Source organism: Pristis pectinata, chromosome 9 (assembly GCF_009764475.1).
Source record: "Pristis pectinata isolate sPriPec2 chromosome 9, sPriPec2.1.pri, whole genome shotgun sequence".
Taxonomy (NCBI): domain Eukaryota; kingdom Metazoa; phylum Chordata; class Chondrichthyes; order Rhinopristiformes; family Pristidae; genus Pristis; species Pristis pectinata.
In genome coordinates this window covers 72,169,084-72,230,031 of record NC_067413.1, presented here as the reverse complement: position 1 = coordinate 72,230,031, position 60,948 = coordinate 72,169,084, and the positions used below count along the sequence as shown (strand labels likewise).

The 60,948-nt window shown below is 39.8% G+C and overlaps 1 protein-coding gene across 5 annotated transcripts; it reads left to right on the top strand.

Annotated features, from left to right (window-relative positions):
- Positions 1 to 1,403: 1,403 nt before the first annotated feature.
- Positions 1,404 to 36,797, top strand: alkal1 (ALK and LTK ligand 1). 5 transcript variants are annotated; one of them, XM_052023556.1, is made up of 5 exons: positions 1,404 to 1,689; positions 2,492 to 2,752; positions 6,946 to 6,999; positions 7,125 to 7,208; positions 8,300 to 8,410. In XM_052023556.1, the coding sequence occupies exons 2-5, from the start codon at positions 2,494 to 2,496 to the stop codon at positions 8,368 to 8,370; spliced, it is 468 nt and encodes a 155-aa protein (XP_051879516.1). In that variant the 5' UTR covers positions 1,404 to 1,689; positions 2,492 to 2,493; the 3' UTR covers positions 8,371 to 8,410. The 5 variants fall into 5 exon arrangements, with proteins under 5 accessions (XP_051879516.1, XP_051879515.1, XP_051879514.1 ...); XM_052023555.1 differs by lacking the exons at positions 1,404 to 1,689; positions 8,300 to 8,410 and adding exons at positions 25,456 to 25,532; positions 35,741 to 36,797 and having other exon boundaries at positions 2,299 to 2,752; positions 7,128 to 7,208; XM_052023554.1 differs by lacking the exons at positions 1,404 to 1,689; positions 8,300 to 8,410 and adding exons at positions 25,456 to 25,532; positions 35,741 to 36,797 and having other exon boundaries at positions 2,299 to 2,752.
- The last annotated feature ends 24,151 nt before the right edge of the window (positions 36,798 to 60,948 follow it).

The following is a 60,948-nucleotide window of genomic DNA, read 5'->3' as shown; positions in this document are numbered from 1 at the left end:
ACTATTTGACTGCTGACAAAATGCATCATATAAGTTTTGGTGCCATTCACCAGCACCACATGCTGCTTATGACTTCCTCGTAGGAGAAAAATAGCCACATTTCAAGGGCAAGACAGTCCTCAGAACAGGGACCATAAAGACAACATGCTTTACTGGGAGCTCTGTCCAAATTCAGTGTGTGGATATTGTCAGGTGCTTTTTAATTGCTCTGTAATGAGAGCAGGTGCTAAATTGGTTACCCAAATGGGCACAAACATGTGATTAACTCAAGTCTGTTTGATTACAGTGCAGGCAACACAGCTTAGCAGGTTGTCAAACCTGATTAAAACTCTGCATGCTTTTGACCATAGAAAATCTATTAAGATTAGTCAATTTTAAAATGTTAACATTTATTTAAAAATTTGAAAGCAAAGCTTAAAGGGACTTAAATACTTAATAAATGCTAAAACACTTAATGGAATTATATAAACCTGAAGAAAGAAATTTAACCTAAACATGGCTTCATCCCTTGATTCTCTTCTTATTCAAGTGAATGGATCCCAAGCCCTGCCACAGGTCGTGTGGGCAGATTCACCAGTGTAAGTGCTGAGGAGTTGCTGCAAGTCCAGCTTCTGCTGCTGGACTCAGTGAGGAGTCAGGGAAATGCTGCCAATAATTCTGGGACTTCTGAATCCCTGTGCACATCTGTGGGAATGTGAAATGACGCCAGCTTTGTGTGGAACTTCAGCACCCCCTGTAAAGTGTGGGCCGTTAACTCCACAGATGCTACCTGAACTGCTGGATATTTGTCTCAGGTTTGCAGCATCTGCAATGTGTTATTTTTGTGTTGACTTTGTTCTGGATCAACATGCCATTCAGTGGAAGTGTGAGGTAGTAGGTAATCCTAATAAGTGCCCCCGCGCTACTAATAAGCAAATTTCCAAAAAATAATATCTGCTTTGTGAGTTGACACCAGGGTCGAATTTCAGGAAAGCACTGTTGTCATTCATCCAACTGAATTTGCAAAATTACTCAGCACCGGCCGTTTTATCGTTCACCTGATAAATCTAACTGATGGAGGGAATGTCGATGGAGATTAAAATCTTAAATAGGCGCTTTTATTTAACAAAAATCTTCTAGACCATAACTAGTTCAGAAATCTAGGGCAGATTGTTCTTATTTAAAGAAGATCTTAAACTCCTGTTTGCGAGTTTCTCTCATGTTTTAAGTTAGAGAGAAAAACGAAATCTCTGCTGACAGCTCTTGACGTCAGCAGCTTTTAGGGGAATCCCACAATTGTGAACATAATCCTAGCACAGCATGGCACAGCCAACGCTGACCAGATTTACAAGTAACTAGACAGGCACTTCTTGCCCATATGGGAGACTCCAGAACTATTACTAATTGATGGACTTCAGTTACTATCCATCGGGACGAAGATGTGTGCCAGAGGGATCTTCTGAAGGGAGATTACCAGAAGATGTTTCCATTATTTGCCACCCACCTAAAGTCGATACTGTCACGCTTGCTCCATGTATATAAGCCTGGTGTATGGATGGATAGATGCAGAGCATTGTGCATGTTACTTAGACCATTTATATGTACGTAATAAAAAAGGCAGTTAAAGATACCAGAAGATATTTTTAACTGAATTTATTCATCCGTCGGAACATTTTAAAGGTAGCTTGGAGATAATAGTTTGACGTTCAGGTAAGCCTGTGCTTTTATTTTGCAGTATTTCCGAATACACTGTAAACTCTCAGCAAGGTATTGATAGTATAAAAGTAACGTATATTGACGAGACTCTGCTCGCTTGAGCTTTTGAATTAAATCCGGTTATATTTTGAGTTACTCCTACATCGGATGAGTTATTTTGACCGATTTGTTGGAACGCCGTAACGACTTGAGAACAGCGAGTTTCGTCAGTCATATACAGTGCGATCATTTCATTCAACAAATGTAAACATCCGAGATGGCATGGCTATTTCCCGTCGAAATTCGGCGTTGCTTCTGCATCGCTATATAACTCTGAAAACCTGCTTCAGCCTGCTAAATGAATTCGGTGATGTGTGCAAAGTAGATCTGAACTAAAGCCTGGATTGCAATGTGCTGCTTTGGCAATACCTTTCCTAATCCATGTCTATAATGTGACCTAACAAGATATTACGTATGGAAGGAAATATGCTTTAAGGGAGGGATGGAGCATGCTCGCATCATGTAAAACGGGTTAAAACTCAGGAATGTGGAAACTGAATTGTGCTTGTGACACCTCCACATCCCGTGATGAGAAGCTTTAGATTTGATCTAATGAGCCTTATGTTAAAAATCGTTCACTTTGCAATAGAGCTGTGGTTGTTGTACACGCTAATTTAAACCTCCTCCCCAGCAAGATTGGAGCACTTTCTGTCAGCAGTCCGTCCGGCAGGATTTAGAAGGCAATACGGAGTTGCCTTGGTACTCCAAATGCTTCTGAAGGGAATGTTCATCTTTTATCGACTTTTCCTTTATGTAGAGATGGGCCGACGGAGATGGCACACTTTGCTGGGCATCGCCCTTCTTTTGGTCAATGCGGGTCACTGTGAAGGCAGAGCAGAGACGAGGCAGAAAGCGAGACAATCACCTTTAGACCTCATCTTAAAAGGCGTGGGAGACAGCAATAACGGGGGCAGGAACACAGTCAAACGATACGACACTTTCTATGCCTTGGATCAAGACTACAAACAGTTCACTAAAGAAAAAGCCGTGTTTGTCCCAAGGCTGGACAAACCAATAGGTAAGAAGAAAGCGAAAGACTCCTGGGTGCGGATCCTCCTCCTCTTAGCGCTAAACTAGGGATTTTAATCCCGGTTATCATACTTGAATACGTAGAAAGGCATGTTTAATTCCACCTTTCATGTGGGGATTTAGGGCAGTCCATGCATAAAAGGTTCCGGTTCCAAACCGTCAGGTCGTGTCTAATCCTATATCAGATGATGTTTTTGCCCGTGTAAAAATATGCATCAGTGCCCTTCTAATATATCTGGCAAGAAGTCATGAGTAGCAATTTCCAAATAAACTGATTTATCAAGAGCTAACCCATTAAAATTGTTTTACCACTGTCTTTGATTTCATGTTAATAGTTACCTTGTACTATTTCAAACAGGTCAAATTCAACATTTTGAATTTTATATTGGCAGAGGGGAAGTAAATGAGTTGTTTTGATAAAAATGAAAACAAATAAAATGAAGGCTGGCCCTGCTTAGCTTTTGAAACAGTAGAAACCCTTTGCAGGGTCATGTGCTGCATCTACCCACAGGACAAATTATTTCATTTGAGTGCACCTCAGTTTTCTGGTTTTAACCATGGTACGAGTTGATTTGAGCTGCAGATAATGAGGTCTTTGAACACAATTAGAAATGTAGAAATTATCTTGCTTGAAATAAACCTATCATGTAAACCTGCATTTTATGATAAGCCAACTAACCTACATTTGATACAATCTCGCAAAAACAAAAGCCTTTTGAATATATGCTTAGATAAATAAAGGCTGCCAATAAAGTACTGCAACTTGAAATCAAACCAGTGCTACATTTTAAACTTAAATGTGTTTCTTATGCTGAAAAACAGCATGGTTTAATTTCGTTTGCACATTCAGATTTACTGAAACTTCTCATCATGCCATTTTCAATGATGTTCAGTGCCAAGCAGAATTTCATAAAACTGACTATTTACATCCATCTCGATTATAAAATGATACAGGATTTTATTGATGTCAACATGGTTTTGATGTCAATATTTCCTCCTTCCTCTTTACACTACTTAACATTAAAAATCCATTGAGATGTGGAATATAATTGGTATTAAACCTGTCAAAGAATGTCAGCTTATTTTGATTTTGTGACTAATCCCGGAACCTTTTGTCAGGATATTTTAGTACAGATTTTTTTCATTCATTGAGAAAAGCATCTCAATGTAATTGTTTGATTGTGATTGGAATCCCAAGTGTACGGGGAATTGAAGAAGAAAACCTCACTGCTGTTACTAGAATATCAATTTACTGAACTAATCAAATATAAAACACTTGAAATAATAGGGAAATAGCACTTTGCAACCTTAGTTTTGCTCTTGGAGTTAAATCCAAACACAAGTTAAGAAAGAGTTATGATTCTTGCCAGTTGTTACAAGACAAAAACAGTTTTCATTCCACGGCAGCATAACTCAGACTTCACATTATAACTAAGAAGCCAAAGCATATTGAAAACAAGTGGTACAAGTTGTTGAATTCCAACTTGATTCCAATGGGATGAGAGTACTTAAAAGATTGTGGACACTTGCTATCCAGATAATGAGTGAAATTTCCACAGGAATTTATCCAGTGATGGAAGAGTGGCTCACATGCTTGGCTGCCAAGCATCTCCAACATTCCAGAAACATAGTCAAATGCATTGTTGTGGCAAGTTACTGGTGTCTGTGAGAGCATTTCAGTAATTCATACTGTAATCTGGCCTTTTAAGGGAGAGTTGACCCACCACCACTCTGTCACCCACAATCTTTCCAAACCAAAGAAGGAGTAGGTAGTGAAAGTCTTCAATAATAAATGACAAAAATGAGTAATTTTGCTTCAGGGCATGAGAAAATTGATCTCTTTGGAACACATTACCTTGATTCAGGATATTACTTTAGTTCAGATTCCTTGAGTGTCTTTAAGTTCTCCTGAAAGGACTTTTCAAAAGATGCTTCTTACAGAGGTACTTTGAGAGCTTTTAGGGCAGAATTGTTCTAGTTCTCCCCAGCTTGTTTTGAGATGGGGAGGGAAGACTGGGTGACAGACCAACAACTTTAAAGGAAATAGATGGAGCACCGGCAGAGTCAAGTTTTGTACTATTTTGGGCTCCTGATGCAGAGATCCCTGGGATTCTGCCTTGTCCTGGGAAAGATTCCAGATCCTAAAAGAATAACAACTAAGGAACAGGTCCTTCTTTTGGTGGGCAAAATACTTTCCATAATTGACAACATAAGAGGGATATAGATGAATGTTTGGCATGAAGTTTATGTCTCATATTTAAATAAACTATGTAATGATAGGTTTGGACATAGCAAAAGGAGAAACCTTGTCATTGTATGAAATGGTTTAGTATACCATTTTAATGGATAAATTTGCCTATTTAAAATAAATGTGCTATTTTCATGAAAGATAATATAGACTGATAAAGTAAGCTATGCTGATATCTTTGCAGCTGAAAGTCTGCTACCTTGGTGTATATCATGTAGGGATGGCTGATCCAAATTCGTGCCCCTTTCTTCACAGTTAGAAGATCTGATAGCAAGGACATGTGAAACTTTTTGAATTGGCATCCTTTAGTTCTGATGCCACAAGAGGAAATAGGTGGAGTGGTGTCATCCACTGGAAACTCAGCCATTTTCTTTCCACTTGTACCCACATAAAACAAACTTTATGGCTTAACTGCATGTGAAAAAAAAACTAATCCCTTGTCTGTGGATGTCTGAGAGGTTCTACTTTACATGTGTTAAACATAAAGTTTTTATATAATGAGGATTTCTTAATCAACCTATCAAATTACACTCAGTACTCAAAGTGATGACCCTAATGACAACCAGCTTGAAAGTTATGATTGATAATAATAACTTGCAAACTTGCGACAATAGCGCCCTCTTTCGTGTTTTATTTCAATATGGAAAATCAGCTCTCTTTCCATTGCATGAGCTATAGAAATGGATGAGAAAAAATAAGACCACATCAAATTTTTGCAAAACTTTTATATGTGCAATCCCTTTGTATTTTTAATTTGACTGGTAAATAATCTTTGTTCCATCCTTTTCCGAAATTAGTTATTATAAACAACTGCAGTTAATATCAATCGCGTGTTGTCATTTGCAGCTGCTGCCTGAGTGGTACCCAGGTGTATAAACAACTCACTGAGGCTTTCTGGTGGTTTCACAAATCTAGATTTTTGAAATTTTTCACTTCAGCATTACTATAGGCCTTCTACAAGCACACGACGTTCCATGTATCTGCCTATAAATGCCATAATTAGATTTTGGATCTTGAGATGATCATGCAGATGAACACAACCACTCTACATTAGTCATTTCAGGTAGATTAAATTGAAGTAATGACAAATTAAAGAAGTTTTACCACACTGTGCCTTTTGAGTATACTTCTTGCGAATACTTGTCACAGGAGACCACAATTATCCCAATGCTTTTGTCAAGAAAGTGCATGGTTCCAATCCCACAATGTCAAGGATCACCTTGCTGAAAATCAGAGTTTCTTTTTGGCTGACTTGGAATTTGATTTGTATGTAAAGACTGATAGATTCCTTTTGATCTTGATCAAACTAATAAACTGTCATCATGTTGTCAAATTATTATCAATCAACTTGAGTTCCTTGCCAAAGTAGCAACATGAGACATCTTTTGGCCATTGTCCCATTGTTTTCAAATTTTCTCATTCATGACAAACTCTATTTTTACTTTGACCAGTCAGATGGCAAAGATATCTGAATGAACCTGTTCCAACTATAGAAATAGATTGAGTGACAAATATAAAATGGTGAGATTAAAATTCCATCCTCCCTTGTTCACACATTCATTCAAAACACATGAAGGATCCACCTTAAATGTGGGATTAATAAACCAAGAATAAGACAAAACATAAAATGATGGAAACACAAAGATACTCCAATATTACTTTAAGACAGAAATATTAACACTTTTATTGCCAAACTTCTGTCTGAGCCAAGGGCTGTACTGTAAATAGGGAAATGACACATTCCTGGGACACAAGCTTCAAAGTAAAAAGTACCTTTAAAGGTTTTCAAAGTTTTGAATTTATTACTTGAGATAATGAAAATGCATTTTATGTAGCAGAAATTACATTCTAATTTTGTAAATCAGCTGAAGATAACAAATATTCGCAATTTTAACCTCAAGAATATTAAATGAAATCTTAATTTTCCTCCACAGAGGTTGTCCATAGAGACTCCAACTTGAAAGGGAAGTTTTTAAAGCATTTTGCAGGTAGGAACCATTTTATTGAAGCACACTCATAGAACATAATCACATTGTTTTAAAATTATAATACATTTACTTGTGACAGAAATATTCTTATTTATCTTATTAGTTATCTCTTCCTATTTATCAAGCAGGACCAATCTCATTCTCATCTGAGTGCAGTAAGCAATTTCAGCGTCTCTATTATAACACAAGGGATTGTTCCACACCAGCTTGTAAGTACACTTTATTTGTCTATAATTGATTATTTATGTAAATGTAATACATTAAGGTCATAATTCTTATGCTGAAAAGTAGATAAATGCAAACAGTTTTGGATTTAATGCTGTTGGGCAATGGTCTTCTGTGAGTGACAGATCAACAACAGAACATTGTTTGCAGATGTCACTGAGTGAAAGTTATTATCTGCTTCAAAATGGATAAAAGATGTCCTTAGGGTTTTTGATTAGTATGATGCCAACGGCTGTTTCCTACTTTTGTTCACATATATTGGGAAAGTATATTTCTTGATATGTTGCTGGCCACCCATTCCACAATACTGCTTACCCTTAACCATTTTAACTAGACTGACATTAGACATACGAATACCAATGAGTCCGATGAGTCTCAATTTAAATGCTAAATGATGTCCAGTTGATATAATTGGATATACGTACCATTTTAACTGTGCATTTAACTAGGACAGAAGATAGCACAAAGGATCCTAGTTACAAGAAGCTCAGATTAGTAATTACCTTTTGAGAAGAAATTACTTTCGAGAATGAAGCCCAGAATTCAGTGTTTGTATATGTTTAATTTTGTTTCCAAATACTGATCTAAATAGTCTTACAGCTTCTTTTGAAAATAACATTCATTTTTAGCACCAACATTGTGGTGCGGTTATTCCCAAACATTATTGGTAACAGTGACACAAAAGTTATATTATTTCTGGTTTTAAATAGAAACAGGAGACTGAATCATGTTGGCAGTGGCAGGCATTTCTGAGGAGAAGTGCTGATCTTCAGCTGTTTGTATTGAAGTTGAAGTTAGACTTAGTTGATCTGCTACAGTTCTGTGACTTATTGACTGACAGGCACTGATATATTACATTGTGGAATTGCCACACAGACACTATGCCAGGGCAGACCTGTTGTAGGATCAGAGATGCTGCTCATTTGAAAAGGGATTCTTCGGCTGCAGAATGGAGAAGGAAAGTGCTTTTAAAAGTTATTGTGCCTTAATACATATAATGATTTGTAAGTTATATTATAGTCATATTATGTGTTGTAAAAATACTTTTTGGAAAATAATTATCTATTATTTTCAGTTATATGCATCAGTTCTTTATCTAATACAAATCAGACACGATCAGCAATGTCGTCATCATCATCATCTTGAACTTCTTCCTTCTTTACTCCTCTCCATTGTGATGTGGCACATGTGCACTCACAGACAAGAATAAAGAAATGATTCTTAGCCCTACTAAATGCTGTCGTGAAACAGCTATTGCTTAGCTTTCAGTCAACTACTGTTGATTCCCATGGAGCTTCACAGAATGGATCTCTAACTTTGTTACCTTCCTTATTTCTGGGAACCTCTGATGTGACCTGTGAAAAATTATAACAGCAGATGTTATCAGTAAGCATCTGAATGGAATCTCTGTGGATGCCAGCAAACAGGAAACACATTCATGCACCCATGGTCCCTATAACATAAGAGTTTGGCACTTCAAGAGCCGTCATTGCTTGTGAAAGGATCTCATGTTCTAGATAAAAATGTTAGAGAGTCATTGAACTGGAGTGTTCTGTGAATGAGGGTATGTCATTCTGTTAAAGCAATGCGTGAGTTCCATGATGTCCAGTTCCCTTTCTTAACTGCAAAATTATTTTATTCACCATGTATAGTGTCCCAGAAATTGAAAGTTGGCATTCATGGAACATAGAACTGTACAGCACAGAAACTGGCCTCTTGACCCACGATGTCAGTGCTGAACTAAATTAAACTAAATCTCTTCTGCCTGCATATGATCCATATTCCTCCATTCCCTGAATATTTATGTGTCCTTCTAAGAGCTTCGTAAATATATCACCATTGAATCTGCTTCCACCAGTTACCCAGCAGCCAGTTTCAGGGACTTGCCACTCTCTGTGTAAAAAAACTTGCCCTGCACATCTTTAAGTTTTGCCCCTCTCACCTTAAATGCATGTTTGACATTTCTACCCTGGGAAAAAGATTCTGACTGTCTAGCCTGTCTATGCCTTTCATAATTTTATAAACTTCCTTTAGGTCTCCCCTCAGCTTCCGGTACTCCAGAGAAAACAACGCAAGTTTGTCCAACCTTTCCTTATAGCTCATACCTTCTAATACAGGCAGCATCTTGGTAATCTCTCCTGTACCCTTTCCAAAGCCTCCACGTTCTTCCTGTAATTGGGGTGACCACAATTGCACACAATACTCCAAGTGCAGCCTAACCAACGTTTTATTTAGAATCATTGTGATTACTTGGTGGCTTGGTGATGCTGCAGTTAGTGCACAAGGATCCAGTTCAATCCTGACCCTGGCTGCTGTCTTTGTAGAGGTTGCATGTCCTCTCCATGACTGCATGGTCTTCCTCTGGACGTTCTTGTTTCCTCCCATATCTCAAAGATGTACTGGTAGATTAATTGGCTGTTGTAAACTAACCCTGCAAATGGCTAAAATAATCGAGTGGGAGTTAATGGGTGTTTGAGAGAAGATAAATTGCAGGGATGCAGGAGATGGAGAATGATAGGAAATGGTATGGGACTTATGAACCAAATGACCTTCTGCTTTGTTGCAGTAACTAACAAAGAGGAAATGTCTCTAATGACAAACCTGATCCAGAGGATGTGAGGGCCAGCAACTGAGAAGACATTTTCTTCTGGCACCTTCCTTACAGTTCTCCAATGTGTGAAGTTAAAGGCAAAAGGGTGAAACAAAAAGACTTGTATTTATAGATCACCTCTCATGACATTTGATTATTCCAAAAAACTCAACAGTTACTTTGTCTTTTGAAGTCTAATTAGATGCAGTGTAGGAAAAGCAGTAGCTGATCTTTTCACACCAAACCAACAAAGAGAACTTGAGGCAAATGATCAGGCAATCTGTTTCAGTAGTGATGGCTCTGGGATATAGGTTGGCCAGGGCACTGGGAGAACTCCCTTGCTTTCCTTTGAAAGAATATTGTGAAACTTTCCATAAGAGCCTGGTTTACTATCTTAGCCTGAAGACACAATAACATTTTACAACATCACAAGGAAATCTTTTGTTAAAAAATCTTGGCAATTGAGCATTCTGGTATAAGTTGGCCGAAAAATCACATCATGCACTTATTGTGCCTCCAGGAATCTGTGCCCGTGTTAAATTGTTGCAGATGTTGCTATCTTCCCATAACAATTTTCTCCCTATCCATCCTCCCGGTAATGCACTCATATGCTGCAATGGATGTTAAGATTCTAGTCCACGTATCAGTCTATAAATAGACTAAATCTGTAACTCAGAGAGATTGAAGTCCTGTTTCACCAGTGTTACTGTCAACCAAAGGGCAACACAGAATTTCAGGGGATTAAGCCAATGTATACCCATTCTCAGGAGTCAACTTACACAGGGTATAGCAAGTTGAAAATTGTTATCTGGCAAATAAGTTGTATGTTCAATTATATTTTGTTGGCACAAGCATCATGGGCTGAATGGCCTCATGTGCTAAGAGGTTCAATGATCCTGGTTGCTATGCATGCAATGAATTAGAATCAATTTGCACAACCTGTATGCATTCAAATAATGTATTTTCAGTTCTAAATATGCATCAAATAAATCAGACATGATCCAACTTTGTCCACCCTTTCCTCAAAACACCTTTTCCCAATAATTTTGTACTACATTTGCTCATAAGAAGTAGCGATGGCACAGTGATTAACTTGTGTACACATTTACAATAACATACTGGGGCAGACATTCCACTGCCCACCTGCCCTTGGACCATATTGTTTTTTCCAGTGTGATGTCTGATGGAATATTCTGCTGGCAGTCTGGCTCCTAGTACATCAGCATTTTCTGGCACAATGCAACATGACACAAGATCTCAGTGGAACTGGCTGGCTGCACCCCTCAGAATGGATTTGACAGCTCATGATGCCTTGGGCCCTGGACTTGCTAGCTTGCAATGTTTCCATTGAAATATTTGTGGGAACTATGAAAGAAGTCAAAGTAATATTGGAGAAAAATAAAATAATTTATAATCAAAACATTGAAAAAAACACTCATACTGTTAAAATAATTAAATATATTTACATCAACTGAATTAAATCTGTTTAAGAAAATGTCTATTTATGGTCCTTTAGGCCTCAATTTCTTTCAATTAATTTGAATGTTGATTTCACTGGGAGTTTGTTCTGGGGTTAGTTTTTTTTTTAGTGGCTTTTCATGTTGATCCTCTTACTCAGGGCCTGAGCAGAACTGCGACACTTTCAAGTGTTATGAGCAGACGTGATATGTGGACAGTTGTCAACATTACTGGCATAAGCTCTAAATGAGTACCAAAATGTTGATGCATTGGTACCTTTCTTCCTGCCCCAAACAAGTGAGATGTTTCCTCACTAATCTTGTAATCTGTGGATAGGATCAATGATACAAGGAACTTGCGGGTGATTCTGATGGAAGTGCTGGAATCATAGCTTGTGAAAATCTAAAGTTGTCATTAAATCTAGCAATTTGTGGGCTAGTACCACAATATCAATCACAAAAGTTGCGAGATTGTTGTACAAACTCAATGGGCTCATCAATTTATTCGGGCCGTGCAATCCCTCATTGTCTTCTGAAGTGACCCATCAAAATGAAGTCTCATAGGGTCCAATGGTGAGATCCAGGCTTGCTGGGATTCTCCAGCATCGTGGTGAGGAACTGTCTCTCAGATCCTCTGCTGAGGTGGACAAAACACAGGATCCCAGAACCCATTGATCTTAATGGGCATTTGAAGTCTTCAGATTAGGAGACAAAAGAGGAAGGCAAGTATTTTAGTTTAACATTTTTAATTATTTCAGTGTTTTTAATTAACAAAGCTCTTCCCTCAGCTTTGCATTCTTTTAGACGCTGGTGGAATACTTTGGGGATGGGAACTTTGGCGCAATGGTCCCCTGGACCATGCTTTTGGATTTCAGGAAGAAGAGGGCTAACAAGATGGACCCTCAACAGATGGTGTCTCTGGACAGCAGACTTGGCTCAGAATATGTGGCCTACCACATTTCCCAGAAATTTGTCAAAACATTCAACATTAGAGAGTTACTTTAAATTTTAGTGGCTCTGTAGTCAGAACAGTTACAAATATAAATTAATGCAGACAAATATAAAGCATTGTTTATTGGAAGGAAATAAGTGGCATACGTTTCTATAAATGGTGCTGAAATAGCTAAGACGAAAGTAAGGAACATAATTTGGAACAGCAAGTCCTGTAAAGTAGTTTCATAATCAACAAAGCCAATGGAATGATAGGCAGGAGCAATACAAATCAGAGAAGTAGGATCATGGTACAGCACTTAAATACTGCACCTGGTTGTGATCACTGGGATCAGAGGTGGATATTCAAGTACCAATAGTAGCATAGGGAAGAGCCAAAAGGCTGATTCCTTAATGCTATGGATCTTATTTATAAGAAACATCTGGAGAAATATGGACTTTGTTTTAAAAGATGTCTGAGACATGATTTTGTAAAGTATATATGGAAACTAAAGGAAACAGCATGCCCAAGATATTACATAAGTTAGGTCCTCAATTTAGAACATAGCTATTTGACAAGAACAATAAGGGTCCTGACTGAATGTTTCAAATTTGTATTGTGATAGTTCAAGTCAAGTTGGATCATGGTGTACCAGCATGGCTCAATACGTTATTCAGATCAGGATGATTTGTTTAGATTTTCAGCACATGTTCTCTGTTTTTGATCAATATTTGATGTTTCATTCTAAAACTGATTAAATACATGTTTGAGATGGTTTTATTTCTGGTTAAGTTGGGGTGGGTATGGAAACTGAACTGTGTTTGGTTTGGACTGGCTGTGATTGGGCCAGGTTTGTACCAGGTTTTATATCTACATACACCTCCACTAAATTAATCTTCAGATAGAGTAAAGGAGGTAGGAACCTTGAAGAAAACAATTGGTTACTGCTGTGGTTGTTTGGTTGGGATGGGGTCTGGCGTGCAGTTCAGCATCTCTCTGTACAGATGACTTTAATGGATTAAAATCTATTTTGTGATCTTACACGTAGGAGCTTAATGTTGCGGGGAGTGGTTTAGGGCCAATAATCCAGAACAAAATATCCAAAATATCCTGGCTTTTGAGAAAATTGAACTAATAATTGAAAGCTAGCATGGATTTGGTAAAAGCAAATTGTGTTTAATTCAATTCTCTTGCTGAAGTAAGACGGAGGGTTGAGGAGAGCGGTGCTGTTACGGCTTTTAAACAAGTACTTGACAAAATACTTCTTGTTAGCAAAATTGAAGTCCATGGAATTAAAAGGATAATGGCAGGCTGGATATAAAATTAGTCAGGCACAAAAAGCAGAGAGTTTCTGATGTGGAAAGTATGTGGTGGTCTTCCTGAGGATCTGTATTAAGCTCACTGCTCTTCTTGATACATATCAGGAAGGCATTGTTTCAAAGTTTGTGACACTCCTTAATGATGTAGTGAACTATAAGGACTGCAGCAAATATCAGGAGAGCCAAAACAGAAAAAGCTGGAAAAACTCAATGGGGCAGGCAGCATTTGCGTAAAGAGAAACAGTCAATGTCTTAGACCAATTTAGTCAAAAAATATTGGTATTTCAGGATCTTAAATAAGCATGGAGTGTATCACTGATCATGCGTGTGATTGATCTTAACCTATCACAAAGTTGTGACTGGTGTGAATAAAGCAATTATAACTTATTGTCTAAGGGAGGGGAAATAGGGCTGATTTTCTGTTTTTTATGTAAATTAGTTTTTGGTGCTCAAAGTATTTTCATTCTTTAGAAGGAAGGCTTCACAGCACATTAAAATAAACTATTTGTTTTGCATCAGCTGAATTGCTGCATCCGTGCTTATGAAGGCATGAGATTTAAATATGTTGTCTGACCCCACCATTATACATTGGAAGGAATTCTACCGTGTCTTGTAGGAGATGGAAGTTGATCTGCCCTGTGGAAACTCAATGACATAAAAAGGACGCTGATTTGACTGGTTAATTTCCCCATCAAAATTAACATGTAGCCTCCCCAAGCTGTCCAGGTCATGGACAAGCCAAAGGACTATTGGGTGCATTGCGCAGATTCAGAGGCCACGTCCCAATACGTTATAATATTTTGAGTGGGCTTTCTCTCACCCCACCTGTGAGCAGTACACCATAAGTGAATCTTTCTCTTATCCCTTTCCCTAGTATCTTGGCTAGCTGTAGCACCAGAGTAGCTCCACTAAACCCATAGATATGCATGGAGGCAGACCTCTGGGTAATTATAAAGACAGAGAAACTCTGTAAAATCCTCTTTCTCTTTCCAGTCTCGTTTAATTAAAAGCTAGGCAGGAAATTAGTGTATACTAACAAGCAGGGTTTTTTTATGCATCCCCAGATAATAAGAGCAACACATATGTTGCTCTCAATATCTTGGGATGAGCAACAGATGTGTTGCCTATATTTTCTTAACATTTGCTTTCTAAGCAAGATTTGCAGTTCTGATAACATTGCCTTCTTGGATAAATGAATGCAGAGAAAGCATGAAGCCATTTTAATTTAGAAGTGATGCTCAGGTTCTTATAACTTGCTTTCTTGATAACTAGGCATCTTTCTTTCAGGTGATAGCTCTTCAACCAAAAATTTAAATTGACTCTGTTCAAGAGCATATCTTGAAATTTGATGATCTAACAAAACTTGTTTATTTAAGTCTTGAAGGGTGAAAAAAACAAGAATTTTCCCTTGGCCGTTCAGTCCCAGCTCAGATATAACATAGCAGGAGTATTCAGATCTGATGTGAAGTGTAGAGGTCTCCAGCAATGTGTTTCAAACCAGATCAGAAAAAGAAAGAGTGAGCATTTTCAGCTCACCACACCTGTCGTCTTGTGACTTCTTTAATTGAGAATAACATTGTAATACGCAGTTAGAAGCGTTAATGCCAACAAGAATTATTCTGAGACTACCTGAACTCTGCTAACATGAAAATTTTACAGGCAGCTGACAGTGAAGATGATTAGAATTTAGGACCTAATGAAAGGCCAGTGTGTAACCCACAACACTACCTAGTCACCTTAATACAACCATTTTATACAGAAGTATCACACTAAATGTGGCTTTGTCTGAGTAGATAACCAGATTAATCTAAGCCAGGGTGCCACATGCATCTGTCCTTATGAATCTTATATTATTAAACACAGTTCAGAGATAACATGCTCCTGTGCAAAGCAAAACAACATTCAAGACACAAAGGAAAACATTACACATCAGAATCTTAAAAAATAACAGTTCATTTTTTAAAGTCATGTAGTTAGTGAAAATAATAATTTTAATGTGCCCAGCAATAATCTAAACAAAGTAGTATTTTCTAGACTTCTGTGGTAGCTCTGTACTTATATATTGGACATAAAAGATAGGAAAAGAAAACTTATTTAAGTGTGGGATGGTTTGTTTCCAGTCTGTATGGGCTTTGGTATGATTTCTAAATTCATAAATCACAAATTTTTGGCCTCCCAGTTGGATGACTTAGAACAGCCATTAGATTAAGTAAACTCTTGTTGATGCACTCCTTTACAAAGTTAGTTATGATGAACAAGATAGGCATTTGGTCTGCCCATCTTAGAAGTCTTCAGGTTCACCGCTCATCACCAACAGATAATAAAATCAAAAATCCTTGCTGTTGCATCAGGGCGTGCAGGAATACTAATTTGTTTGTACAAGTGTCACAGTACATCCACTTGTCAGAGTCTGCTCCAGACTTTTTCTCAGTACTTCCAGCAACAATCTAAATGCTTTCTCATTAAGTCAGTTACCAGTGAGCCATCAGCTTACCTTGAAAGTGCAGATGAGACTCGATTATGATCGCATGATGTGGACGTACACTTTTACTGAAGGGGGTGGGAGATTTCTCTGGAGCCATCTTTTTCTTTGTCTTTGATTTCCGTTTCCATGTGGATTCCAAAGCAACTTTGCCCCTTCATTTATGTTCTCTGCAGCTATCATTTTCTACTGGTGCTCAAGATTCTTGCCATGGGTAAAGACTAGTCCTTTCCTTTGATTTTTCTTTTAAATTTCTTTAATGCTCATTTAAAGCAAGTGAGTAAACCAGATTATACAGTGAGGATGATATTTTCATTTAAATTGGGTAACATTTTAATAATTCTTTGCATTCCATTGTATTGCACTGATCTTGTTGAATTAAATCTAAATTAACTTTTCTATGAGATTGCATGATGTGGACGTGCACTTTTACTGAAGGGGGGGGGGGAATTCCTCTGGAAACATCATTTTTTTTGTCTTTGATTTCTGTTGCCAAGTGGATTCCAAAGCAACTTTGCCCCTTAATTTAGAGTTTGCAAAGCACTATAATTAAAATGATGTTTTAGAATAGCACACTAAGCTCATCTTAATGAAAAAGTTTAGAACCGCTGATGCGCTGAATTTAGCTGAAATAGTTTCCCACAAAAGAGTAATTCTTGACATCATTACATTTTGCCAAAGCAAATAACAATTTACAGTCAAAGCATTCCATTATAGAATTTGTTACAGCATTAGATTTTGTTCCTTATTTTTTTAAACTTGATAGTGAAGTATAATCAGAGGCAGAAGTTATTGGAATGGGATCCCCTGGTATAATCAGATGCAGAAAAAAATTGTAACTGCTATCCGCTTCATCATCACATATCACCCTACTTTTTGTAAATGTGGTTATTATTCATTGTTATGCAGAACATTTTGCAACTAAGTAAAAAATGCCAGAAATGTATTTTTGTTAGTTTTCAAACAAAGCCAAAAGTACACAAAATTGGATCAATTTAGTGCTTGCCTTTCAAATTGAAACTGTGCATGTAAGCCATTTAATCCAGGGATGGAGTGCACTGATGATCATTTCCAGGTGAAACCACATCAAATGAGAAACTAACCCAGAATATACCTGTGCACAATTCAGCTTAGAAGTTCTGAAGTTTCCTGGCTGCCAATTGCACATCTCTCTTATGAACTATGACCTTTATTGAATGGCTATAAAAAATGTCCACTGTGCTGAGATCGCCAATTAGATGTCAATTGAAAGTCACGTACTGACAGTAATTGTCTATGGCTTGCACACACCTTCTGCCAGCCAAAAATTTTCAATGATCATGGTATTTGAAATGTCATCTCTGGTTGTTCCATCACTGATTGCAGCCTTTTTGTACTTCGCACATGGCAGATAAACAGTGTAATTTGTCCCTCATTGGTGATAGTGTAGGGTGACTTGTGGCTTGGAGTCAATGAGCAAATGATCTAGAGGGGTGTCTGCATTCAAAGAAGATGGTTTTGTTCCCCTACCCTGCACCTTAATGACAGCCTTGAATGCAGTTATTTTGTGGCAGTCATGGAGAGAAAATTTCTTTATGGTTTGATACCTTTCCCAGGGATTAGCACAGTAAAAGCATTGCAGTTGGGCGTTATTCATCTTGCTCCTATGAGGTAAATTGGTTTATTATTGTTACATATAGCAAGGTACAGTGAAAAATTCTGATTTGCATGCCATCCATACAGATCATTTCATCACATCAGTGCATTGAGGTAGTACAAGGGAAAACAATAACAAAATGCAGAATAAAGTGTTATATTGCAGAGAAAGTGCAATGCAGGCAGACCATAAGGTGCAAGGCCATAATGAGGTAGGTTGTGCAGTCAAGAATCCATCTTATCGTACCAGGGGACCATTTGGTAGTATTATAACAGTGGGATAGAAGGTGTCCTTGAGCCTGGTGGTACGTGCTTTCAGGCTTTTGTATCTTGGACTGCACTGGTGCTATTTCAGTGCATAAATTTATGCTTTACATGTATTTTTGCGAGGGATCTGATTGGGCATTAGTGGTATGTGCAGTACATGTTTAGCACACCAAATTAAAGGGGTGAAATCCATTCTAGGCAAAAAACTCGAGGCCCAACCAAATTTCCAAGCTAATTAATCAGTTTTGGCTCTTAGCATTCATTGCATCTGACATCTGGCGTGACCCCACCTTCTGAACCCTGACTCTGCCTCTCTATTGCAACCTCCCTCCTCCAGTTCCTCTTTGACTGCCCCAGTCCCTGATCCCCACACCGCCCCCCCCCAACCAGTGACTGGCCCTGGACTTAATTTTGCAGGTGTCAGGGTGATAAAAATAGTGTTTGATACCTTGGAAATTGGATGCTACTAAGTTTCCACTCAACTGATCCATAAACAAAACAGTCATTGCAGCAACCATTAGAAGCTTCAGTGAATTTCTAGGCATACATTTCTTATATAATCCATTCGGTTTTTCTTCCAATAATATAAAGGAAGTAAGTTCAAGCAACTTTAGTTTTTGGCAAGTAGTTCTCCCCACTGACTTTCTTTTTTGTGCACTGCCCAGTTGATACTTAACACTTGTGAGGCAAAAATGACCCCATAATTCCATAATGAAATAAAACTGATGATTATTTTCCCACCCATATAACTTAAACAACTGATATCTGGTCTGATGCCCTTCATGAATATTTCCCACTAGCTTTCCCATGGTCCCAATGAAATTCAAGGTAAATTTTCAATGTATTGGCCTGGGATAAAGGGGGTGGTACTATGTGGGTACAACAGCATTGCTGTATGCTTCCTTATTGCAAGGAATGAGGTGCTTAATGTTGGGAAGCCACCTCCGTTGCTTCATATGTGATGAGCATTGGATGCTTATTGATCCTGCCAGATGATAAAGCAAATGCATAAAGCAAAAGAACCAGGCAAGCATTGTCTCTCTCTTGCCTGGTTGATGCAGGGTTTCGACCCAAAATGTCGATAATGCCTTGAACTCAGCAGGCCAGGCAGCATCTATGGAGAAAAGCAGGTGGTCAACGTTTCCGGTCTGAAGTCTCTTGTGTCTCCATTGTCTCTTTCTTACCTGGTTATCTCCTGATCTGATGTTTGTGTCCCACAGTAAGTTCATGTTTGTTCTAAAGGGGCAATAATGATGTAACTCATTTTATTGAAAGTCTAGTCTGAGTAAATGCATATTTCTCCTGAATATGTATTAAGCCTAGGATACTTGGTAATGCAACCTAACCAAAACATGTCTATAATGGTTGTTCCCTTTTATGCGGTTTTGGCAAGCTAACTTGCTTGCTTTCCTGTTTATTACAAAACGTGATGTAGCCAGGAACCTGCTAAGGCATGAACTCATTCATGATTCTCATCTGAATCCTGCTTTGTCATTTTGTTACTCATGAATTCAGTTTTATCCAACCCTTTTAGTTTGTACTTCTGCAGTAAATTGTATAGGATTAATGCAGAAATAAATCCTAGCACTTTATTAGGAAATTTTCTGCCAGTTTGCTTAAATACAATAAAAACATTTCCATCAAAGGGCTTTGCTCTTCACTGCCCATCTCCTTAACTTTTGTCTTCACAGGAAGTTATTAGTTGTCTTAGAACAATAATAAAACTTATTGTCAGGTGAGTATCATCCGCTGTTTACGTGACTATATAGGACAAGTGATTAATTTGCAACTCCCACAGGTATAGACCAGCAGCAACATTGGAATAGAAATAGGCTTGATCCTGTGTATCCTTTTGAACCATTCAATTAGATAATGGGCTGGACTGAGCTGCTCTTCAGCCAGCAGGTCCAGAGAGAATGCTCAGCTTGCTGCAGTATGCCTGTCAGCTCATTTCATATTTCTGCACCTGCAATCTGCTACTGAGTAGTGCAGAACACTCTGGAGATCAGATACAGACACATATGACCTCCTGCTATGCCTCTGGACTAACCACTAATTCCGAGGGTGGTACCTCATTGTGCTGAGATGAGGGGAGATAAACATCTTATGCAAACACTCAGCTGCATGACAGCCTCAGCTACTGCACAACTAAACTTCAAGCAAAAAACATAAGTGGTTTACTTTTTCAATTTATTTTAATTATGTTTATTAACTTTATGGGTTGAATGTGGTTTTAAGTGAAGTTATGACTTTAATTATTTTTTTCATCATTTGTGCTTTTAATGAGCACAAAGTATCAGAAGAGCATTATGGCCTCAGTTTCTGTTCCCTGCAGTCTAGACATGACTTTCTGTCCATTCTTCCCTTTAGTAGGGCTGCTGCGTCAAGTCCAGCAGGGTCCTGCGACCGAAAGAGCCATCGCGCATGCTGCAAAAGACAGACATGAGGTGCAAGCACAATCTCACCCAATGCCTGATCTGTATCTTAACTCAGGAGACACAAGAGACTGCAAGTGCTGTAATCTGGAAAAAAAAACATTGCTGGAGGGACTCAACATGACAGGCAGAATCAGTAGAGGCAGAGGAATAGTCATTGTTTCAGCTTGAGAACCTGTATCAATCCTGATGCAGGGTCTCGACCCAAAACATCAACCATTGCTCTACCTCTGCAGGTGCTGCCTGACATGCTGACTACCTCCAGCAGTTTTTCTTTTGTATCTTAATCACTGCACCTGCTGGGATTCTCACCTTTTACTCTTAGGCTGGCAAAACTTATCAATGTCTTTCTTGAAATTTTTTGCAGACCTAGTTCTCAGCAGCTCCACTTAACGACTGGGAGGTTGTGGGGATGAATTATATGCATGATTACTTCTATTTCGGAATCTGTGAACTTTGGGGCATATCTAACAGAGAGAGCCTTCAACATCTTTGTATCACAGTATTTAGTTTGTGTCTTTTTGGGATTGGTGATACGTATTTTTAAATGTCCTTTAGTTTCTTTTTTATTGGGATTGTTTTGGCAATATTTCCTTCTGCTATTTTGTTTTAATTTCTTAGTGGACTTTTTGCAGATGACAAAAAAGTATTTTTTGCAGTCACATGTCTTTAGGTCCCATTTCTTATTCACTTTCTTTCGGGTTATATCTGAATTCAACTGTTTAGGTACCAGGTTAATGCTAGACTGCACTTTCCATATTAATACCATATATTTGGCCAACATATTCATCCTTGGCAGCTGCAGCAACTTAAAGGAGATGTCTTCCAGATGGTGGGAATACATTTGGGGCTGACTAGATTCAGTGTGAAGTGCTTCCAAGGAGTGCAATTGATTGCAGAGAGACAATAATGTGACCTCATTAAACGTTCATATTTTAATAAAAGTACCAATAATTATTAGTACGTAGTAGAATATGATTTCTGATCAAAATTTGTATCATTAAGGTTGTCTATTTGACTTCATGCAAAACTAATACTTTGCAAGTTATATTCGTGTAAATCCAAGGACAATTTGGCATGTAATTCAAAGTCAAAGCCAATAGTAACACAGAACATTGAATCCAACTGTCGGTGGACAGAACATTGTAGAGGTTCAAAAATAATAGACTACCGGTAAAGGCAATTTATGCATGGAGCAAAAACTAAAAAACTGTAAGCCACATGCTGACTTAATGAATCCTGTTTCAGAAGACTACATACTAGGATTTTTTTGCATCCATTTCTGAGGTTGAGGCTTACTCCGTAAGCAGAGCAATGTAAAATTTGTAAAACTTGCTGTTAACTCCTATAAAATGAAATCTAACAACTAAAATGAATCCATACATGTCTATTGAATGGCCTCATTAATTAACCCCAAAATGTCTGTTGGGAAATCAGGTTCATTTCAAATTGGGAAGTCTGGGCAAGGCACAATTGGGATTATATATTGAATAGATTCTACAACCAGTACATCAGCAGAGCTGATGTTTAGAAAACTAAATGACAACATTTTGGTTGTACTTTCAAGTATTAAGCAATTCCTGCCAGTGCACTAATATGATAATCAACAATTGGAGTGCATATTTGTAATTGAAACTCACTGTTTTTCCTTCCACTTAAATTAATGGAAGGAAAAAATGGGTGAGCGCATTTACAGGCATGTGTTCTGAGTTCTTAAAAAATACAACTGAGTGGTTCTTGTTGTTAGGTTGCCACAAGTGTCAAATTCAACAGTATTTGGTAGAATTCACTAAGAAGCTTATGAGGTCTTGAAACAGATAATTATGAGATTATGAAATAGTTTCCAATGCAACACTGGAGATCTTGGTCAAGACAATGGGGAAGAGTAAAGGTGTTTTCTATTCTCTGAGGGCCAGGAGGCCTTCCAGGCACATGCTGAATGGCAGTGCAAAGATGCAGGTGCAGATGCGAGGAGAGGAGCCCCAAGACCTGAACATAACTAGCTCAGCTTGTTTGTTTTTCCTTTTCATTTGTGTTCTCTGGAAGTGGAGGGCATGCCCACCTCACCTGCCGGGCATGTCCTCCTGCTCTTCATTTTGCAACTCTTACATTCTTTTGTCTATGTTCTCATTCTCTAGTTGCTCCCATTGACCAGATTACAGTTTATCCCCAAGGTCACCCCAGTTATACCCTAGCAGAGACATCCCTCCTCCCCCATCCTCCCTGCAGTTTAACATGCTTCTTTTCTCTCCTTCCCAGTTCTGAAGAAGGGTCTTTGACCTGAAATGTTAACTCTATTTTTCTTCCCATAGATGTGGCCTGACCTGCTGAGTATTCCCAGCACTTTTAGTTTTTGTTATGCATCTGCATACATTTCAGTGACCTCTCACACTTGGACAAGTTCACTAAGTGCATCAGAAAAATTCATGTTTGACCAAGTCTTCTTGCTAACCTCAGCCACAGTGCACCAAACATCACTTACCTGCCAACAATCACAAGAAGTTAGGATTGAGACTTAACATTAAAATACCCTGCACACTTTCTCATATTTATGACTACTATGAGCCTCTTGGCCACACTGCTAATTGTATTACAATGACTGTTACATCATCTTGTGTATTAATCACTAATACCTCACTAATACCTCTTTTAGAAGTAGGATACCAGCAATAAGCATATGTGGCTGCAATGTCTTACTAAACTAATTGCCTTTCATGAGTTGAGACAATTTGTTTAGTGTGGTGGCTTCAATGTTAAGACCACATGACAGGCAGAGAATAAGAGCATCATGAATTCTTCCTGAATGCTGGGCGATGACCATCATGATATCCTGTATACAATCACATAAAGTGGCATGAATTTTATGTCCAGCCGAATCAGGCTGGATGGCTGCAGTTTAATTGGGCACTATGATCCCCTTACACCTAATTCAATTGGGCATCCATTGAATCACCAAAGCTTATAAAAATTATCATAAATAAAACCTGAATATATAATTTTTAAGTGAGAAGAAATTGTGTACACCATCCTATTCATATACAATACAAATTCATACCTCTGCTGGCTTAGGTAGATTGTGTACATAAGAAGCAGAGCACTGAAAGCTTTATAGCATGATTTTAGACTGCAGATAGCTTTTCTTTGTTTGTAAGTGTCTTTGATTTACTGCTTATTAAACACATTCTATTAGACAGGAGAAACCTTTGAGGAAACCCATCAAGCCAAAATGTTTTGAACAAATGCATTTTTTTTTCAATCTTAAGAACCAAAGTTTCTAATGTTAGAATTTCATCTGCCACGAGAAGCTGGCAGAATCCTGCACAATGCACAAGGAAGAGAATTGTTCAGTTGTGGGGGAAAGATTTGGGGAGTAGGACTAATTAATAATTCTCTTACAGTTTTGATCAGAATACAAGTGAAACCATTATTTCTTACTTCTTATCAATCTGTCAACAGGACAACCCCCTTAAACTTTTCCATTGTGTTTAGTCAAATACACCATCTTTCATGCTCCTCTTTTGCTCTAAGCAGTGTTGAAATCAAAATTTATTGCACAGTCTTTACTCCAAATCATTCTTTCCTGATGCCTCAGAACAAAGAAATTACCATCTTTCTCACATAGATCTTTGACATTTCACCTGTTTTCCAACAAAAAAGTTTCCTTAATAAAAAAGTGAATTTTGCAACAATGAATATGTTAATATAGTACAGGTTTTGATCTGTTAGAATTAGTTAATGTCTAAGTGTGAATGGCTTTCAGGTTATTATAACATTGTTATTGTGTTAACATTGTGATATGTATTTACAGAATTTTACTGGATCTTTTCTTGCAAATTATTTCACAATAAGACTGTAATACCAAGTTTTTGTTTTAAAATACATTATGTAGGTGATTGCCATATTACATCAAGGGAATGTTCTTTGATATTTCATACCTATTCTTCACAGGGAGCAAAAAAAAGTAAGATTTACCAAAAAGAAAAGATTATTGCCTAGAAACTGGATTTCACCCACAAATAGTGTGCTAAGTGAATGCTACATGTAGCATTAATACCTAGTTAAGGGATCTTTAGAAAATTGTGAAATTGTTGAAATTTACCTTTAAAACATTGTTCAGGTGTTTCCCTCTCATCTTTGGAGTATTGAAATACAACTTCCATCATTCCCAATGACAGTTGCCTGCAGAGATCACAGCTACCCTGTCATTGCCATTAGAGATCCTAGGAAGCATTTCACTTTCCATGACAGCCACAGCAACAGCACAAAAGCTATCATGCAGAGCAGAGAAAATACAGGGCAGGAAGGAAGCATATTTTCACTGTGTATGGCCAAACTTCCCTCCTGATACCCATTCCTGTATCCTAAGTCCCAAGTCACTGTAATAACGGCAGTCTAAGCAGTGATCTTTGTAGTGCACAGAAGTTGGAGAAATGTGATATTTCTGTGAGGGCAGGAGAGGTGAACCTATTTTCTTTTCTCCACCATGCAGTACTGTCAGTTGCTACCAGCCTTTCTTCAGTTTACCTCCCCTTTCACAGGACTTAGTAAGTGTCAGAATTGGCTGGAATTAGTCAGGCCCCATTAGATGAGCAGACTTATTACCTTCACAGTTCTCTAATTCAGTGGGAATGAAGCTTGAGACCTGAAATGTGATTGAATTTCAGGCTGACATATTGTGCCTGTAACTGATGGGAGTTACATTTACCCCCCTCTGTAGTATAATCATTACTGATCCACTTATAGGTGAAGTGCTTTTGCCAATTTAACATTATAACACGTCAATATCATGTCACGGATTGGAAAGCACTTTGGAACACTTTGAAGTTTAAAAGGTTCGACACAGTTGAAGATTTTTAATTTCAATCTATTGATGTCTGTGAAAATCTGATTTTATGTGTTTAAATTTGGTAAAATGCACATCCTTGTAGTTCATACTGCTGGACCAGGTGTATCCAAAATTTTATTCTTCGTACAGTTCTGATATTACATTTAACCTTAGCATTTTAATAAAAAAACCTTCAATAATGTCAAGACGTTTTGATTAAAGTTGTTCACAGAAGTAATTGTTTTATAAATATTTAATTATACAATACCATTTTGTTTTTTCTGCTTCAGATTACAAAAGGTGTGCAAGGTTGCTTACAAGATTAGCTGTGAGTCCTTTGTGTACACAACACTAAATATTTTGCCATGTAAGTATATATGCATGAAATGTTTGTAGCTTTAGAGGCTGAAATTTCTTTACCCTGTGTTGACAGCTAATGTTGAGGCATTTAGGGTTGGGGCAGGATCAGTAACTTGATTAATTTTAAATGTTTGCAATATTTCCATGGCGTATTTTGGAAGCCTGTTGGATCAGCCTTCTGAAAAATGCAAGCTACAAATCACATGAGGATAATTGGGAAGCCAGAGCAAAAAACAAACTGCTGGAGGAACTCAGCTGTTGAACAGAATCTGTTGGGGGGAAAGGAACTGTTGATGTTTTAGGCTGAGATCCTGGATCAGGACTGAGAGTGAAGATGGAAGATAGCCAGTATAAAAAGGAGAGGGGGAAGGATGAGGCAGTGGCTGGTACATGACAGGTGGACTGAGGAGGGGTGAAGGATAATGGGCAGATGGAGCCAGGTGAAGGAGAGGGAGGGATGGTCTTGCAGAGACAAAGGCAGGTGGGTGAGCAGAGGGGAGGGTGAGGTGGAGACGGAAGTTGGAGTGATAAGTGGGGACACAAAGCTACAAGTGTTGGAATCTAAAAGGTGATAATAGGAACATTAAGTGAGAGATGAAGGGCAGGATGGAACCAGATAGGGGAGGGGATAAGGTAGGTGAAATGTGTGGGTAGTAGGTGGATGGAACCAGGAAGAAGACAAAATGGATGATGGGGGGGGGGGGGCTGGAGCGGGTGTGGGAAAGGCAACAGAAATGGGAGGACCAGAGGTGGATCAGGAGAGAGAGGGAGAGAGAGAAAGAAAAGCAAATGAATGGTAGGGGCAACCTGAACATGAAAAATTCATACCATCAGTTTGTAAACTACCCAGGCAGAATACGAGGTGTTGTTCTTTTAGTTTGTGTTGGGCCTCACACTGGGAATAAAGAAGGTCAAGGATGGACAGGTCAGCGTGGGAATGGCAAGGAGAATTGAAATGGTGTACAGCTGGGAGCTCAGGGTGGCCATTGCGGACTATTTTGCAGAGCACCTGCAATGTCTAAGAATTTGCAGTTAATCTCTACAATTATTCATGTGCATTGAAACTATAAATATTTTTACATGTTTATCAGTAAATTAGTAAGACCATGCACAAAGTACAGGTATTTCTTAATTTATTAATGTTTAATGATTGAACTTTTACTGTAACGCCTTTGACCATTCAAGGTATGTGTCTTCACTATGAATATTTACTATAATGAATAGTTGTGAGACGGAGGCAGGTGGGTGATAGCTGGAGGCAGATCAAAGGCAGATGGAGCTTGGTGGAGGGAGGGAAGAGTGAAGATGAGGATAGCTAGGTGGGTGATAAGTAGGAAGACAAAGTTACCGGTGCTTGAATCTGATAAAGAAGGAAGGTGATAATTAGGGGAGAGGCACAGGGTGGGTGGAACCATTTGGAGGAAGCAGGGATCCAGTGGGTAAAATGTGTGGGTAGCAGGTGGATGGAACCACGGAGGGGGATGAAAATGGGTGATGAGGGACTGGAGGAGGAGTGTGGGAAAGGGGACAAAAATGGGATGACTGGAGGTGGACCAGAAGGAGAGAGGGGAGTGGAGTAAACACAGAAGGTAAGGCTTACCCGAAATTGGAAAATTCAATGTCCATAACATTGGGTTATAGACTATGCAAGTGGAATACGAGGTGTTGTTCTTCTTGTTTGTGTTGGGCCTCACCCTGGCAGTGGAGAAGGGCGAGGATGGACAGGTCAGCGTGGGAATGGGAAGGGGAGTTGAAATGGCACATAATGGAGTTCTTGGGTGGACATTGAGCAGGTGCTCTGCAAATTGGTTGCCTAGTCTGTGTTTGGGCTCGCCAATGTAGAGAAGGACACATCAGGAGCACCAAAAGTAATAGATGAGGTTGGATGAGGTGTGTACTGCTTGATGTTGCTCACTCTCATCTGGAATGTGTTGTGGACTGAGTCACGGAAGACACTGAAGCTAGTAGATATAAAGGTTTTTATTATCACAAACAGGCCTTAGACCTTAAGACATAGGAGCAGAATTAGGCCATTCAGCACATTGCGTCTGCTTTGCCATTTGATCATGGCTGATTTATTTTTCCCTCTCAACCCCATTCTCCTGCCTTCTCCCCGTAATCTTTGGCACCCTTACTAATCAAGAACTTATCAACCTCTGCTTTAAATATACCCAATGACTTGGCCTCCACAGCCATCTGTGGCAATGAGTTCCACAGATTCACCATCCTCTGGCTGAAGAAATTCCTCCTCATCTCTGTTCTAAAGAGACATCCTTTTATTCTGAGGCTAACATTGCATTTGCCTTCCTTACTACTGACTCCACCTGCAAGTTAACCTTCAGGGAATCCTGCACCAGGCACCTCCGATTCCTGAATTCTATCCCCATTTAGAAAATAGTCTATGTCTCTATTCCTTCTACCAAAGTTCATGTCCATACACTTCCCTACGCTGTATTCCACCTGACACTTCTTTGCCCATTCTCCGAACCTGTCCAAATTCTTCTGCAGACTCTCTGCTTCCTCAACACTACCTGCCCTTCTACCTATCTTTGTATAATCCACAAACTTGACCACAAAGCCCTCAATTCCATCATCCAGATCATTAACATTTAACATGAGAAGTAGTAGACCCAATACTGACCCCTGAGAAACACCACTAGTCACTGGCTGCCAACCAGAAAAGGCCCCTTTTATTCTCACTCTTTGCCTTCTGCCAGTCAGCCAATCTTCTATCCATGCTGGTACCTTTCCTGTAATACCATGGGCTCCTATCTTGTTTACCAGCCTCATGTGCGGCACCTTGTCAAAGGCCTTCTGAAAATCCAAGTAAACAACATCCACTGACTCTCCTTTGTCTATCCTGCCTGTTCCTTCCTCAAAGAATTCCAACAGATTTGTCAGGCAAGATCTCCCCTTAAGGAAACCCTGCTGACTCCAGCCTATTTTATCATGTGCTTCCAAGTATCCCGAAACCTCATCCTTACTAATGGACTCTAAGATCTTACCAACCACTGAAATCAGGCTAACCGGCCTGTAATTTCCTGTCTTTTGCCTCCCTCCCTTTCTATAGAGTGGAGTGACATTCGCGATTTTCCAGTACTCTGGTACCATTCCTGACTCCAGTGATTCTTGAAAGATCACTATTAATGCCTCCACAATCTCTTCAGCTACCTCTTTCAGAACCCTAGGGTGTAGTCTATCTGGCCCAGGTGACTTATCTACCTTCAGACCTTTCAGTTTCCCCAGCATCTTCTCCTTCATAATAGTGGCTACACTCACTTCTGCCCCCGACTCTCAAATTTTTGGCATATTGCTGGTGTCTTCCACAGTGAAGACTGATGCAAAATACTTATTCAGTTCATCTGCCATTTCTTTGTTCCCCATTACTACTTCTCCAGCGTCATTTTCCAGCGGTCCGATGTCCACTCTTGCCTTTCTTTTACTCTTTATATATCTGAATAAACCTTTGGTATCCTCTTTTATATTATTGTCTAGTTTACCTTCATATTTCATATTTTTCTCCCTTATTGCTTTTGTAGTTGCCTTCTGCTGGTTTTTAAAAGCTTCCCAATCCTCTATCTTCTGGCTAATTTTTGCAATATTGTATGTCCTCCCTTTTGCTTTTATGCGGTCTTTGACTTCCCTTGTCAGCCACGGTTGCCTCATTCTCCCTTTAGAATGCCTTTCTTTGGGATAAAATGATCCTGCATCTTCCGAATTACTCCCAGAAACTCCTGCCATTGCTGCTCCATTCCTGCTCGGGTCCTCTTCCCATGAACTTTGGCCAGCTCTTCTCTCACGCCTCTGTGGTTACATTAACTCAACTGTAATACCGATACATCTGATTTTAGTTTCTCCCTCCCAAGCTGCAGGGTGAATTCTATCATGTTATGATCACTGCCTCTTAAGTGTTCCTTTAACTGAATCTCCCTAATCAAATCCAGAATTGCCTTTTCCCTGGTGAGCTCAACCACAAGCTGCTCTAAAAAGCCATCTTGTAGGCAGTCTACAAATTCCTTCTCTTGGAATCCAGTACCAACCTAATTTTCCCAGCCTACCTGCATATTGAAGTTTCCCATGACCACCATAACATTGCCTTCCTTACATGCCTTTTTTTATCTCCTGTTGTAATTTGTACCCCATCCTGGCTACTATTCAGCAGCCTGTATATAACTCCCATCAGGGTCTTTTTACCCTTGCAGTTTCTTAATTCTATCCACAAGGATTCTACATCTTCTGATCCCATGTCCCTTCTTGCTAAGGATTTGATTTCATTTTTTTAACCAATAGAGCCACTCACCCCCTCTGCCCACCCACCTGTCTTTTTGATAGGATGCGTATCCTTGGATGTTTAGCTCCCAGCTGTGATCTTCTTCCAGCCATGACTCTGTGATGCACACATCATACCTGCTAATTTCTAACTGTGCTATAAGCTCATCTACCTTGTTTTATATACTGCGTGGATTCAGATATAAAGTCTTTAGTCCTGTATGGAGAATCTGGCCTTCTGGAGAACCTATTTCTATTCTCTCCACACTCAACAGTACAGTGTTGTTTCATACTTTTTAAACACAGACAATAATAAATGATTAACTACAGTTTCAATGGCAATAATTACCTATCTAACTAACATTTTGAGTGCAGGCAGGTAACTTTTGCGGAATTACATTTTTACAATGGAGACACACCCCAACTCACAGAATCCCTTTGAATATTCAGATACCGGGAGCTGGTCTGATGGGTTCTGAACACAAAACACCAGACACCGAAAATATACTTCTGTTACAGTGTTAAAGGAAAGCTCCCTGAATGTACAATTAACCTGAATATTAAGTGACAAAACAGACATGTCCTGAACTGTGCATTAAGTGGCAGGGTCTTTATACAAGAGATGACTACTTAATGTCTTCCCTGGTTTCAATTAGGGCAAATTAACATGGACATTGATTTATTGTTTTCCCCTGTGTAGTTATCATAGTATAGAATCAGATGGTCCACACTCAATGATTGTTTTTGATGCCCTTAAAGTATCAGTGGAAGTTACATGGTGAACAAGTTATTTTTGAAGACTGGTTCTCATTTTAATTAATGCCTGCTATCCACTTAATTCCAGGATTAGCTTGTTAACATCTGTGCTACAGATGCAAAATGAGTTGTGATAATAACAGTTGGCATCTACAGGTCTAGCACAAAATAGCCAATTCCTCCCTAATGTTTTTAATTGTTCAATAATTCTGCATTAGTTTACATAAAACTGTCTTTAGGTGCAAAAACAAACTGCTGGAGAAACTCAGCAGGTCATGCAGCATCTATGGAGGCAGAGGAATAGTTGACATTTTGGGTCAAGGCCCTTCCTTAAGACTGAGAGTGCAGAAGAGAGATAGGGAAATAAAGAGGGGAGAGGGAATGGTCAGGCAGGGGCTGGCAGGTGATAGGTGGAACCAGATGAGGAGGGGGATGAGGGGCAGATGGAGAGCCAGGTGAGGAGGGAGAGAGATGGAGTTGGGAGACAGTGGCTGGTGGGTATGAGGTAGAGACAGATAAAGAGAGAGAGAGAGAGAGAAAGAGAGAGAGAGAAAGGCGGGTGATGGGACTGCCTAAAGTTTACATTATATTTTGATATTTCTTTTTAACAGAAGCTCCTACTGGGAAGTAGAAGATTGAAAACTAGAAACCAAAAGCTAATTTAATTTTTTTATTAGCTTATTTTAATGGTCCAGAAGTGAACACTTCTGGAACCATTTAGATTCTATTCTTTATTCCCAGAATCAAAGGAAAATTGCGCAGATGGATGTTCAGTCGGGCAGGGCAAGGAACCAGGGGTGGAGAACACATTGCAGTTTGGGAGAGGGTGATAAGCTGCTTTGACATGTCTATATATTCCCTGCACAGAGCAGATAGGTTGCAACTGCTCTGACCCCACCAGTGTCGGCTGCAGGAAATTTTTTTTTTGGATTTGCTCATATTCCCCAAACTCTGAGGTTCTTTACCCTACATCAGAATCCCAGAAACATGGAGGGAGTTTTTAATCTGGAGGAATGCATGGGGTTGGGCCTGGCAATGGCAGTGAGCTGGTCTCCGTCCCTCCAACTTCTGCGATTAGCATGAGCACATTTAGCTGCTCTGCAATCCCTTGGACAATGTGTATCACTGATTAACATCAGGCAATTTCAGAAATGGAGTAATATTTCATATGGTTTTATGTCACAGTCATGGATCATGTGAAGCTTGATTGGGTGGGCTGTTTGCTGGTTGAGATTTGGTTCCTGCTTTGGGAGCAGTCTGACCAGAGTGGATCAGCAGAGAAGTATAGCTCTCAGGAGGCAATTCTTGCAACACAACATGTTCAGAAGGGGTGATTTTCTTTGATGGTATGGAAAAGACATGCTTCAGGAGGCTCAGGTTGTTGGCAGACTTCTGTAGCCAACTGTAAGAAGAACTTCTCTTTGTTGGGACTTACAATCATGCAATAGCTGCGAAATTGACAATGGTCCTAAACCTTTCAGTGTCAAGATTTTTCAGGGACTCTGCTGGAGATTTATTCCCCACGCCCATTGGTGGACTGTCTCCATAATTGGTGCTGAGGTCGAGAGGGTTGAGAGCTTCAAGTTCCTAGGAGTGAACGTCACCAGTAGCCTGTCCTGGTCCAACCACGTAGATGCCACGGCCAAGAAAGCTCAGCAGTGCCTGTACTTCCTCAGGAGGCTAAGGAAATTTGGCATGTCCCCTTTGACACTCGCCAATTTTTATCGATGCACCATAGAAAGCATCCTATCTGGATGCATCACGGCTTGGTAAGGCAACTGCTCTGTCCATGACTGCAAGAAACTGCAGATAGTTGTGGACATAGCTCAGCACATCATGGAAACCAGCCTCCCCTCCATGGACTCTGTACTTCTCGCTGCCTTGGTAAAGCAGCCAGGATAATCAAAGACCCCACCCACCCCAGACATTCTCTCTTCTCCCCTCCCATCGGGCAGAAGATACAAAAGCCTGAAAGCAGGTATCGCCAGCAGGTATCCCAGCCTCAATGGGATAGAAGCTGCACAAGGACTATTGGACAGTTCCCTCGTACGATAAGATGGACTCTTGACCTCACAATCTACCTCGTTATGACTTTGCACTTTATTGCTTACCTGCACTGCACTTTCTCTGTAGCTGCTACACTTTACTCTGCATTCTGTATTGCTGTACCCTGTACTACCTCAATGCACTGTGTAATGAATTGGTCCGTATGAACAGTGTGCAAGAGAAAGGTTTAGGCGGATATGGGCCAAACTCAGGCAAATGGGATGAGCTTAGATGAGCATCTTGGTCGGCATGGATGAGTTGGGTTGACGGGCCTGTTTCCGTGCCCTATTAATGCATGACTCTTTATGACAAGGTTTTCACTGTACCTCGGTAAAAGTGACAATAATAAACCAATTCCAATTCCAATTTCAATCTGTACAGGTGTGTGCATGATTCCCTAGTGTTTCCATGGCAGCTTCTTCCTGTGGCAGTCTAAGGTCTTGGATGATTCTGGAGCTACAGGCAGATTTAATGAATGGCTACGAGCAGGGAAGCAATTTAGGAGATGACAATAATTATCAATCCAAATTATGAAGCTCAACAACATTGTAACTATTAATGCATAGTCACCAGAAATATAATTGAACGAGCCATCAGTATGGTAGGATATACTTCATGTGCGGAGACGGAACTGCGGGTGCCTTTTATTCCACACCATTCAGTGTCCCTGGAATGGTTGTGGTGTTCACAATGTAGCAGTAGGTCTAGGAGCTTGTGGTGTTGATCATCTGCAGATGATTTCCGGAAGGAAGAGACGGAAGATGGGGAAAGTGAGAATGAGGAAGGTGTTAAGGAAATTGCAGCCTAGGATTTTAGGGTTGCCTTTATTAATGCAAGATTCATACAGGTGACCCTCATAGACCTACATCATAAACATACTACAAGTAGCTCTTTGCCATTCCATCCATTCTGCATCACTCCAAACAACCAACTAACCATGTCTTGGAGATCTGTTGCACTGTTCACTGTCTTTTCATGCCTTCCCAAGCAAAGTCATATGTGACTTGCCACACAGCAGCCAAGGAATGCAACTTGGAAAAATGGCCCAACAGTAAAATGATTGTGAAATAGAAACAGAAGGTTAAAAAACTCAGCAGGTCAGGAGGCATATGTGGAGAGAGAAACAAATTCAACATTTCAGGTTGATGACCTTGTATTAGATGATCTTAAGTCATTGACTGGAAATGCTAATTCTGTTTCTTTGTCTACAGTTGTCTGTTCTTATTTCAGAATTCCAGCAACTACAACATTTTTCTTTTGAATAAAATGGTTCTTTTAAAGAATGGAAATAAAATATTCCATTCCACTTTACGTTTCCATGCCAGTTCCATGACAATATTTGGAAGAAGCAAAATGGAGTTATCGTTGGTATCTTGGTCAATATTTATGCCTGAATCAGCATTTTTAGTAGAGGTCTAATTAATATCATTTGGTGTTTTGGGGAGTGTTTTTTGAGATACAATGTCTGTGACATTTCCCTTATCAACAGTAACCAAATTTCTAAAGTACTTTGTCGATGGTACAAATGCTCCAAGACATTCTGGAGTTGTTAAAGGCATTGCATAAATCCAAGTTTTTGTAAAGGAAAAGTATTGGCCAGGATTTTACATAAATAGACGTTACCTTACTGAGTTCTCACAAAAGCATAACGATGTTTTATTTACTGTTTGTCAAGAAGTGTTAATATACATCTGTAATCACTGTGATAGAAGAAATGCCTACCCTAAAAATAATGTGGAGGAAAAGCACCGATGCATTGATAGATACAAGAAAACTGTGAAATGTCTTTCGGCCCTAAAGTAAAAATGCTTTGTTTATTGGAGAAACAAAAGTAGAATGTGGAAACCAAATTCAAATCTATAGGAAGAATTGCATTACAATAATCCAAAATAATTAGGAAACATTTCAAATGTATACCTTTGTAACCAAGAGAATCATGTACTGAAAGAATTGACAGTCAATCTCTCTCTGCCCATTCGTCTTTCGCCTCCCAGTTCAATCTGTGGGCTAGCTTGGGATCCAAGTTGGGAGTGATTGTTAAGACCATGATCAGTAAGCCACATCATAAAGAGGATTGGTATCCCTAACACATTGGTGTAATGTTAATGTAGCCTGATTTCCCACTTGAGCCAAACATTAGATCTTCATCATAGGGCAGATCAGAATCAGGATCAGAATTAGAATCAGGTTTATTGTCACTGGCATATGTTGTGAAATGTGTTGTTTTGCAGCAGCAGGACAGTGCAAAACATAAAGACATAAAATTATAATAAGTTACAAACATAAATAAATAAAGCAAAAGAGGATTAATGAGGTAGTGTTCATGGACCGTTCAGAAATCTGATGGCGGAGGCGATATTCTAGTGTGCTGCCCACTTGCCTTCATTCTCAGTGCCAAATAATCTTTACTTTCTAATATCTTTTATTCTGCTACATCCATAGCTTTAAACACTTCCATCAAATCAAATGCTTTTCCTCTGTTTCCAGAACATATCAGCATAAGTTATTTAGTCCCTCGAGTATGCAACACCATTCCAAATGATAATGGCTGCTCTGTATCTCAACTCCATTTACCCATTTCGATTTCAAAATTGTTAGGCTGGGAAGGAGTGGAAGGAACAAGGAGGAAATGTTAGCATTCCAGCCATAGGGTGGGATTTCATGGATTGAATGACCACAGTCTGCTTTCCAGAAAACTGTTGGATTAATTTAGAGGCCCATGGGGGGGGGGGGTGTAATGGAAAGAAAACAAAAAAGAACTGGCAGTGATAAAGATGATGAAAAAACATGGGAGAGGTCATTGAATAGAGAAAAAAATGCAAGGTCTAGACATACAGTGTGTTTGTAAAAGAAACATAAAGTTTAAGCAAAATAGAGTGGGAATTAGGATGCCCAATGTACACATCCAATGCACCACCACTCTCAGTACCACACCAACCCAATCATGGGTTTCCAGCCCTAAAGGGAAAACATGCCAACACCACTAGTGTTGTCGGGTAAGTTCATATTAAACTTTGAAGTTTTGGTCTGTATACCAGACAACAAATTACAATAAGTGAACACACAGTTTACCATATTTAGAATTATTTACATGGGAAGTGAATGTAGTTTAGTTTTTAAATTATGTGTTTCTTTTCCTTGCAGACCCAAGTCACTGAAGATGGAAATCTGTGTTGCCTCAGAAGTGCCTTGAAAATGTCCCCAAAATGGATTGGAATTACAGCTGATGTTGCTTTGGTTTACAGCATTGTTTATTTTAACTGCTGAATGCTTTTTATTTACATGTGAATATGTATGTGTGAGAACATTCCACTTTGTGTGTTAATTAAGCTTATCTTTGATTTGTAATATTATTGCATAGAATTCAAATAAACCAATTATTTATTGAAATACTTTCTATATAATGATCTGCACTGATGAAATAATGTAAAAATACAGAAACCCCCAGTGAAGCAGTAATTTTAATAGGTTCACATTGTATTGGCCTCCCTTCTTAGAAGGTGCTGGCAATGGACAAAGACAATACGTTTCCAGCATTAGCAGTTCTGTTTAACAGTAGTGCCAAAGAAGGTGATATTCTAATCAATAGGATGGAAAATAAAGCATTATGCTTATACGGTTATAAGTTGTGTATTAAAGAGGCCCATATTATTCACAAAGCTTATGATGAACAGCTAAAATGAAGGCACACTAATTACCACAATAAGCGTTGATTGAATGCTTTACACTCACTGCAATCCGTATTTGGAGTTTGTCCCGCTTTTGGTGACATGGCTTCACGCTGCTGATTGAGAATGTTGTTCTTTATAAGTAGTCAGTGTTTGATTATTGTATTTTAAATTTAAAGAATCTTCATGATCTTAAATGGGCCAATATGATGTACTAATTATTTTACAATGGATTATGTCATTGTATTATACCTCTTCAATTTCGTTAAGACTCTTTTTCATTATTTGCACTGAGCTTGAATGCAATGCAATTCACTTTCCATAGGAGCTGTAAATTGAACTTTATTCTCTACAAATAATAATGAAAATATCAGTTTGATACTTTAGTTCTGAAGCTCTGTTACAATGTACTGCACATTGAGAATTTAAGCTCAAAATGTACCTTGCTTTGGAATATTATCTCATAGCTATTATGAATTACCATTGGTACAGGCACTTATGTAAAACAATGCAAATAATATAAATATTGGAGAAGACTGGAATACAACAATGCTGTTTGATGGAATAAATTATAGTATTAACAAATATTGCTCTAGGTATTCTGTATTTGTGCTATTTTGGGTTGAAGTTTATGAAGATTTTTATACATAAGCTTAACTTGTAAAATAAAGTGAATTGCTTCATTTTAATCATTTTCTCACTACCTCCACCCCCCCCACCCCTCCCACCCACTCCCCCCCCCCACCACCACCCCAATCCCTCCAAGTGAGTATGGTATGCAGGCGGATTTAGATAGCTTGAGTAGGCCTACCAGCTCGAGGTCACTCCAGGGCCCAGTACCATTTCACCTTTGTTATCTTTCAAGTAAGCCAAAGCTCCCATTACAGGGGAAAGGAAATATGGAAATCACAACAATGTGATCAACTAAAAATGAGGGAAGTTTCCCCCTTTCTGGAACCTCTTAGCAGAATTGCAGAGGGAGCCATTTACTATCCAGAAAAGGCCTAATTAAAATTCCCTGCTGTACAGCAGACACAGGTTCCAAAAGCAGTGTTTGGACTTTAACAATCCTGTCTTCCTTCTCCCACCAGAGAGAACCCACCCTTTTCCTCACATCTCCAATCTCCTCCGGATCTCTCCTCACTCTTACCTTAGGCTCTTGTGTAGTCTTCACGTACCTATAACGTTTGGTTTAAAGAGACACTGAACTAAATAGCACTGAAAATGTTGTGGGTGAATATTGCATGGTTAATTTTCACTTGTTTGCCTCGTTACATGTAATTTTTGTTTCCACCTCACTGTTGTGGCTGTAAAGACCAGCGATACCAGTCACAGAACCAGAGACACCACATTATTATTTCCCTGGCAACAGGGCTGAATTTCTTAAGTGGTCAGGACACCAACAAGACAAACTGATTGAAAGCATGATTGCACCTATTAAAGAGGATATACTCATTGCTGACAACTGGAGGGAGAATTCACTCCAAAGGGGTGAAAGGCTCGTGAAGCCCATGATAGAATATGGGCAACAGTAATCATCTTGATTTTCCAATGCTGTTCTGGTTGACTTGGCATATAAGGTATAGAAGAGAAAAGGGGTCCTCTACCAACAGGGGAAGCTATACAGACTAGTAGTTTAGAAGCAGTGGGAGGAGTTTGCATAAGATTTCAATTCCAAGGTTGAAGCCCAAAGTACATGTATGAAGTACTGCATGATCATGGTCTATGAAAAAACAGCATATTTCTGTTTCCTAACAATAACAACATTAGCTTCATACATTTCTCTGTTGTTTATACCCCAAACTTCTCTTTTTTAGCCATGGTCGAGGATAGTTTGCTTTCACATCAGATCTGTGGGTTCTGAGGTGGATGATGAAACCATTGTGGTACCTGCAGACTCTACAGTGGTGCTTGATGGTGCAGGAGATGCTTGCAGTACATGGGGTACGTGAGTATGCTTCTTCCAGTCCTCATGTCATGGAAATTTGAACAGCTCAATGCCTCTTGGATGCTCTTTCTCCATCGTGAATGGTCATGGGCCAAGAATTCCCAAGAGTCAGCGAGGATGTTGCCACAGTAAGTGCAACATTAAGCAATCTTGCCCGTTCTTCCCCCACTCTTTCTTTTATAATGGCACAGCATGGAAACCAGCCCTTTAGCTCTCAGCGTCCATGCTGGCCAGGAAGTATCTATCTGTATTAAACCCACTTTGTAACATTCAGCCCTTAGTCTTCTACACATGGTACTTGCAGTGCTCATCTAAATACTACTTAAATGGTGTGAGATTACTTGCCTACGCCACCCCTTTAAACCATGCATCCCAAATTTCAACCAGTCTCTGGGTGAAAATATTTTTCCTTGTCCCCTTCAAATCTTTGACTCCTTACCTTCTATCTATGCCCTCCAGTTATAAACACTTCATCTGTGGGGAAACTTCTTTTCACTCTCTACCCTATCTGAGCCCCTCAAAATTTTGTGTACTTCAATAAGATTCTCCTTCAGCTTTTGCTCCAAGGAAAACAAACTCAATCTACAGTCTCTTCTCATAACTGAAATGTTCCGTCCCAGGCAACATTCTGATGAGTCTCCTACTGCTCTCTCTCCAGTGCAATCACATGCTTCTTATAGTTTGGTGACCAGAACTATACATAGGACTCCAGCTGTACCATAACCTCCTTGCTCTTATATTCTATGCCCTGACTAATGAAGGAATGTATCCCATATGCTTCCTTGACAACCTAAGGCTGATGCCTTCAAGAATCCTTATACCCCAAGGTTCCTCTGTTCTTCTGTACTTCCTAGGCTCCTGTCATTCATTGTGTACATCTGGACCTTATTAGTCCTCTCAGAATGTGCCATGTCACATTTTTCAGGATTAAATTTCATCTGCCATTACCCTGCTCATCTTACCAATTCAATGTCATTCTATAACCAAAGACTACCTTCGTCACTAATACCAATTTTCGTGTCATCTGCAGACTTACTAATTATACCTTCTATGTTGACAGCCAGATCATTAATGTATCTGGCAAACAGTAAGGGTCCCAGCATCAGTCCCTGTAGTACACTATTGGTCACAGGCTTCCAATCGAGAAACAGTTCTTGACATCACCCTTTGTGGTCTATCATCAAGGCAATTTCATATTTCCTTACCACTGATGTCAGACTTATCAGCTTGTGAACCCCAGGCTTATGCTATCTGTCCTTCTTGAATAAAAGTACCACAATTGATGTCCTCCATCTCTTTTGTAGTTAAAGAAGATCTAAAATTTTCTTAAGAACTCCAGAAATCTTCTCCGTTGCCTCCCATAGCAACCTTGGATACATCTCACCAGGCCTTGGGAATTTATCCATCTTAAGCCTATTAACACACTTAATACCTCTTCATTTTGGATGGTAATTTGTTCTGGAATTCTACATGCCCCACACTAAGTTCACCATCTACAATGTTCTACTCAATAGTGAATAGAGGTGAGAAGTATTCATTGAAGACTTCACCCAAGTCCTCTGGATCCATGCACAGTTTGCTATTTTGGATCTGCTTACCCTGTTGCCTTCATTATACTTATAAAATGCTGGGGATTTTCCTCAATATTCCCTGCCAGTGCTCTTTCATTCCCCCTCTTCATCCACCTAATTTCCTTTTTAAGTACCCATGCCCACTATCTTTTCTGTTCTCCTGCTTTGTTTTTAGCTTTTTTTACATGTTTACATAAGCTAGCTTTTTAACTTCACCCAACTCTCAATATTCCTTGACCTCCAGGGCTTCTTGGACTTGTTGGCTCTGAACTCTTTTGTTTTTGAATGATTTTCATTGGTTAAGAGTAGACTTACATTCAAGTAGCTGCAACCTGTTCGCTTTCTTCAGGTCCTTTCCCTCGGGCTTGACCACCAAAGCTCACAACTAATCTAGTATCCTTTAAGCAATTGTTCTGAATCTGTGAGACTGAAAATATTTGCTAACAACATTAGAGCCATTAAAATATCAAAGGATAGCCCCTGCTTCTGGTTGTATGTAAAAGACAGTTGACAATTTCTTTCCTTGGCAATGTGCAATGTGCTCGTAACACATTTAATGCATTCTCCAGGAGTCATCTGATGGGTTTATGTTATGGTACAATTCACTGCCTTATGACAAATTAGATACAATAGCATTTTTACTTATGTCTGCTCTGATTTATCTGCCGTAGGAACTTCAGTGTACAATATGAATGCTTACTTTCATATTTTCCATTCCTTAGGCAGTTTACTTATCCAAATATCTGGTGATCTGGGCAGATTCATTTGTTCCATCTTGTACTCTTTTGATTGAATCACACAACTAGCTGTCTCTCAGTGCAATGGTTCAATTCATAGCCTCAGCAGTCAGCCTTTTTGGCACCATTGCCAAGAAATTGAATTGCATTCACTTTTGATGTGCTAAACCATGGCTGAGTTTAGGAAGATGGAGGCATGGAAAATAGGAGCAGGAGTAGGCTGTTTGACCATTCCATCCTACTCCACCAGTCAACATGATCCTGGCTGGTCATCTATCTCAATATCAAATTTTCAGTCTCTTCCAATAGCCCTACATGCCTTATCTATCAAGAAATCTCTCTGCTTCTTTCTAAAATGTATTCAGTGAGACAGTACCACAGGTTTACCACATTCTGAGGGAAGAAGTTTCTCCTTATCTCAGTTCTAAATGAGAACTTTGATCCTGTGACTATGAAAGATTGGTTGGCAGCCAGGAAACAGGAAGTAGGAATAAATGAATCTTTCTCAAGTTGGCAGGTGATAACCAGAGGGGTAACATGGGGATCAGTGCTTAGGTGCCAGCTATTCACAATTATATCAACTATTTGAATGAGGGAACTGAATGTAATATTCTATTGCTCAATCAAGTGCCTGCAGCCAGGGGAAATGTAGTAATGTCTAATTGTTAGTTCTCCGAGCCAACAGGGTCATTGTGAACTGGACGTTATTTTGATGTTACTGCCATTTTCTTTTCTGTTTGGGTTGTGGTCGGTTTAGCAAGCTTGCATACACTGCAGGAAACTGGCAAAAGGTTAAGATTCCACTTCCTCTCCCAAGGCCCTGGACAATTACAAAGACATCCATAGTCCTGTACTCAAAATCTTTTGCAATGAAGGTCAACATACCATTTGCCTTTTAACTGATTTCTGCACCTGCATGTTTGCTTTCAGTGAGTCGTATACAAGAACAATCAGCATTTTTCAATCTATTACTATTTATATAATACTCTGCCTTTCTGTTAACATTAATGTTTGTTGCATCTGCTCACTCCTCCAAATCGCTTTAAATTCTCTTTGCATCCTTGTCTCAATTCATAATTCCACCCAATTTCATATCATTTGGTAAACATAGAAATATTACATTCAGTTTGCTCATTCAAATCGTTGATATAATTGTGAATAGCTGGCATCCAAATACTGACCGCCATGTTACCACTGTGGTTATCACCTCTCCAATCTGAGAAAGTCCCATTCATTCCTACTTTCTGTTTCCAGGCTGCCAACCAATTTTCTGTCCATGTGAATATATTATCTCCATCCCACATGCTCTAATTTTTCACACTAGCCTCCTAAAGGTACTTTATCAAAGGCCTTTTGGAAATTCAAATATGCCACATCCATTGGTCCTCCCTAATCCCTTCTGTGTGCTACATCTTCAAAAAACTCCATTTGGTTTGTTGAATACAATTAACCTTCCATAAATCCACTCTGACTTTGTCTAACAGAAAATACTGGAAATACTCAGCAGATCAGGCAGCAATGCTGGAGTCTGTTGTAAAGGATATAATAACAGGACACGTAGGAAATATCAACAGGATTAGACAAAGTAAATGAAAAACAAAAATTGTAGATGCTGGAAATCTGGAACAAAAACAGCACTAGGTAGGTCAGGCAACTTCAGGGGAAATAGAATCAAGAGTTAATGTTTCAAGTCAGAGACCCGTCACTGACACGGTTTCTCTTTTCACAGAAATGGTCCGCATGAATTTAAAGATGGGATAGAAGTTAATAGCAAAGTTGATAAAAAATTGAGTTCTGCACCATTGCAGGAAGTAACACCAATTCAGTCATTGATGTAGCAGAGATAGATTTGGGGAGTGGTGTCAGAGAAGGTTTGGAACAAGGACTGTTCCACGTCACCAAGGAAAAGGCAGGTGTAGCTAGGGCCCATGGCCCTTTGATTTGTAGAAAGTGAGAGAAATCAAAAGAGAAGTTGTTCAGGGTAAGAACAAGTTCTGTCAGGCAGACGAGAGAATTAGTAGAGGGGAACTGGTTGCACCTATGTTCCAGATAGAACCAGAGAGCTCTAAGAACTTCCTGATGAGTAGTGAAGGTGTATATGGACTAGATGATCATGGTGAAGATGAAGCATAAGGGGCCAGGGAACTGGAAGTTGTACTGGTAGTGAAATGTATTGGATGACTGTGAATAATCAATGATAGAAAGCATTGAATATGTAAGTAGAGCAAGTATTAGGAGTACAACACATTTGAGAATTAAGGTATCTGACATCATTGCAACATAAACATGAAAAGAGGGGTTCCCTGACTCATTTATATATAAGACCACCAGAGATTCTTCTTTTCTTCTTCTTCTTAACCAGTCCCTCTGTATCCAGGGTGACCTGCTTCCACTCCAGTTTTGTGGAATCTGAGGTTACTAATAAGGCCATTGTGGAACCCATAGATGGGGCAGGAAGTGGCTGACGGGATGGATGGGTGGGTAGTTTGTGAGGTGGGGCACTCCTTCTACCACTTATGCAGGGCTTGTGTATGCATCTGATACATAGATATAAGGTTCTCAATACAATCTTGAGTGGTCCTAAGAATCAGTGAGGATATTGTATTTCTTCAAGGAGGCTTTGAACACACTTTTGAATCTTTTCCTCAGTCTTCCTCATAATCTCTTTCTGTGACTGAGCTAAGAATAGCTTTCTGTTTTGGAAGTCTGGTGTCAGGCGAGTCGCCTGCTCAAAGGAGCTGACACAATGTTGGGGATGTTCACCTAAGAAAGAATACTGTCATTGGTTTGCTTATCCTTTTAGGGAATTTGGAGGACCTGTGCCAGACAACATTGGAGGGTCTTTTTATTTTCTTGAATTGCCTGCTATAGGTCATTCAGGTGCATATCAGAAGGCATGAATGACTGCCACCCAATACACCATGAGTTGTGTGCCAGGTCTTAAAAAAACTTTTTTTCTCATTTGAACAAATTCTCTGCTGAGGCATTGAAGGCAAGGGTGAATTTCATCATTGATGTCTGAGTTTGCCAAGAGATGGCTCCAATACATGTGAAGCAGTTCATGATTTCCAGAGTCTTGCCATAAATCTTTACTGTTGGGGGGCAGTGCGGTGCAGTAGGAGCTGGTTGGTAGAGGACATTTATCTTGCAGATATTGAGTGTAAGACCCATTGTCATGAATACTTCAATAGCCAAGTCACAATAATTTGCAGCTCAGCCTCTGGACATGCGCAGACCAAGCTTAGTCTGCATACTGCAGCTCAGCTACTGAAGGCTGGTGGTCTTGGTTCTGGAGTGTAGTTGTTGTCATCTGAACAGCTTTTTATTAGTTCTGAAGATTAGTTCCACTGTACAGGAAACTTCTTGGAGGTGAGGTACAGAACTGAAGCTAGAAAGATTGAGAAAAGTACTGGGCAATGGTAAAGCCTTGTTTGATACTGGTCATCACAAAGGTTGATTCTATTGTGGAAACACAAGAGACTGCACATGCAGGAATCTGGAGCAAAAAACAGGAGCTGGAAGAACTCAGGTGTGTCAGGCAGCATTTGTGGAGGGACTCCAGATGAAGGTCTTGACCAGAAATGGCAACTGTCCATTTCCCTCCATGGATGCTGCTTGACCCACTGAGTTCCTTCCAGCTCTCGTTTTTGATTCTATTTTAGACCCTTTGATTGGTATCATGGCTTGCAAGCTGCCATGGAGCAAACGTAAAATGGGGACAAATTTCTGTGGGCTGCTGAATTTGCTGGTATTTCACAGTCCTTCCTGATTAATGGAGCTACCTGAACTAAAAGTGGTCATGATTACTTTGGATGGGCTATCAATTACCTGTCACAGTTTATCCGCAGAAGGAAAAGGCACCTTATCATTGAATCCAAAGCAGATAAAACACAATATATTTTGATTATCAAGGATTTTCTCCAACTTGATATCCATTGTTTTTATACGTGTATTGAGGGAGGATGAAAGCTCACTTTGTCTGCTGATCCAATCTCTGAGTGCCTGTTCATACACAACAATTGTGATCCTTAACATCTATGTATTGGACTGCATCCATACTGAAGGTCAAGATATCTCTAACATCTTTCATTTTATAGTTGCTTCAGTTATTATTGTTGCTCTCTACTGAATACAGCTGACCATATATTTTCCATCTTGCCTAAGAGTAGCAAATAATATTTTTCCATCTTACCTAAGGGTAGAAAACAGAACAAACATGTTGCTTTATGAGGACTGCAGGCTTTCCCTCAATCTAATTGTAGATTTTACCACAAATGTCTCACTATGTAGGGTATGAACATCAATGATAAGTTGTACTGCAACAAAAGAGATTACACTCCCTCAGCATCCAGCTGGTGGATGTCCACAGTTACTGCATTAGATCAGTCTGTTGTTGCTATGCTGGTGTTAGCTATGATGCCTTTGTTCTGCAGTATTCCACTGTTCCATATGTACTTGAGTCATCACAACAAACCACAAAATGGCTACTGGCTACTAGGCAATAAAGGCTATTAGCTGACAGCAAGGCTCATGCTTCCCATGCACAACATGTAAAATAAATGCCATGTTACCATGTGAAATTTGATGGAACAACTCAATGATGTGCCGAAACACATCATTGTTCTGGAGTATTCCTGCAATATACCACAGACTGGTTAGTAAGATGTCTGATGGTCTGGTTAACGTTGCATAATATTGCCCAGGATTTTCTTCTTCTCTGCAAACCTTTTTCTTTAATCCCTGCTCCCTCCATCCTCACTTCTGATAACAAGGCAAGGAAATCCTGGATCTTTTTGCTATCAAATAGTCTGGTGTCCTGCCTCTGTCACTTTCCTTTCCTTTCTCGGTCCATTAGACCAAGCTTCTAATAATACCTCAACCTTTAGTCCATATCAAATCTTTCCTGATATTTTTGGTCTATCTCCTCTCAGACCATCTGAAAACTCATCTTGTCCACAGTTCGTGAAACTACTGATTGCTTAACTTCCTTTTCCAGCACTTACATTTGGTGCTATTGCGAATGGTTCTCTCTCCACAAGTACTGTGTTCTTATACTTCAAATCTGCTGTCATCACCTCAAAAAAATCAACCCACATTCCTTCAATCCTTTCAAATTACTGTTCCAGAGTCCTTGCACATAATGTCACCTCTTAAATCCCGCTCATCAGACTTGGAACCTTTGCTTGACTTTCTCCAATTGGGTATTCAGTCCTGATACATTGATTAATATGTCTAATGACATCCTATGTGTTTATGATGAAAGTACTCTGACTGACTCAAATTATCCCCAGATTTTAATGTGGTTGACCACTCTATCCTCTTCCACTCCCTTACACCATTATCCAGGTGAATGGAACCACACTCATATGTTTTTGCAGTTATGTTGTATATGAAATCATGGAAATGGAAACTTGTCTCTAATAATTGGATCATATCGGTGTTACGTACTAGCAACAAAATAAACACACCGAATCATGTATGTGTTAAAACTATTTTATTAATAACTACTTATGCTAATGAAAATAAAAGTAAAAATGTTAGAATGTTAGAAGTAAAAATGTTAGATCTTGAACAGTAACCCCAAAAACTAAACTCGAAGTGTGTGTGTGGCAAGTTCCTCTCTCTCTCTCTCTCTCTCCTCTGATTCTCACTGACTGCTCCAAAAACGTCATTATGTCCTTATCTTCTGTTGTCATCACACCACACACACACACACACACACACACACACACACACACACACACACACACACACACACACACACACACACACACACACACACACACACCACTATGCTCTATCTTAAAGGGACATTCACCAATAGTAATCTAATCTGTAACATATTTGTGACAATCCAGCTGGCACCATGCATTAGTCAAGGACAGGAATCCTGACACTTAACTGTGGGAGGAAGCCCATTCTTCCCCTCCACATGTCCCACTTAAGAAGATCTGCTGATTGAGAAGGAGGTCAGAGCATTTGACATAACTGGAAATGAGGAATAAAATTTCTGCTGTGTGTATAACATTGCAGTAATTAGGTCTCATCTGGATCCTCTACTGACCACTCCTGAGGATGCCTGATAGACTATGCTGCTACACCTCCAGCTTGATAGGGAAGAGGACCAATGACTGTGGAAACTTCAGGTTCTCCCAGTAGGCAGTGATGGTGATCCACCAGGTGTTGCAGGCACAACCGTAGCCACACTACAATTCTTGTATCGCTCAATCCGAGGCAGTGAAGGTCACAATGATTATAGATTATTTCACCCCTCAATATCATCACAGGTTGGATTTGGAGACATTGGCAATGTCACCCAAGGCATACACCCAGGGAGATTATATAATGTGCTCACCATGTTCCAGCCACTAAACCAGTTTATGGGTTGTTGTTGTTCAAAAACACTTTCCCATTGATACTTGCCTCCTTACTCCAATAAGGTCTACAAAACTGGAGATGAAGGCTCCATCCAGTTAGAGCCACATGGAATAGTATGAAAACAATAATAAGGTAGTAAAAACAACACAATTGATTTATAGACAGTTCTGAGATACACTCTGGTCTGGTGTAGAAATGGTCACCCCTTTTACGACGATTTCTGTGTCCTTCACAACTTGCCCTTCGTGCAGACATTGCAGGATAAAGAGGAGGAGGGAAGGAGATTAGAAGGAGCAGGAAGGAAGGAGAAGCAATGCAGGAGACAAATGGACCTTCACTGGCCACAGTCTGAGTGGCCAGCAAGTCACTCTTTGAATCGGTAAGCATCCATGTCCAATACTGCAAAACCTAGGTAACATTCCAGCTTGGGCTGATTGGTAGCAAATAGTATTCATGTCACATCAGTATCAGGCAATAACCATATATAAACATAAGAACATAAGAAATAGGAGCAGGAGTAGGCCATCTGGCCTGTCAAGTCTGCTCTGCCATTCAATAAAATCATTGTCCATCTCACGAAAGAGAAAAGCATAATCACCTATCTTTGAATTTCAATGGCATTTCAATTGTTTATCATTGACCAGAACATTGTCTGGAAGAGACACTTCTTCTTGTGACTGCCCGTATACATCATTTGGGTACTTTATAAGAGACTCAGCTCACAGCTCTACAAGCATTTCCACCATCTTCAATCAACAAGTCAAGAGTGTGATGAAATGTTCTACACTTGTCTGGGCTTACCTGGATAAATCTAGCTCCAACAAACAACCAAGAAGCTAACACCATTTAAAACAACTCAGCCCATCTGATTGGCACATCTTCTCTATTCTCTAACATTTCTTCCTTCACACACCAGCACTCAGGATTCCAATGTGATGTGCAAGATTTACAAAATGCATGATAGCAAATTTGCCAGTCTTTGAAATATCAATTGTCTCTGCCCATATGTATACCACTCCGTAGAGGTTTACCTGAAATCACACATTATCCTTACTTGGAATATATATCTTCTTGGAGCGACGGAGGGTGAGAGGTGACCTGATAGAGGTGTATAAGGTGATGAGAGGCATTGATCGTGTGAATAGTTAGAGGCTTTTTCCCAAGGCTGAAATGGTTGCCACAAGAGGACACAGGTTTAAGGAGCTGGGGAGTTGGTACAGAGGAGATGTCAGGGGTAAGTTTTTTACTCAGAGAGTGGTGAGTGTGTGGAATGGGCTGCCAGCAACGATGGTGGAGGCAGATACGATAGGGTCTTTTAAGAGACTTTTGGATAGGTACATGGAGCTTAGAAAAATAGAGGGCTATGGGTAAGCCTAGAAATTTCTAAGGTAGGGACATGTTCGGCACAACTTTGTGGGCCGAAGGGCCTGTACTGTGCTGTAGGATTTCTATGTTTCTATGTTTTTTCCTTGTTGCTGAGTAAAAAATCTTACAACTAACAGTAATGTGGGAACACGTTCACATCAAGATCAACAGAGATACAAGAAGGTGGCTCTCCACCACCATCTGAAGGGCAGTCGGAGATGTCCATTAATGCTGATTTCCCAGTGACACCCACATTCTGCCACAAATATTCTTTGATCTACCACATCCTACAAACCTTCCCTCTATTGTTAGTCACTATTCAGAAATATAAGACTCAACCAAATCATCACTGGAAATAATATTTGTGGATCTAATCTGGAACAAAATCATGCAATTACTGTCCAGAGATCGTATATGTAATACTGGTTGTGAAACAATAATGGTTCCTTTAAGGCTCTTATCCTCTCTAGGCACTGTGTCCTATGACTAGCAGTTCTCTGGGATCCATTTTCTCCAGCTAGGACTAACTTATCATCTTCCTTATTAATCAGATTCCAGAATCTGCAGCCTATTGTTTAGTCCGTTTATCACCTTCCGGCCTCTGACTCTACTTCCATCTTCCCATCCTGGCTCCTCCTACCCATCAACCCACTCCCCACCTATTATTTCCACCTATTTCCTGCCAGATCCTGCCTCATCCCTCCCTCTCGCCTCTTCCCTCTGCACTCTCAGTCCTGATGCTGGGTTTCAACCCAAAACGTTGACTATCCCTCTTGTTACCACAGGTGCTGCCTGACCTGCTGAGCTCCTCCCGCACTTTTGTTTTGCTCCAGATTGCAGCAACAGCAATTATTTTTGTCTCCTAGTACATTCTTAGTTACGGTAAATTCATCTAAAGTTCCCCTTACCCTGCTTCAATATGTCACTCAAGGTGTAACTATGTATTCCTGTTAATTCAACCCTTTTTCTCATTTGTCTAAACTTGGCCTGTCATGGAAGCACAAATGACTGCAGATGCTGGAATCTGGAGAAACAAACAATCTGCTGGAGGAACTCAGCGGGTCGAGCAGCTGCTTGAATCACTGAGTTCCTGCAGCTGATTGATTGTGGCCTATTATGTTTTGCACAGTCTGGCCAAGAATTCTAGAAAGCCTCCTGGTCATGTCACATTTGCAGTCAGTCCCAGTACTGAACACATACTGAAAAACTCTGATAATCTGCCGTTTGATCATTCAGAAATCCCCATGGTTCAGCACCTGGCTGATCAGGTAATGTTTCCGATGCTCACTGGAAACTCACCACTTCCTGCAATCCCCTGTCTCAGCGGGCCCATACATCCTCAAGTCTCAGTCTGATGGCTGGTCCTCAGTGAGACTCAGGGGACTGTGAGCCCCTCTGAGACTTGGGGGAGTGCGGGCCTAAGTAAATGTCAGCAGGGCTCACACTCCCTCGAGTCTCACTGAGCCCCACACTCCCTCGAGTCTCACTAAGTCCCACACTCCCCCATCTCACTAAGTCCCACACTCCCCCAAGTCTCACCAAGGCCTACACTCCCTTGAGTTTTACCAAGGCCCAGACTTCCCCAAGTTTCACTAGGGGCTCAGTTTCTGCACTGTCCTGAAACTTATTAAGTTGAATGGAGAATTAATCATAATATATCATAAAAACACTATTAAAAGTGTGTTCTGGAAATATAAAGAACATGTAATAGTGCAAAAAATCAGCCAGTCCAACATCACCGAAGTGCCAAGCCTGCTAGATTATTAGAGGTTTAAGATTTTTAAAAGATTTCTTTATTAGTCATATGTACATCAAAACACACAGTGAAATACATCTTTTGTATAGAGTGTTCTGGGGGCAGCCCGCAAGTGTTGCCACACTTCTAGTGCCAACATAGCATGCCCACAACTTCCTACCTCTATGTCTTTGGAATGTGGGAGGAAACCTGAGCACCTGGAGGAAACCCATGCAGACATGGGGGAATGTACAAACTCTTTACAGACAGTGACTGGAGTTGAACCCGGGTCGCTGGCGCTGTAATAGCGTTATGCTAACTGCTACACTACCAAGTCTGTGGTAGTGGAGTATATATGGATATATAATGTATATATGGATATATACAACATATGGATACTGTATATATCCATATACATATACCTAAATATGACCAGTTGGGATTTGTATGAATGCTGTGATTAGTTTCGAGAAACTATTATGTCAAGTGACTGCAGCCAGTGTGAACATCATGTGGTTGTCATCCAAATTGATGGTGATCTTTATTGGGACAGTTGTGTCCTGGTGGTTTTATTTCTGATAATGCTTATAGTATCAATAATGGACTAAGAAGTCTGTCATATTATATTGAAATAATAGAAGTAGGTTGAAGGCTAGTTCATGCCTATTAATAACGGTTCATATTAACCATACACTCCATGTCACTCTGTCTGCTCCCAAACAACAGTCATGTTGACAAGCATTGCTAATGCCTACATCTCATTGCACTGAGGTTTTCATTGTGGATGCAGCAAGTGGAAGGTTTTAAGGAGGATGTTCTCACTGAGATACAGATGCCACTCCTGCACTATTCCTCACTGAAGTTTACAAAGGAAAATTGTTCCGTGTTATAACATATTCTAACAGCAACGATGACTAACACATCCATTTCAGGGAGCAGGTTGTTTGTGTAGAAGACTTTAAGTGAAGGCAAAACCTCTTGGTTCTTGATGCACTACTCCTTGTAGTTTTTATAACTTTAGGGAAGTCCAGAAAGAAGCAAAAAATTGTGCAATGCAGCAACAGCCAATAGAGTTTAAAGATCAACCAGGCTGAAAATAGCTATTCATCCCTTTACTGTTGCAGGTCTGCGAGTTATTTTAGCTGGTGTGCATATATTCAGAGTTGCATGGTGAAGGAAGGGCAATAGCTTGAACAAACCAAAAGGGCACCATTGGCATCATATCAGATTGAGAGTAATGTCTGCTCTAAGAAAACATTTGATGTGTATTACTTGTGCACAAGCTTATAGGTTCACCAGTATAAACAATTTTCACATCAAATCTGTGCATGGCAGACAAGGGTCCCATTTATTTCTAAATAGAGTATACACTAGTAAAATACTGTGGGACCGGAACTGCTGATAATTGGACAAGCATGGAAGATGTATGTTGGACCTCATGGAAAATTAATTGTTAATAATCAAATGTTCTTGTATCTGAAAGAACAGACTTTTAAAGATAAACGGGATGGCTTTGAAGTGTCATGAGAAGAAAACATGGCTTGTCTCATGGTTTTAAAATTTGAATGTTACATAAGCAAAATATTTGTGCAAAGAAATAAGAGACAGTAATGATTTCAGTCATGAATGATAAAGGTGTAACTTTGGTTAGAAAGATAAAACTAATAAGAAACACAAGGAAAGGGACTGACTAAATGTAGAGTGGAAAAATAAGGGCTAATTAAACCTACACTTCAAAAAATTCAAGAAATTTAAAGCCAGCAAGACTTGTTCGAAAAAGGCAGCTCTAAAGTGAACAGCTTACACAAATAAGCTGTTTCCAGAGGATTCAAAAATAGAGGTCATGAGGTCATAACTATGACAAGTACCTTTGGCATTATCAAAATATGCTATAATGAGGAGCATATTTTTCAATCATTCCAGGGAGCCTGAAAGATGAAACTAATAATGAAAGCCACTTAGCCTATATAATATGGATCAGTATCTATAGTGGATATCCCTAAAATCTGTTATGTGCAACCTACCACATAATAGTCCAATGGTCACTTAAAACATGCCAATGTGAATCAAAGGAGGTGATTGACCAACAGCTGAACATTGATAATTGGTGTGTTCTTTGCAATAAACAAGATGAAGTAAATAAGCTTTAATATTAATAATGCATACAACTATTTGCTGGGAATCATGATGCCGTGAATAGAATTAGAAAATGGAATAGATGTTTCTTCAGACTTGTTGGACCTTTAGACGATTTTTGAAGGGAATAGAAGTATGTTTCCAAAGGAGTTTAAAAAGGAACAGGGGGATATTGAGCAGCCACTTTACTCTGTACTGTTATTATTTTTTTACCTGTAGTACATCAATGCACTCTGTACTAACTTAACGTAACTGCACTGTGTAATGAATTGACCTGTAAGATCGGTTTGTAAGACAAGTTTTTCACTGTACCTTGGTACAAGTGACAATAATAAACCAATACCAATACCAATACCAATATTAGACTTTGGAAATGCAAAATGGGTATCAGAAAATATTCCTGTTTCAGTAGTAACAGAATTACTGGAGTCTTAGAACATACCTTTTGCCCTTTAGTGGCAGAATGGTCAGCCAAAGGCTGAAAATAAGATCTTGAAGGCTCAGATAGCAAAAATAAAAGTAAGAGAGTGTTGTGTCAGGAAACTTTAACAGTTTTGTGGCTGGATATGATTCCATAGAGCATGAAATGGAAGGGGAATTGGAAGGTAAAGTAAATGGCTCAGAAAGAGAGTTGAAGAGACTGCAGACACACTGCAATGAGAGTGCTGACAGAAACAGAAACAGAAACAGAAAGACATGAGCTCTGGCATTAAAGAAAAAAAGATGGTTGTTGGAATATGTGGAGCAACACACACAAAATGCTAGAGGAACTCCGTGGGTTAGGCAGCATCTATGGAGGGAAATAAACAGTCAATGTTTCGGGCTGAGACCCTTCATCAGGATTGATGAAGTGATGTTGGAATATGTGGCTGGATACTATAAATGATAATCTAATAAAAGAAGAACAATCTGCGGTGTTTTTAGGTTAAAGGAAGCTGAGCTTGGAAAATCAATGTTGAAAGAGTGAGAGGTGAAAGCAGTGGGAGCAGCTTGCTCAGCAATACTTGAGGCTTCTGTAGAAATGGGCTGCCTTAAAACTAATAGGATGGAAGCTAATTTGTGGGATATGTGAAGAAGTTTTGGAGTAATACAAATCAGAATAAAGTCAGAGGCAGAGCAGAGTCACAGTTATGCAATGGATCCAGGGTATGTTCTAACATATGGCTAGAGACACATGATTGGATTTATGTAATTGCATCCTTCCTATATGCCAGAGAAAATTGATGATTATTTGTGCAGGAGATGGCAACTTGAATGAAAACATATTAATTTGACACTTTGAATCAGTAGAAAACAATATTGAAATAGCAAACATAAGAAATTGATACACTGGAGCAAGTTCAGAGGATATTCACCAGGATATTGCCTGGATTAGAGGACTTTACTTGTGGGGACATTGGATAGGCTGGGCTTGTTTACTCAGAGAGAAGAAGGCTGAGAGGTGACCTGATAGAGGTATATAAAATTTATAGTCAGAATCTTTTTCCCATGGTTGGGGTGTCAAAAATATGAAGGCATAGGTTTAAATTTCAATTTAGTATACCTCATTTACTGCTATAATGTGTTCATTTTTATTCTAAGGAGACCAAACACTGTTTTGCAGAACATGTACGTTAGTTGTCTGATCTACCATAGAACCATAACCATAGAACCATAGAACCATACAGCACAAAACAGGCCCTTCGGCCCACCATGTTGTGCCATCCATCAAACCACCCTCACACTACCTAACCCCTTCCTCCCACATATCCCCCCATCCCACACTCCTCCATATGCCTATACAACAAGCTCTTGAACCTGTTCAATGTATCTGCCTCCACCGCCACCCCAGGCAGTGCATTCCATGCACCAGCCACTCTCTGGGTGAAAAACCTCCCCCTGACATCTCCCCTGAACCTCCCACCCATAAACTTAAAGCCATGCCCTCTTGTCTTGAGCGTTGGTGCCCTGGGAAGGAGGTGCTGACTGTCTACTCTATCTATTCCTCTCAGTATTTTATATACCTCTATCATGTCTCCTCTCATCCGCCTCCTTTCCAGTGAATAAAGCCCTAGCACCTTAAGCATCTCCTCATATTCAATACTCTCTAATCCAGGCAGCATCCTGGTAAATCTCCTCTGCACCCTCTCCAATGCCTCCACATCCTTCCTATAATGAGGCGACCAGAACTGAACACAGTACTCTAAGTGTGGCCTAACTAGAGTTTTGTAAAGCTGCATCATCACCTCGCGGCTCTTAAACTCAATCCCGCGATTTATGAAAGCCAACATCCCATTGGCCTTCTTAACTGCTCTTTCCACCTGTGAGGCAACTTTCAATGAACTGTGAATATGAACCCCCAGATCCCTCTGCTCCTCCACACTGCTAAGTACCTTGCCATTTACCCAGTACTCTGCCCTGGAGTTTGTCCTTCCATAGTGTAGCACCTCACACTTCTCCGGATTGAACTCCATCTGCCACTTGTCAGCCCAGCTCTGCATCCTATCAATATCCCTCTGTAAGCTCCGACAGCCCTCCACACTATCCACAACACCACCGATTTTAGTGTCGTCCGCAAACTTACTAACCCAGCCCTCCACCCCCTCATCCAAGTCATCTATAAATATCACAGAAAGCAGAGGTCCCAGAACCGATCCCTGCGGGACACCACTAGTCACTGCCTTCCAATCTGAGGGCACTCCTTCCACCACAACCCTCTGCTTTCTACATGCAAGCTAATTCCTAATCCACACAGCCAAGCTTCCTTGGATCCCTTGGCTTCTGACCTTCTGAAGAAGCCTACCATGAGGAACCTTATCAAACGCCTTACTAAAATCCATGTAAACCACATCCACCACACTGCCCTCATCAATCTTCCTGGTCACCTCCTCAAAGAACTCTATCAGGCTTGTGAGGCAAGATCTTCCCTTCACAAAGCCATGCTGGCTGTCCCTAATCAGTACATGATTCTCTAGGTGTTCATAAATCTTATCTTTTAGAATCCTTTCTAACAGCTTACCCACCACAGACGTGAGACTCACCAGTCTATAATTCCCTGGCCTATCCCTATTACCTTTTTTGAACAAGGGGACAACATTTGCAACCCTCCAATCCTCTGGCACCATCCCCGTGGACAACGAGGACTCAAAGATCCTTACCAGCGGTTCAAACAATCTCCTCCCTAGCCTCTCGAAGCAGCCTGGGGAAAATCCCGTCAGGCCCCGGAGATTTATCTGTCTTAATATTATTTAACAACTTCAACACATCCTCTCTCTTGATATCTACAACCTCGAGAACATTACCCCTACCAGCACTCCCTTCCGCGTCATCAAGACCCCTCTCCCTGGTGAATACCGAAGAGAAGTACTCATTGAGAACTTCTCCCACTTCCGCCACCTCCAGGCAAATTCTCCCACCTTTGTCCTTAATCGGACATACGTTTACCCTAGCCATCCTCCTACCCTTCATGTACTTGAAAAAGGCCTTGGGATTTTCCTTAACCTTACTAGCCAAAGCCTTTTCATGTCCCCTTCTAGCTCTCCTCAGCCCTTTCTTAAGTTCCTTCCTCGCTACCCTATATTCCTCAAGGGCCCTGTCTGAACCTTGCTGCTTATACCTCACGTACGCTACCTTCTTCTCCCTAACAAGTCGTTCCACCTCTCTCGTCACCCACGGTTCCTTCACCCTGCCATTCCTTCTCTGCCTCACTGGGACATATTTATCCCTAATATCCTGCATAAGATCCCTGAACATCGACCACATCTCCATGGTACATTTTCCTTCAAAAAGGACATCCCAATTTACACTCCCAAGTTCTCTCCTTATAGCCTCATAGTTCGCCCTTCCTCAATTGAAAATCCTCTTGTCCTCTCTGCACCTGTCCCTGTCCATGACAATTTTAAAGGTTATGGAGCAGTGGTCACTGTCCCCCAAATGCTCACCCACCAATAGATCCTTCACCTAATGCCATCTTAATTCTCCATTCAGCTTCTGGTCACCTGTCATTTCAATTCTCCATTTCACCTACATTTGTCTTCAGTTTCCTACACTACTCCAGATAAGATCAACATAAGTTCAAGGAATTTCTGACTTCTTTCCTCATCTTCTGACTTGGCACATTAAAACCCTCCAGACTCAGCAATGAGTTTAGCAATTTCAGATGATGAACACTTCCAACATGTTTTGCTTTCATTTGAGATTTCTTGCTTCTGTAGCATTTCTTTTAATAATTTCACGAAGCAGTCAGGATTGTGCTTGACTTGTTTGCTGCTCTTGTTTACTTCCCACATTATTACTGCAGCAGAACTTTTTGTGGCTCCACTATGCAGATCACATCTGAATTTGCCTGAACCAGAACAGGACTTGGACAGTTACTTGAGGTCAGAGACACTTAATAATACAGTTCATAGGATTTCAATAACTTAAAAAAAAGGTGAAAATGTAACAAACTTAATTAAAAATACCATTGTGGGCTGAATAGAGGTGCTCTGAAAAACAGTCATCCAATCTGCGTTTGGTTGCTTCACTGTGTGGCAGTCCATCTTATGAGAACCAAATTCAATATACTGGATTGGAAAAACTTAATTAAAATTCCATGCACATATTTTTCAATAAAGAATGGGGGTCACACCACAGATTCTATAGTTTACACCACCTTCAATGTGATGCAATCAAATGACATACCTACCCCTCCCCTTTCAGTATTCTGAGGGGCCTATTCTTTCTGCACCTTGTTGATTCACTCATCCATCTCCACTCCAAATCCCACTGCTCCTTTTCCTCCAACTGCAGGAGATGTAATACTTGCCCTTTTACTCTCCCCTTCTCAACATCTAGCGGCTCAAACATTCTTTCCAGGTAAGGAATGATTCAATGTATTTCTTCCAATCCAATGTATTACATTAGGTGGTCACAATGTGCTGTCCCTTACACTGGAGGAATCAAATGCAGATTGGGTGACTGCTTTGCGGAGCACTTCATTCAGTCCACATGTATGTCCCTGAGCTTCCAGCTGCCTGTCACTTTAAGTTTTCATTCCAGTCTCATTCTGGCCTCTCTGTGTTTAGCCTCTTACTCTATTCAAGAGAAGCCCTATATAAATGCTTATCTCTTCTTCTGGCTATGCATATTACAACCTAGTCAGAGCTAACACTAGGATTCTTCAACATTGATTTCAACAATTTAAGATAAGCAATCTTTCCAGTATGTATCAAAACTGGTCAGTTCTGATGAAGGGTCATTAACATGAACTATTAACTTAGTTTTTCTTTCTCCACAAATGCTACCTGACCTGCTGAATATTTCGGGCATTCTCTTTTATTTCAGATTTCCAGCAACTGCTGTGTTTTGTTTCTCACATTTCCCACGTTGCTTTTTGCACTCACTCATTCCCCTCTTCTCAAATATTTCCTTCTAATTCTACCTCCTCCAGAGAGAACATTTGCAATTCATGGGACTTTATGACTCTCTTTTGGGTGACACGACCAGAGTCTCACAAACCAGTTTGGAACTGGCTTTCCTAAGAAGGTTGGCTGTGTAAGAATCACTGCAGGTAAGTGTCATCCCAACAGGTAGGGAGGAGAACAATGACTGCAGGCTGCTCATGTTGCCAGGAAATTCAGGGCCAATAATTAGTTTAAAAAATGATAATGGAGGAAGGGGAAGATTTCTTTTCCACTGTTGCAAGGTACAGGATATTGTCTCTTTTAGAACTACGTGTGACTGATTGTGGTTTCCTCTCATTCCAAGCTGTATTCTGTCTATTTTAAGAAATTAGTCTGAATTAAATTACCCTTATTGAGATTAACTATCCTGTTAAATTGTGAAAACTGGTCTTCATATGACTATTACCAAGATTTAGGTTGTCATGTGAAAGTCTTTCATTTCAGGCATGACATCCCATAAAAACAGGAATTTTTGCATTTCTGACCCATCTCATGGATTCAGTGAGTTGAAATAATTGGAGAATGTGATAACAGTTAATAAATTAGCAGTTCCCTTTGATCTCGGGATTTTCCGTTGTCTGAACCAGGGATTGAGGCTGGTGTGCAGATGGGAGAGGTGGGTGGTTGGTGGAGATGAGTCAGGGTTTGGTGGTGAGAAAGGAATAATTATACTTTAATAATTGACTGTCTCCACTATAATAAAGATGTGGGGACAACTTGTTGTTGGTTCATATCACAGAAGTGTTTTACAGCTATAATTAAATGTGTTTTTGACTCATGACCATTTTCTAGGAATGGATAAATAATTGTAACACTTTTGTGTACTTAAAACTCATAAAACTAACATTAAAAACAGAGTTGACATTTATTTCTCAATGTAAATCCATTGGAATCTTTTAGAAAGATATAAAGACAAAAAGGGGCTAAACTAGACAGTCCTGGAAAATGTGCCCAATGATTGTGATGCATGATTACTCCCTGTTTAATCTGTTGAAAGAAACACACACAGAGAACCTGTTCTTCGATGTTGTTGTGATTGTGTTGTTTAGTCAGCACAAACAGCAATGTTTAATGTGTTATGTGAGACAACTGAAGAAATACCTGCACCAGTTGAAGGGGATGTGCCCAATTCCAGCAATTTTTGTTAGATTTTGTGCATGCCATGGTTGATGTAAAAGGGAGAGGAGGGGAGAAGTCTTCTTCCTAGACAGCCCTTCAGGAACATGACATCAATATAGGAGCTTAGCATCAAGAATACACGGGCAGTGCCACAATAAATGTAATGATCCCACATGTGTGGTCAGGGTCAGGCAATGCATTAGCAAATCGCTTTGGTGACACAGAAATAGTAGGAGTAGGCCATTTGACTCTTTGCCCCACATTGGACACCATCATGGCGAATCATCCACTTCAGTACGGGCTGTACATAATTTGGGCATTTGTAAGCTGGGGACAACCTGTACTCTGCATACTCTGTATTGTGTTTTGCACCTTGTGTGAATTGCTACCAATCCACACAAGGTACACCTGCCAGCCACTTGATTCTCTGACAAAGAAGAATATGCTCCATTGGAGAGGTTTGAAGAGTTCAGGCCTGCCTGGATCATAAAATGTGGAACATGAGGTCATGTTCTGAGGCACAGGAAAAGATGAGGCAGGCTGTAGGGAACAACGGAGATGTTGGCGAACATAACAGAAAATTGACACCAATACTTAGTTTAAGAATTCACAGGATATGAAAAGACTGAGAACGATTGAAAGCTTGATAGTAAAGTATAGATAAATTTTGTTCAACGGATTATTATTTTGTCTGTATCATGATATGTAACATTGATCTTGTAAGATGAAACTTACACCAGACAAGAAATGGATTTTGTGATGCTAATAAGATTGAAACCTTAGATATTTTGATGAGGTAACACTGGGCCTAAGACATAGATTCTCTTAATTTAACTTAAATTGGTAAATTGGTTAATTGGTTTATTACTGTCACAGGTAATAGGGTACACATGTACTAGGGTAGACATTGTAGTGTAGTGGTTAAATGTAACGTTATTACAGCGCCAGTGACCTGGGTTCAATTCTGGCCACTGTCTGTAAGGAATTTGTACGTTCTCCCCATATCTACGTTGATTTCCATCGGGTGCTCCAGATTCCTCCCACGTTCCAAAGACGTACGGATTAGGAAGTTGTGGGCATGCTCTGTTGGTGCCGGAAGTGTGGCGATACTTGTGGGCTTTCCCCAAAACACTCTATGTAAAAAATGCATTTCACTGTGTCTTTCGACGTACATGTGACTAATAAAGATATCTTATCTTACATGTACTTTGTTTTGCATGCCATCCATACAGATTATTTCATCACATCAGTACATTGAGGTAGTACAAGGGAAAAGCAATAACAGAATGCAGAATAAGGTGTTACGGTAACAGAGAAAGTGTAGTGCAGGCAGGCAATAAGGTGCAAAGCCATGATGAGGTAGATTGTGAAGTCAAGAGTTCATCTTATTGTACAAAGGGACCATTTAATAGGCAGGATAGAAACCGTCCTTGAGCTTGATGGTAGTGGGTCAAACACAACTAGCATGGAGAAGTAGATCAGTATGAAGGAACTGTGATTACTATGAGGAATCTGCAATTTACCTGCAAGCTGAAACTACTCATGGTATCACATCAGTTCCACACTGAGGGAGCCATATTTCTTTTGGGTAAAGAAAGTGGCAGAGATCACATGGAGTACAAGCAGGTGAATAACACCAATGGAAAACCTGCAATTTGAGCAAAACTTTGAACTCCTCATTCTTATCTCCTGAATGAGAGAATAGCAAAAACTTTCATTCTAGTATTGAGAGCCTCTACAGTTGTCTCACTCTGTGGTGTGCTGCAAACTGTGAGCTCTTATAAATAAGTTCAGCAGCAAACATAAAAGGAACAGGAATCGTGGAAGGAGACAACCATGGCCAATGTGATGGTCACAGGCAATGCACTCATTGCCCTGCGGTGAAATAATAGTATAACTGCAGGAATTGAAAATCAAAGAGATGTAGATGCTGGAAATCTGAAATAATAAACAGGAATTGTTGGAAGGACTCAGTAGGAGAGTTAGATTCTGAGAAAAGAGAACACATAACATTTCAGGTCAAGGATTCTTCATCAGAACTAGGGAAGGCAAGTTAGTTTTATGTTCCAGAAAGGGTGGGAGGGAGATGGATAGCATCTCTGATAAAGTGAGTGCAGGGTTGTTGAGGTGATTCCAAGGTTTATGGAGCCACCTGGTTAATAGATGAATGCGGGAAGATATAAAGAGAGAAAACAAACAGTGGGAAACAGATGTTAAAGTTGTGAAATACGGATCAGAGCTATTGCTGAAACCTGAAACCAAAAGGAGAAGC

What these genes read in the sequence shown, in the direction of transcription:
- alkal1 (XM_052023551.1), top strand. Translation starts at nt 2,443, where the DNA reads ATGCTTCTGAAGGGAATGTTCATCTTTTATCGACTTTTCCTTTATGTA. An exon ending in AAGGCTGGACAAACCAATAG is followed by an intron (nt 2,753 to 6,945) that starts GTAAGAAGAAAG and finishes TTTCCTCCACAG; the next exon opens with AGGTTGTCCATAGAGACTCC. An exon ending in GTTTTTAAAGCATTTTGCAG is followed by an intron (nt 7,000 to 7,124) that starts GTAGGAACCATT and finishes CTATTTATCAAG; the next exon opens with CAGGACCAATCTCATTCTCA.